General features: G+C 36.5%; 3 protein-coding genes across 3 annotated transcripts; 1 reads left to right on the forward strand and 2 right to left on the reverse strand.

Moving 5' to 3' along the window:
* Positions 1–16620: 16620 nt before the first annotated feature.
* LOC145156973 (inositol phosphorylceramide glucuronosyltransferase 1-like) lies at positions 16621–19219 on the reverse strand. The gene is made up of 9 exons (XM_079076161.1): positions 18749–19219; positions 18468–18588; positions 18200–18385; positions 17968–18113; positions 17650–17895; positions 17458–17565; positions 17065–17344; positions 16852–16969; positions 16621–16767 (listed from the first exon to the last, which is right to left on the reverse strand). The coding sequence occupies exons 1-9, from the start codon at positions 18989–18991 to the stop codon at positions 16623–16625; spliced, it is 1593 nt and encodes a 530-aa protein (XP_078932287.1). The 5' UTR covers positions 18992–19219; the 3' UTR covers positions 16621–16622.
* A 2626-nt stretch (positions 19220–21845) lies between these two features.
* On the forward strand, positions 21846–24025 carry MEF9 (mitochondrial editing factor 9). Its single transcript, XM_079080377.1, has one exon. The coding sequence runs from the start codon at positions 21916–21918 to the stop codon at positions 23842–23844; it is 1929 nt and encodes a 642-aa protein (XP_078936503.1). The 5' UTR covers positions 21846–21915; the 3' UTR covers positions 23845–24025.
* An 856-nt stretch (positions 24026–24881) lies between these two features.
* Positions 24882–27110, reverse strand: CJD1 (Chloroplast J-like domain 1). The gene is made up of 10 exons (XM_079080378.1): positions 26888–27110; positions 26599–26692; positions 26365–26469; positions 26135–26212; positions 26000–26055; positions 25852–25909; positions 25624–25749; positions 25433–25528; positions 25265–25336; positions 24882–25121 (listed from the first exon to the last, which is right to left on the reverse strand). The coding sequence occupies exons 1-10, from the start codon at positions 26995–26997 to the stop codon at positions 25059–25061; spliced, it is 858 nt and encodes a 285-aa protein (XP_078936504.1). The 5' UTR covers positions 26998–27110; the 3' UTR covers positions 24882–25058.
* Between the last annotated feature and the right edge of the window lie 44979 nt (positions 27111–72089).

Below are 72089 nucleotides of genomic sequence, written 5' to 3' on the forward strand. Positions count from 1 at the left end.
AAACTATCTCACAACTGGCCTCACGGCTTCTCTCGACCCATCCATCCATGAAACTTCCACCAACCCTGCAACATTAGTGTATGCTAGCCACACATAACGCTGGACCTGATAGACTTTCGAATATCCAATCCTACCCTAAGGTAGAATCAAACATTCTCAAGCTATAAGATCTTGATTATGCACAGCCGTGATGCTTACACTAAACAGCTACAGTAATGATGTCAATTCCATATAAAAGAAACCCTAGGCTAGTAGGCATCATATAATCAGGCAAGTCTATCATGCAATTCCTGAAGATCCCTAGCCTAACACTAGCATGTTGTTCTAACAGATCATAATATCAAATAACTGTATGGTATTTTGGGGTCTACTTATTGGCTCCGGCTGATCGTACACTCTGCATCCTCCATCCCCTATTTTGAAAACCACTTTAGAATTTATTCTAAAACTTTCCTTGATTTGAGACTGGATTCACACTAGTGTTCCTCCAATTCACTCAAACCAAGGCTCTAATACCAACTTGTAACATCCAAAAATTTTAAGCCAAATTTAAACTTTTTCAACCATAAAACCAAATAGAGTTTTACAAAATGTTTTCAAAATATTATTCATCAGAGTGTCCCAGAAGTATAATCATATGGATGAGGAGCAGTACGGTCAAGCCTTTGCCTTGCCACAATCTCCGAAAGTACCTAAAACAATAAACTGAAACTGTAAGCCCGAGGGCTTAGTGAGCTACCCCCAAAATACCAATACCACACCGATAATACCATATCAATAACAGATAATCAATAACATGCATACTGGGCCTTCGGCCTGACGGGACCGCCCAACCGGGCCTTCAATCTATCTGGATCTATCCTGAGCCTTCGATATGACTGGACCGCCATACGCGCCTACAGTCCTTCCGGACCGCTCGTAGGGTATGTTGGCCTTCAGCACAAAGCAGGACCGCCTCAACCCAAACATCAAACCAATAACCATGTGCACAAGACTAACATAGGCTAGCATATACAAACATCAGATATAACTATCTCCCAGATCATCGATCACAGTAATCTTTCCTAACCATAGCACCGACCTAAACAGGCCACTGACATTCAATCCTAACGGATCATAAGAGCATAACAACATACTGTCTATCTTGTTACCAATCTAACAGATCATAACCACATGTAGCCTAATGTAACCAAGATAACAACTAAAAGGGTCGGCCTTGGTGCCTTAGACCCTATTGATATAGTGAGGATAACTCACCTTGCTAGCAGCTCGGAATGATACTGTCCATATCTCCCGATATAGCTCCAACCTCCTCGCCTGTACCCATAAGTGGTCCACACCATAATTACTCAAATTACCAAAATGCCCTTAGGAGGTACAAGACATCCCACAGTCAAGTCAAGTCTCTAGCCAATGGTCAACAGTCCATGTTGACCTGTTTGCTGGATATAACTTTCTCTGCTTCGAGCCCCTTCTGATTCCAGAATTTCTCGACTCGACTCGCCGAGTCGATACGCGACTCAGCTTGGAAGTCCAAACTGACTCTCCGAGTCATTTCCCAGACCTCGCCGAGTCCAAGCGGGACTAATTTGGACAAAACCCTACCCGACTCGCCGAGTCATCTCCCAGACTCGCCGAGTCCATACGCATACTCTCATGATCAAGCGATTCTGGACTACCCCTTTGATCCAAACAGTAGATCTAGGTCCCTAGAGTGCATTAGCAACGTAAAGTTGCTACCTTTACGTATTTGCATGACTCAAAATCCACATCTAAGCTTTGAATGGGACTTTACTCATAAACAAGGGTTCCTTCACGACCCTATTAAGAACTTTATGGACTTAGGACTCAAAAGAGGTTCAAATCTGAAGTTTCAACTTCAGATCTAGCTCCCATACCATAATCCCTTCATGAATAGCTAAAGAAAGCCCTAATCTTCACATATGAAAGATTATAGAAGCAAAGAGCTCAAGGTAACAACTTGTTACCTCCAAAACGTGCCCAAGCTGAAGTAGACTCTGGATCCACACGAAATCCTTGATGCTAGCCTCTTGATCTACAAGTTTCCTTCACAAAAATCACTTCTCAAAGCTCCAAAACACTCTCCAAGCTCACACTCACGGAAATTAGGGTTTCTGGCTCTCAAGGGGTGATAGAGGACAGTGGGAGGCGCTAATGGTCCAATATATAGGGTGCAAAAACCCTGAAATTTAGGGTTTCCACTGCCAGCTCCTACTCGTCGAGTCCCCCATGCCGACTCGTCGAGTCACTCATTAAATGACGTGTCCTGACCCGCTGCTACTCGACGAGTCACAGCGTCAACTCGTCGAGTAGACCTTAAAACATGAAACCTAAATGGAATAATAATGATACCTGACGGTTGGGATGTTACATGATGTTGTGACCAAACCTGCTACACCTGTAGCAACCCAGATCACTGAACAGATTCCGTCCACGACTCGGAGCAATCACGGTACACGCGGAATCCACTCCGCGAGCCACGTCTGTCTGAAGATCTCTAAAAGATTCCTCGACATGCTGAATGGCATCTGACAACCCTTGCTGACACAGACAATAGCATAAAACCGACCCGAGACCCAACTTATCATAATTCCCAAGCGATACAAATACCCGATATCCACCGGAAGTGGCCGAAGATGGCATATCCGCAAACATCTGAAGGAATCCTGGCCACCTCCTCCTTTGATACCTCGACCACCTAGGGAACATGATGTAACACCTCATTCCGATCCCAATGACAATCCAAACCCTTGGAACGAAACTTCATCGCACAGTTTTAAAAGCGTTGCACTGGATCCGACCCTACTGGCCTCTCAAAAGCAGATCCAAACCCTTGGGTCTCCGCCCAAGACCCTCCAATAAATTCACCTGACCCGAACCTCTCTCATTGAGGTACTCCTAATCAATCTTCCGCCCTCAGCTCTAAGATCCATATCATTCAGGGTCTCGCACCCTGACACACTCACAAGCTCAAACGCCAACGGCTGAACTACAGTAGTTGGAGCAACCTCTGCTCTAAACCGACTATAAACTACTCCCACGACATAGCTTCAAATCCCAAAGCGCAATAAAATCGCACAATCAACCCTTGCCGCCTGATACAAGAGATCCAAGGCGAACTCGAAAACTTGGCAGTCCTTCCGCTAACAGGCTCACCACCAGAGTCGGGACCAACCCCGGTCCCGCCCATGCGTGCTCATCCTCATTCTGCAAAGCAGTTATCCCCACGGTCCAATCATAACCAAGAATTCTCCTTCCCAGGCTTCTTAGATTGTCCAAGACTTTTGCGGATTCGAGTATGGATCCTGTGCTTTCAGTAGTACGAGCCCAATACTACCTTCCACACCTATCCATACTTTCCTCCAGAATCATCCTGAATCCTCTAAGTCACCTACTCCCATGATGCACCAAATATCCGCCAAACAACAACACAATATCCACCGAAGCACCTACTAGGCTCCCCCTAGGCTTCCAACCTCACTGAACCGCCCAACTAACTCATTGGAGCATATCCTAGGTTTTCCTAGGTTCCCAACCTCGCCCTGCCATTAGCTGCTAAGGAACTCCCCATGATGCCAACCATCCACCTCCTGGATATCGTCATATCCACTTAGTAGCTGACTCCCATCACTCAAGAATTCCACAAAGCACAAAGCAAGTAGCATTCGTGCAATAGCACTCCGATCCAAAGAACTATCATAGAACATTCCACCCACATGTCACGACTCGCGCTGTCCACATCCATCCATCCTCACTGTCGGCTGCCTTATGCATGCAAATTATACACATAACAAGATCTAATATACTGTCGAATAATAGACTCTACCTAGGACCACAACCAGACAAGGAATAAGAAATAAGGCCAAATCAATTATTCTAAGGCTATAAGATCCTAACCGTATATAATTTTAAAAGCATACACATAACAATTACAAATACCCATTTATCATTCTCATTCTAGCGTGGCATCCAATATTCTCACGGCTGCAAGCATCACATATCAAGCCAACCTATTGCTGATTACTCAGCACTAGTATGCAAGTCTACCAGCTCATACAACACATACAGGCATCTCCCTTAGCCCTATCTAGCATGCGATTCACAGATTCATAATCAAATCATAACATATATCAAATGTGGGTATTCTGGGGAAACTTACTTGAGCTCGGTTGATTGCATGCACCACACCCTTTCTTGTCTTAGAAAACCTTTTCCTTGAAAACATTTTCTTTTGAAATTTTTTGAAAGCTTTACAGATGCCCAGTTTGAGTTCAGACACACCCGAAGGTATCCCCGAATCCCTCAAACCAAGGCTCTGATACCAACTTGTAAAGACCCAAAAATCAAGGGTAAAAATTTCATTTTTAATATAGCTAAAACATTAATACCATTTATTTCAGACATTTCAAATCATCTTTAAGTAAAACATTTATCAGAGTTCATCCCAAAATCATTCATTGCGGAAATCATAGGTGTGTGCGTTGTGATCAATCCGAGCTCTTCTTTTCCAAAACGTTGATACCTGAAACCAAAACTGCAAACCGTAAGCACAAAGCTTAGTGAGTCCCCCAAAGCATACCCCACACACATTCCACAAAACACATATCATAATAGCTATAAAAGCTATCTCTACCACATACCACATATCAATTAGCTATCGAGCTATCTCTACCATTAGCCACAAAGGCTATCTCTACCGTTAGCCATAAAGGCTATCTCTACTGTTAGCCACAAAGGCTATCTCTACCGTCAGCCATAAAGGCTATCTCTACCGTTAGCCACAAAGGCTATCTCTACAGTTAGCCATAAAGGCTATCTCTGCCGTTAGCCACAAAGGCTATCTCTACCGCATATTACCACATACTCAAGCCACACACCTCTACGCACAAGTATGCCAACTATCATAAAACGGGCCGACCTTGGTGCCTTAGACCCATTGGTATGGTGAGAAGACTCACCTCTCAAAGGTTGAACTGGAAAACTGAAGTCAGATATATCCCACGCTGCTCCTCCCAAACTGCCCATAATCAATGAGTAAATAACTCAGCATAATCCCATAAATACCCCCAGGGTCAACCCTGGTCAAAGTCAAGGTCTATAATCCATGCTGACCCTGACTCGTCGAGTTCCTTGTTTAACTCACCAACTCGCCGAGTCACCCCAGTGACTCGTCGAGTTCCTTGATGTTCACGGTCGTGAACTCCCAATCGGAAACCCATGACTGTGAACCCTTACGCGTGAACCCTTGACCGTGAATGAGAAAACCCTTCCCGACTCGCCGAGTCACTTTCACGACTCGCCAAGTTCCCCTATTCCAACATGTTTACGGTCCTTTCCAGTGGGACTTAAGGTCCCAAACTTCAGATCTATCTTCTTCTAGGTCAGCTGTCACGTAAAGTTGCAAACTTTACGTGCATGCATGACCATAACACCAAAACTAACCTTCAAATAAGGTTTTCATGCATGGAGAGGGGATAAGCATATAAAAAGATGCAACTTTATGCTATTTGGGACCTAAGAAGGTCCAGATCTGGAAGCATATCCCTGTGGTAGGTCAAGATCCAAACTTGACTCCATTTTGCCTCAAGAATGGCCATTTTCTTCCAAGAAAGAGATCTAAAATCTACAGCTCAAGATAACGAATTTATACCTCAACGAGATGGCCAAAACAGAGTAGATGCTCGATCTACTGCTTCTCCCTTGACCCTTCCTCTTCAAACTTTGAAATCCTTCCCAAAAACCCCAAGAATTGCTCACAAAGGCTCTCACTCCTAAACAAGAAGGTTCACGGCCGAAAACGTTCTTCTCAGAGATAATAAGATGCTAAGGGAGGCCACAAGGGTAGATAATGATCCTTATATAGGGTGTAAACCCTAAAAACTAGGGTTTCCTCTTACAGCTCCTACTCGCCAAGTCGGGTCTTCCGACTCGCCGAGTAGGTCCCGATACCACGTCCTTGATTTAATGCCCCTACTCGACGAGTTGGACTCCCAACTCGCCGAGTCCATGTACCAAAACCTTAAAAGCTTGAATCCAATAGACAATTCCTGGAACAGGTGTTACATGTTGGTGTGAACCATTAGAGGCACAACGCCTGTGGTGCTTGCTTCTAAAAGATAAACACAAGGGATTCTTGGTTGTTTACTTCAAAAATCAATAATGTATGTATTCTTACTAATGAATTCAAGTTTGGATAGGAAAAATTTGTAGATTGATAGTTCATAGTAGGTTGCCTTTATGTGAAAGACATAGATCCTTCTTAGGTTGCATGTGCCCTAATCATTTAATTGTTAAATGTTTTTCCGTTTAGAGATTTGTTTTGTAACCTTCATAACCTATTATTAATTCCCAAAGCCTTTACATAATCGACTTCCGGCCCACGTCCCTGAAATAAGAAATGACGGGAAACAGGATGTTACAACCCTAAGGGGTTTGAGTCCTGAAATAGGGTTCAAAAACCCGAAATTAGGATTTTTACTCTGCGCATTTATGCCCTGCGTAACATAGGCTTCCCCATTCCACTAAAAACATGTCCTGCCCTTTAGCCACTATGCCCTGCGTACTTGGAGTACGCCATGCGTAGTGCAAATATCCAATTTCCAGCTCAATTTCAAACAACCATAACTTCTTCATTTCAACTCCGTTTTCGGCATTTTTTATATACACAAAAAGGCATTGAAGAGCCCCACGATCCTTCTAGTTACTTTTGTCTTAACTCGTGTCGAACTAAAACCCTAATCCATGCAAGAAACCCGACATATAACTTTTCCCTTTCTACCATTCGGTCCAAGACACAAATCAATGGATCATATCCCACAACCAATGTTATCAACCTTTAATAGGGTCCAACTTTACTTTCTCAAAGCCCAAAGCCTTTTCATGATTGAATTTCGGTCCAGAACCCCGAAATAAGAAACGACCCAAAACAGGGTGTTACTGTTGGATATAGTGTCTAAGTCCATAACTTTATTTGGTATGTACTTGACCCGACCCGGCATGGTCCATTTGGGTTGCATGGCATTGCAATACTTGGATAGACAAAATGAGAGAAAGTACACTTGTGATTATTAATATATTATAAGTTCTAATATATTAATAATAGTATTATTTAATTAGTATTGATTAAGTATTAATCTAGTATTAATTTGGTGATCAAAGTGAGACTAATTAAATATATAGGGTTGATTATGACAATCATCAATTCTTTTATGGTGGATTAATGATCCATGGTTTATGGGTTTGGTTATAACCATATGGAGCTCCATGGATAGTCCATGGGAGTTACAAACCCATGGGTCATGATGAATGAAGAGTCATGACAATTAGGGTTTACATTTGTAACTCCTAATTATGAGACACTATAAAAGAAACCCTATAGCATGCAAAATCTGGACTAAGTGTATTCATAAGAGGGCATAACCGATTTTGAGGCTAAGTGACATTCTCTCAAGTTATTCCAAGTTTTGTGGTGTTGTGTGAAGCATTTGAGGCACAACATTTGGGGTGCTAGGCTCACAAAGTCTTGAAGGAATCCAAGCAACAACAAGGTATGTATTTCTACTAGTTTTTATGTTTTATGTAATCCCCATGCCATGCTAGTTAGGAAATAACCTTGAAAAAGAAATTTGCATGTATATAGAGAAAACATAGATTCAAGGTTATTAGGGTTGCATGTACACTTAGGAAGTGTTAGAATGCTCAAAACCCAACAGTGGTATCAGAGCCTAGGATTGTTTTCTGTATACTTGATGCAAAACTGCTTAAAAATCGAAAATTCTGCACTCTGACGACTGGACTCGCCGAGTTCATGGGGAGGACTCGCCGAGTCCATGGACAAATTCATCCTACTCGTCGAGTAGGATCATGCACTCGACGAGTAGGAGCGTGCTGGACAGTTTTTTTCGAGTTTTGTTGCTGGAAATGGATTAAAATCATTATCCCAATCTGTTTTGGACTTGTAAAATCTGTTTTTCAAAATGATAATGATTATGTTAACCCATTTTACATGACTTTTATCAATTTTCAAGTATTGTATATGTTTATATGATTTCTTGAAATTGCTTGACATGAATATTTGTTCTTATGAGTTTTTAGAAGATCATAGGAATTTTGTGTAACTTACATGCTTGTTTAATCCATGATCTTAATGCTAATGATGGTGTCCATAACTTGTCCTCAAGTCATGCATAACCAAAAGTCACTTCTTTAAAAGTTGTAATTAAAGAATAGGAGGTTTCATAAAATGAAGAGTCTTCATTTTTATGAAGCATTAAAACTCATAAGTTACAAATTGAAGAGTCTTGAAACAGTTTCAAAACTTGCCCTCAAGTTTTTGGAATTTGTAAAGTTACCCCCCCATGTACACTTTAATTCCAAATTGAACTCTTAGAATTTTTAAAAGGTAAAATTCAAACTTTATGGACTTCATTAAATTAATTAAAGTGTTTAATTAAAAGAGTTAATAATTCCATAAAGACATGGTTTAAGTTTAATTAAATTAAGAGTATAGTTTAATTAATAGATTAAACCACCAAGTATTTTAAATGTTTAAAGTACACCCTTATACTATTATTATAATTTTAATTATATAGATATGTATAAGAATAGGTCATTCTTACCGTTAGTAGGCCTCATTCACGAAGCCGGTCCATAAGGGGGGTATAAGGTTGTTGCCTATAAAATGGTGACTTAATGGGTGTCCACTCTCACCCACCGCTTCCTTGATCGGTGGAGGGTCGTTAGCCGAACGGGTAGGATACGACTTTAAATACTCATTAAAAGTATAATGAATTATAAAGTAACTATACATTATAAATTCCCAATCTTAGTTACTTTAGGAAAATGTGAAATTGGTGCTAGCCCATAAAATTACACTTTGTACCTTACCAAGTCGTTAGTGGAGCGTGTGTGGTTAACCGACATACTAACATGGACTAGTAAGTGTGGCAAAGGGTAACTTGACTTTATTATAGATCGGTGGAGCGTGTGTGGTTAACCGGCACATCGATTAGGTAATATTGTTGAGCGTACCAAGTCAATTTGTATGGTTATTCACACCTTGTTTGTGATCCTCGGCATCCCAATCACAAACTTGAGAGGGCACAATCGAGATTCAAACATGCCATTGAAAGTTCAATGTATCTCAAAAGATCTAGGAGTTTCAAATACCAATTAAAAACTTAATTATATTTCGTTTTATGGTGGAAATTGGTAAATCGTCATTTACCTACCTTCAACTATTTTATAATTTGGATTACGGCATCCCTCTTCCAGTTATAAATAGGTTGTTGGGTCCTAGCCTTAATATTTCATATTGGGTGTTATATTAAGGACTTTAAATCAACTAACTTGAATTTCTCCCATTATAGATGTCTAGTTTAGACAGCTATGGTCTTCCCAAATCTTTAGGAACAAGCTTCCTAATGAAGATGATATCCCAAATGGCAACCTAGGTGAAAGATCAATCCCTTTGTTGTGCATTAGTGGGACTGGAAATCATACTTCACTTCCTCCACCTCCTCCAATAAATCTCCCTATCCCACAAGTTTCAAGACCTGATAAGTTCTAAGTCACTCAATCCCTATTGGCAAACAAAGTATATATGTGCTTAGGTCTTGGAGATTAAGTCACATATTGACAAGTCGGGAGAGTCGGGTGTCGAAATCTCAAGGTAGCTGGCTGTTGACTTGGTCACTCCCTGATGACAGATCACGACATGACCCTTAATGATCTTACCTATTTGCTTGATGATGCTGAATCAGCAATGATTTGGAGCATTGGTAAAGCAAAATTTGATTGGAAGATCAACTTCCCAAACTTCCATGGACATTGACAATGGTAACATTGGAAGTCCAGAAAAACTTTCTCTTCCCAGTTGAAAGGGATTGGCCATAGTCAACTCGGTTGACCAAATGGTAAAGAGAAAGGCTAGGTCTGTGATAGTCCCGTGTACCGTTTCCAAAGAGTCCATATGTTTCTGTTGCCAAAGGAAGGGCATAGGTTGCGAAGCTGCCAAATTTACCTAAAAGTCCATAAGGATAGTAAAGTCAAATGTTTGACTCTGCTTTAGTTGAAGTCCATTATCTAACCTTATTAAATTTCTATTCTGAGATTCTTATTGCATGATGTGACTGGGTCACATATTGATGTTTTAAGAATCAAAGAAGAGTGAAGAAACTTAAAGAAAGTATATGCTGATTCTGATCGTGAAGATGGATTTCGATCACATGGTTCGGTGATCAGAATTTTGAGTTGTTACTTAAGAGTTATGATATATTGCTTAGGAATAGATAACAACAAGTTTTCCATATGGATTGTAAGGATAAGTTTTCAGCAAAGTTTTAAAAATAAAAGAAAATGGTTTTGATTTTATTTATTTTAAGTATCCTTACAATGGCTTTTGTGAAAAAGGTTGTTGCTTATATGTTTCCATTGATAAGCAATATGGGTAAATGGATTTGATTCTTTCATTAGTGGTAGTGTCACATTTTACCAAATAAGGAAAGATTCTCATCACCCAAGTCTCAGTTGGATAGAAACTTGGAATCATGCAAGTTGTATTGTGTGATGAATGAGAATTTTCATCTTTGGTAAATTAAGACTAATTCCTTGTTCACATTCGCATGTGAGTCAGGCGAAGGACTAAAGGATCGGGTACATTAAGTTGTGCACTAGTCAGGTCCACCACAAAGGTAGATAAGATTATTCGTTATGATTTACTAAAGTTTAGTAAATATGGTTATGCTTACGAGTTTAAGTGTAATTCTGAAACATTGGAAAAGTTTCAATGTATGGCAGAATGAATAAGAAGAATCAAATAAGGCAGAAAGATAAAAGTTTCTCCAATCTGAAGAGATGGGAGAGTACTTGTGTATTTTGTTTTATGATTATCTTAGTGATTATGGAACCATATCACAATTGATCCTCTAAGGACACCTTAGTGTGTTTGTTGCCTGAGGAGAGGAATTGTGAATTGTTGAAATGGTTAAATCAAAAGATAATTCATACTTTGTTCCAAAACAAATCCTGGAGTAATACTCCAAGATTGTAACTAGAGTGACATAGTCTTTAGAAAGTTCATAACACTTGTCAAATGTAGAGTAAGATGTTTCCTATTCTTGTACATTTGAGATTGGTAAGTTGTGATGTTTTGGATAAAACAAAGACCAGCTAAGACCAATAGTGAGAAGTGTTGAACTTGATAAGAATCCGCACTAGCTCTTGAATATTTGTATTGCCAAGAAATGTCAAGAAATGGTTCTTGACAAAGATAAGTCTTATATGTCAAGAGGACAGTGGGAGTCTAAAAGATTCTGAAATAGTTTCAAGAACTAATCAAGAGTTTTGTTAATCACTAGCCTACGACTTGAGGTTTGTAACCTATCGTGTTGACATATTCTTATTTCTATGTCTATTCCAGTTAAAAGTTGATTATGCTTGTGAGTTCTATGAGGTCTCAATTGTTTGCATAACAACCCGGAAGCAATGGTGGGCATTGTGCTGCCAGTTGGCAAGAAATTAAGATTGAACAAGTTCAGTCTATATGAGTTTGGATTTGTCACTAACCTTGTCTTGTGATTATGGTTATGACAAATTCACATGGATATAAACACATACACCATAAAAATCTAAGTGTCATAAGGTTTCTCTTCGATTCATGGAAATGAACATAAGGAAACTCTTTCACTAAGTAGATTCTGAGTAGATAGCAATTGTGAGAATGACAAAAGTTCTAAACATTATGATTACGGCATCCCTCTTCATAATTGTTTAGACACACAAGTGAGCTATCTAAGGAAAGGTGTATGGTTTTGAAGAAATTGCATATCAGAAATCTGAATTTTGGTAGAAAAGTCAATAAAGTGTTGGTTTCTAAAAAGTCCAGCTGATCTCTGGATACATGTCAAAGCTAGTGGGAGCATAAGTGTTATGCTAGTAAGATAATAATCATTATGCTAGTGGGAGCATGATTATTATGTTAAGTGTTTCAAGTCAGCAATATTAATTATAGAAAACAAAAGTTTCAATTCGCCTTGAAAAAGTTGTTTTGTTATAATTAAGGGAGAGGATTTTATACTTCACTCCAATTCTACAAGCTTAGATTGAGAATTTAATCTACTTTAGTCAAGAATATATATGAATGTTATGCTGGAATGGTTCAACATAAGGAAATTCTATATATGTTGCGTTCTCAAAATTCGATTATGATTACGGCATCCCTCTTCATAGTTCGAATTATGAAAACATGGCAAATAAAAAAAAATTTATAGCATAAATCATGTCCCATATGTTTTGGGTATAGGTTTGATTACATGTGCTATAATATTCATCCACTCTAAATTTTCCAAATGCCTAGGGCATTAAGATGGAAAAAGGAATAGAACTGGAAATGACTAAAATGATTAAGCAAAGTTGTCGAGGACAATCTGAGGTTTACCAAAGATTGGTTGCTCATGGACAATTAGAAGTATAGAGTAAGGACTATATTGACATATTTTGAAAAAAGGCAACTCTTGTTCAGAAGTGATGGTCAAAATGGTAATATGGAATTGTCTCCATAGGTGGAAGTTATTCTTCGAATCTGTGTAAGATTAAAGAACTTAATGCTAAGAAGGATGTTCAAAGGAATGTACTTTGAATTTGAGACTTCATTTCCATGGAATTGTTTTCCATTGGAATACTTTGTAATATCTGTTGCCAAGTCTTTGTGACTTCTGTGCATAGTCATTACAAGGGGATCATAGCATATAAGTTTAGAATCTAACATATTACAGTAAATGGCAAGAGTTTGGTATTCTTGCATTTACAACGAGGATTGGAATTGTGAAATGAGCATCATTGGAATATTGTCAATTGATCTATTTCACAAAGAGAGGACCATATGTAAACATAGTATGCATACTTGGAGTATGGCATAATTGTTGTTTGAAAAAACATAGTGTACATGCTTGGAGCATGGGACAACTAATGTTTTAATTCAAGCATAAAGTTGATTAATCGAAACATAAATAATGAGTAATCAATATGGTGCTTAAATAAAAGGTGTTTTTATTTACACTCAAAGTGTTGGGGCCATATAAGATTAGTATTATTCTTGTGTTTCACTTTGCATGTTTTGACTTCCAGAATAATTATGTTATGGTATATATCATATTATTCAAACCATCCACAGTCAGTCATATGTTGGAAGTAGATATGAATCAAGACTGTCATGAATTTGGCTTGTATGATTTGTCTAAAGTGCTTTAGACAATGCAATGGTTGCTACAGCATTCATGAGTACTCATAAGGGCTGAGTATTGGATTCAACCCACGCTCACTTGCATCACTTCATGGAATTTATCTCGAGTGATCGTGAGACGGTAATATCATATAAATCTTCAAACCTAGAGATATGAGTTGTTGACTATGAGTTGGTTATTCATTGATTGTACGAAAACGCATTGGTAACTCGATGTTATAAAACGTGCCTTTGTGAATAATTCAACAAGTAGTTAGTACAAGCATATCAGTCGAAGTTTATCTGTTCCTTCTAGAAATAGAAGCGATATCTAGGCCCCTCGATGATTTGGTTTTGACCTATGTACCGGGCCCGATCAGAACCTAATTGATGTGTTCAATTTAGTTCTATGTCGAAACAAATCAGAGATCGAGAAACAAATGCTGGACAATAAGTAAGACCATGTTCCATGTGTTTGTCCGGCTGATATCATGAGAACAGAGGATAATATGATCACTTATCTTAAATGGCGTATCATCATCATCTCAGTTCCGAGAGACTTTGAAAGAGCTACGATTGCTAGTCGGATTTTGAAGTCATATTTTCAAATATAGTTATTAGACTTATCCAAGTGGGAGACTGTTGGATATAGTGTCTAAGTCCATAACTTTATTTGGTATGTACTTGACCCGACCCGGCATGGTCCATTTGGGTTGCATCGCATTGCAATACTTGGATAGACAAAATGAGAGAAAGTACACTTGTGATTATTAATATATTATAAGTTCTAATATATTAATAATAGTATTATTTAATTAGTATTGATCAAGTATTAATCTAGTATTAATTTGGTGATCAAAGTGAGACTAATTAAATATATAGGGTTGATTATGACAATCATCAATTCTTTTATGGTGGATTAATGATCCATGGTTCATGGGTTTGGTTATAACCATATGGAGCTCCATGGATAGTCCATGGGAGTTACAAACCCATGGGTCATGATGAATGAAGAGTCATGACAATTAGGGTTTACATTTGTAACTCCTAATTATGAGACACTATAAAAGAAACCCTATAGCATGCAAAATCTGGACTAAGTGTATTCATAAGAGGGCATAACCGATTTTGAGGCTAAGTGACATTCTCTCAAGTTATTCCAAGTTTTGTGGTGTTGTGTGAAGCATTTGAGGCACAACATTTGGGGTGCTAGGCTCACAAAGTCTTGAAGGAATCCAAGCAACAACAAGGTATGTATTTCTACTAGTTTTTATGTTTTATGTAATCCCCATGCCATGCTAGTTAGGAAATAACCTTGAAAAAGAAATTTGCATGTATATAGAGAAAACATAGATTCAAGGTTATTAGGGTTGCATGTACACTTAGGAAGTGTTAGAATGCTCAAAACCCAACAGTTACATCAGGTGACCTTGACCCAACATCTCGGCAACCTCGGTTAACAAGTATTTCAACATTTAGTATATAGTTATTTAATTCCATTAAGTCTTCTAAAATATATCAAGATTTTCGGTTTAGGAAAGATATTAGATGACCATGTAGTTTATCTAATTCATTTGCATCTTTTCTGTTTCAACTGATTCTTTCTGAGGACTTATCTAATTCAAAGTATTAGCAATGTTAAATATTATGTAAAATTTTCATATCATAGCTGACATTTTCTTTGGATGTATAATAATATATGTTATGTGCCTAAGTTTTTTTTTTGTAAAGTTTGTCCAGTTTTGCTATCTTGTTAAAAAAAACAATCCCATTCAAGCATTCTAATGTGTGGAATTTGACAACACCCAATTTCACAAATTTTGTGATTCCAATGGCATCCATATTCACTTTTCTTGTCCTCACACCTCCCAACAAAATGGGATGTCCTTAATTATGTTACACACCAATTTAGGGTTGTAAACGAACCAAACGAACATGAACAAGGGCTTGTTCATGTTCATTCATTTAAGTTATCCGAACAAATGAACGAAAACAAACGAATAAACGAACAAGCTTTCTTGTTCATGTTCGCTCATTTAAAAAATTACATTGTTCATGTTCGTTTAGAATGTTCGTTCGTTTATGTTCATGAACATTCTAAACGGACATAAATGAACGTAGATAAATAAACATAATTGAACATATATGAACATAAACGAGCATATAATATAGTAATGTAATCAAACACAATTGAACAATTATGAACATAAAAGGAACTTAAATGAATGAACATAAACTAACGTTCACGAACATAATTGAACAAACGGGACCATTGTTCATGTTTGTTCGTTTAACAAAATAAACGAGAATTTGTGTTCATGTTCGTTCATTTAATAAATAAAAGAACATAAATGAACTTCCTGTTGAACGATTCATGAACAAATCACCGAACGTTCAGTTCGTTTCCAACCCTACATACCATTAACAACACTATTCCCACCCTACACTTCCATGCTCATTAATAACACAGTTGCCTTCGTCCTAAACTGCCTTCAATTTTCGAAAACTCTCAATCTTTATTAATTCAACCAAGTCCTAGAGGGGGTAGCGAGCTGAGGACTATGGAATGACATTGATAGCTCTTTTAGTAGATAACTTGAATCTCCTAAACATGTTGATCACAAATGGAAAATAGCGTCAGCCGTAATCCGGGGGTTGCACCCAAAAGGATTATGCTCTGACACCAAGGGGTCTGAACTCAAGAGTGTGTATGAGATAGAGAGTGAGAATGAGAGAAAATAATTTCTTAATGATACCTCCCATTAGGGTAGTATTTATAATATTGGTATGTGAGAAAAGGTATGTCCTTTCGTATAAGATACAGTAACCATGGAGTAGTTAACACCTTCCTTAATTAAACGAATTTAGTTATGGATGGGAATGGATTAGTATTCTCATAACAAGTCTTAGATTCTTTTGATTCAACTCTCCATAATCATTATCACATTCTCACGGTACTTATCATTCGCGTATGATTCTAGCCATACACACACCATCTAAAGGAAATAAACCTTACAAGAATTTAGTCAATAGGATTCTAGTTTCTTTTCTAAACTGAAAATTTAAATTCTAATTGGATTATCCCGAGTAAATTTCGTGATACCTAGGAAAAAAGAGGATCGAAATCACACGATCCAATTCGACATTCAAGTTCTCGATTACCATTACCATGTTCGTGTCCAATTTTTTCCAACAAATGGGATACATGAATATGATGGAGCTTCATGTACAACCAATTCTACATTACAACTAAAATAGCTCTTGTCAACTTTAAACTCATATTTGTTCGACAATCAAAAGTTAAACATCAATCGAAGCACATTGTCATTATGAAAACCTACAAATAAACAACTTACATTTTGTTTATGAAAAATCTGATTAATTAACAACATAAATAACATATGTTCCTTGCCCTTGATCCATCTCTATCTTCAAGGCCTCGCATGAATGACTTGATAGCTAAATGTTCTGAGGCATACGTCATGAAACATGCAAAAATTAAACCTCCAACACCCATCAAACTAAACCTATAAATGTCAAAACAACACCAGAAACCATTAAGTTCCAAAACTGTAACACTTGCACAAAAGTAAAACCCTTTCCATATATACCTCAAAAATAAAGTTGTAATCCCAAAAATACCAGGTGCTAAAGGGGCAGCAACAGCCAGAAACGCCATCATTGACCCATAGTACCATGGTGCAACATCACAAGATACCCTCTGATGACCTGCATTAAAACCAAATACATTCAAAGTTTATTTTTAATAATTTAATGCCATTTATTTACTATGATTTCAAATAATGACAGTTTAGAAATAAAACCTTTTTCAGAATCATAATCTGAAGCTCCTGGACGTGGGTTTCCTATTTGATTTGCCACCATCTTCCCCCATTTATAAATTATGTGCAAATAAAATCCAAAAAGTAGGAAAAAAATTGTAAAAATCCACTCGTACATCAAAAGCAACCCAATCCATGGCTTCACTTGCCTAGGCACAACCGAAATACCAAATCCAAGTGACACCACCGCAACCATGAAACATATTACTACAGAAATTCCACCAAGAAAACCAGGCACCACGGAGTGTGCGCCATTAGAGAACTACACATGATCACAACCCACAACTTTTTAACATACTATAAACAAAATAAAATAAATTAGAATTAAATATTATTAATTTATAATTAAAGAGAATAATTCAGAACTAATTAAACCTGTTGATTAGAGTTTATGGTAGATGAAGATACTGCAGAATAAGCAAGCGCACCTCCTGATCTAAATTTGTAGTATATATGTCTAGCGTGATCGCATAAAGAACGCGTCTATATATAAAATAATAAAAATGATCCCGGTTAATTTAGATGATGAATATAAACTTTATGAAAAGGAAATGAAAGTGTAATTACCAGAAGAAAAGATCGATAGTAACAGAAGAGTAAAATGAAAACTGGAAACCAAAAAAGAAATTTCACTAAAAGATCATCATGGGGATTTCTGCCTCCTCCTGTTCCTGGAAGAGATTCTTCTAGATGTTCTCTAACATCCTGCCATATATCTACAGGTTTTAAAAGCCAAGATGTCCACCAATCCCATGGTTTTAGAGGTCCAAGTGTATAGTGTATAACACTAATTTCTTTCTCATCTACCATCCACTGTAACAACAAACAATAAAATGAATCAAGATATTAATAAGATTGCTTAAATTAATACATTTTAGTTTTTACCTTGTTAGCAATCATGTAAAGTCCAACATCTGCATTGTAAATAGTAGAAAGTCTTTCCATTTCTGCAACTGGTCTAGAAATGGTAGGGTCAAAAACACGTGCACTTGGGAATCCAGAATAATAGGCATTCAAGAAACCCTGATCACCTAAAAAAAGAAACAAGAAAAGCATTGAGGAAACTTCTATCACATAAGTCACTGATTATGGATAAGGGAAATAATGGCATATATACCTCCTGTATATGAAAACAATGTGGTAACTTTGCTGATCATGTCTTTGAAAAGTTTTTCAGATGGTTCTACTACCATAACACCTGAGTTGAGCCTTTCTGAATGTTTTAAGTTAGCACAGAATTTTCCGCATTTGAATAGAATATCTATGTTCTTGACTACGATTGTATCAGCATCAAGATACACGACTGCGATAATTTCAGAAAAATATCTAAGGGGTTGATAATTCGATAAACGTGTTCATCATTAAAAGAAGAGTTGGAAAATCACCTTTGTCGTAATTAGTCATGTTGAATATCTTGAGCTTTGTGTATACACCCCAAAACCTTGTTGGCCGAACTTGATTAGGGTTCTCCAGTAGACTGATTTGATTCACAATCCAACCATCTGCCTGCAAAGATAATCACATAAACAAGATAAGCCAAAACTGGGGAAGGAATAAGAGTTTGATAAATTATTATGACAAAAAACACACATAATTCATATACATAAACTGCATAGTGATTATGGCAACAAGAATATAAAATGTATGAAGAATGTAGAAGGGAAACCTGGAGAAGACTCTTGGCGTAGTCAGAAACGCCATCAGAGACCAAAATGACCATGTCTTTGGTGGATCTGGTATCTCGAATCGACTTCCCAAGAACACGTGCTCCCAACATGAATTCATCTCCATATAAAAGAGTTACATACGCTTCTTTAGATTCCGCAGCCGAAGCTGTTTGTGGATTATGATTCAAAGATAATAAAAGAATCAATCCAAATTCAAATCGAGAAAACGCGTTCAATTTCATCCTCTTGGAATCTAATTTAACAGAATGGTGAGGAGATTGGAAATGAGATTGTTTTTCCAATGTATAATTGCATAAAGCATTATTATGTTAGGGGAGCCATGCGTTGATTATGAAAAGGGTTTTTGGAAGAAAAACAAATGATCACAACAAAATCTAGAAGGGAAATGGAACGACAATCTTCTTCTTACTTTAATTGGTTTGGTTGTTTCTTGGTTTTTCTCTGTTGATCTTCCGAAATCATACGTATCTGCAGAAAGTGGAATTTCGTTGCCTCGTCTAATTTACAAATGGGTCAAACTACAAAAACGGTAGTCGGACCCACACAAAAATGTTTTCTTCTCTTTCAAATGACATTTGACAAAACCACAAATGATGTGAACTTTTTAATTCTTTAGAGGATAAAATATAGAAAAATTATAATGTATATATTTATCATTTTATTTATTTATTTAAACATACTTTATTTCTAAATCTACACCGTCTAATTTACAAATTGGTCAAACTACAAAAACGGTAATCACTACAAAAACGATAATCAGACCCACACAAAAATGTTTTTTTCTCTTTCAGATGACATTTAACAAAATCACAAATGTTGTGAACTTTGTAATTCTTTAGATGATAAAATACAGAAAACTTATAATGCTTTTATTTATCATTTTATTTTATTTATTAGAACGGCTTACACACGCACATACTACTTTACTTCTAAATCTAGACTTTCGTCCATAGCCAGACTAGAACCATCAACCTTTAGCTAAAAGACACATATCTGTCAACTCTTGATACCATTAGGCCAAAAGCCTTTTAATATATATATATATATATATATATATATATATCATTTTATTAATTCAGTCTTTAATTTGTTTTAACGTATTAAAAAGAAGTAATTATATCTACATTCTACACAGTTACATACTTACAGTGATAAAACATAATGGTATAATTACTAAAGAAAAAAATCATTAAACTTATAAAAACACATTGTATTTTAAGTATTTCAGCATCTTTTAACATTTTTTTATTTATTACAAACTATATGACTAAATCAAATCGATAATTTGATTTCAATCAACACTAAGAGGGATTTTTTGCAGGGTTAAATTGTGTGTATTAGTGGAACTGTTTTTGATGTATCTAATCTTTCGTTAGATGGTAGGAATGTTGTTATAAGGGTTGGTGTATGCCAAAGTGAATCAGTTATTATGATTCTAATCATGTTGATTGCAAGTCGTTTTGTGTCAACCTCTAGGTATATATTTGATTTGGTGGTGTTACCTATTTGGTGTCCGATGTTGTAGTCCGTTATCTGTTTTTCAACCATCAATATCGGTTGATTGTTACAGTTGAAGCAATAGTTAGGAATAAAAAATTGATAAAACACACAACAATAAAAGAACAATAAAGATGCCAATAAAAAATGTATACAAAAAATTAATATAGTTCACACAGTCAGAATGATTGGTTAATCAACAGACAAACTAGAGAAATGTTTTGTTATGTCATACATGTTTTCTGTCCGATTACAAAAATACAATGAAATCTATTCAATAATGACATGTTGACATTGTTTGTAGGTCAAGCCTAAAACGTCATCAACTAGCATGATCTATAAGTCTGAACACCGCAAACATACTCATCGGACATCACATACTAAGCAGAGCACCGCAGACATTAGCTCGAGCCATTGGCGGAGACAGTCCCTTTTAATGGGTTGCATGGACCCAACATGGAAATGGGTCCCAAGATATTTATGCTATAAATAAAATCCTCCAAATATTCACCTTTTTATTAAAAACCTTCTCTTTGGCATCCAATTTTAGATTAAATAGTTTCTATAGAAATTTTTTTACTAAAAAAACCTAAAAGTACTATAAATTTTCAGAATTTTATACGATTATATATTTTTTTTATGAATAATGGACCTCGATTAAATTTTGTTAGGCAAACACATAGATTGGAAAATGTTTTAGTCTCCAAAAGTTGAGTTCTCCTAAATGTTCCAAGTATTTAAATGAATTATCCCAAAGTTTCATGCAATTCATTCCAAATCTTTATTACTCTATTAAATGAAGATTTTTTTACCACATCACACTCTCATTCAATTTGTCAAATGTCATTTTATGGTTATTTTGAATTAATTTTTTCCATATGTAATTTTATGGATTTTTCTATTTTATACAATTCCACATAATATTTTAATGTAGTAATTATAATAAATATAGTACTAAATAGATATCAATTTTATTAATGTACTTACCTTTTAATTTTAAAATTCCTAAATTAAAATTCATTAGTTTCTTTTGTTTATTTATTTAAATTATTTTTTTAATTTAAAAGATAAAAAAGCATTTCAATTTTAATAATACATTATTTTTCTTATATTCTTATAAATCCAAAGTTCTAAAATATTTAGATATTCATATTTAATTTTTTTGAAATTAGCCATAATATATTTGGACTGTTAAAACAAGTTTTAAAAAGAAATTTTAAAAGATTCGTTCATATCTTGCCTTCAACCTTGATGTAATTCAAGTTCGGCCAAAGAATGAAAGCACCTCAGCCGTCGGTGCAATCGAACGGCCGGTCTTTTTGTTGATGGAAGGAAAACGATAATAGAGCAAGCCATTAGGCCAACTCCAACCTCATCACTATAAATTACATTATTTTTGTGTAAAGCTAACACTAAAACTCTTTTCAACTCTAACCACACACTAAAAAGTTATACTAAAACATATTTTAATATTATAAATTATAAAGAATAATCATAGATATCTAAAAACAATTAAAATAATACTAAAAGGTGTTTGGTGTTATTAATAGTGGCCTCTATAACATTTCTTTCCACAAAAATGAAGGTCACCGGTTGATTGGAGCTTTTATGACCTCTATAACACAAAAATAGAGGTCCATTCTTAGCCATGGTAAAGACATGGAGTAGATTAACGTGCACTTTTCGCAAAATTCTATTACCCGAGCTGCAGCTTAGCAGACCTTATTCAAAAATATTGCCTGGGGTTGCTTCCAACATCCGCATACTAAATAACAAAATCACAAACTTGATTCGAAACAGTAAATTGGATGACGCAAGGATGTTGTTCGACAAATCAAAACAGAGAAACTCGGTAACCTGGAATTCAATGCTGAGTGGATATGTGAGACGGAGGGAGATAGTGAAAGCACGACAACTGTTCGATGAAATGCCTGAAAGAGATACTGTATCATGGAACACAATGATTTCTGGATACGTTGGTTGTCGTTGTTTAAATGAGGGAAGGATCTTGTTTGATGAAATGCCATGTAGAGATTTAGTTTCTTGGAATACGATTATTAGTGGGTACGCAAAGAACGGAAAGATGAATGAAGCTTTGAGGCTCTTTACTCAAGCGCCGAATAGGAATCCTGTTTCTTGGAATGCTATGGTTACAGGATTTTTACAGAATGGTGATTTGAGGAATGCCGTTGAGTTTTTCAAGAAAATGCCTGAGCGAGATGCTGCTTCTCTTAGTGCACTTGTGTCAGGTCTTATTCATAATGGGGAATTAGATGAAGCTGAAAAGATTCTGCTCGATACTTCATTTGAGAATGATACAATAGTGGATAAGGTGCATGCTTATAACACTTTGATTGCTGGGTATGGAAGGAAAGGAAGGATCAAAGATGCTAGAAACATTTTTGATCGAATTCCATCTCACCATGATCATGGAAGAGCTGTGAAATTTAAAAGAAACGTGGTTTCATGGAATACTATGATCATGTGCTATGTGAAAGCTAGGGACATTCTCTCTGCTAGGGTTCTATTCGATGAGATGATGGAAAGAGACACATGTTCTTGGAATACAATGATAAATGGTTACATAGAAATGTCTGAAATGGAAGAAGCTTCTAATTTGTTTAAAAAAATGCCAAACGCTGATGTATATACATGGAATTCATTAATCTCAGGGTTTGGCGAGACAGGTAAACTGGAAATTGCACGTGAGTTGTTCGATAAAATGCCTGAAAGAAACCAGGTTTCATGGAACTCCATCATATCTGCTCATGAGAAAAACAAAAAATATAAAATAGCAATAGAGCTATTCATAAACATGCAAATGGAAGGAGAGAAACCAGATCGACACACATTGTCTTCCATTCTAAGTGCTTGTTCTGAACTTGCTGATATCCAACTAGGCATACAAATACACCAAAAGGTCATAAAGATTGTTACACCAGATGTTCCATTAAATAACTCCCTTATCACCATGTATGCAAGGTGTGGAGCTATAACACAGGCTATGGCTATCTTTGAGGAAATGAAATCATATAAAGATGTAATTTCCTGGAATGCTATGATTGGTGGATACGCGTCTCACGGGTATGCAACAAGCGCGTTACAACTTTTTGGTTTAATGAAGGAAGAGTTGGTGAAGCCAACATATATAACATTTATATCTGTTCTAAATGCATGTGCTAATACTGGTTTAGTTGAAGAAGGGCGCATGCATTTCAAATCCATGGTTGATGAATTCGGAATTGAACCAAGGGTAGAACATTTTGCTACCCTTGTGGATATTTTGGGTAGGAATGGACATCTTGAGGAGGCTATGGATGTAATTAAAGGGATGAAAATTGAACCTGATAAGGCAGTGTGGGGTGCTTTGTTGGGTGCTTGTAAAGTGCATAATGATGTTAAGTTAGGGCGTGTTGCAGCTGAAGCATTGATAAAGCTTGAACCTGAAAGCTCTACAGCGTATGTGTTGTTGCATAATATGTATGCCGACATTGAACAATGGGATGATGCAATAGAGATCAGGAGGTTAATGGAGAAACATAATATAAAAAAGGCTGCAGGATACAGCCTTGTTTAGAAGCTGCAATTGAGTTTCTAGCCTCAATTTGGGATCTTGCTTGAGATCTCATTTTTCCTGAAAAGAACTTGTTTCACACCTCATCTGTTGGCTAATACTTATTTCGAAATTAGCTCATCAGTGGGGGATTTGTTCGTTTGTCACGTAGGTGTGTGTTTTATTAAAGTTATCATTAACCGTATTATGAATATGATGAACAAAAGAAGCAATAAAATCGACCAAGAACACGATAATTGGGTAATCACAAGGCACGGCTTCTTGTATTAATAAAATCAATGAAAGAAGAAAGGTTTTACAGTCTATTGTAGTTGACAATATGAGGGAGAGATACGATGACATTAATAAAACTATGACTAAAAAAAGAAAAGCTTTATTTATAGCTTTGTACAAAGAATCCTGATGATTCTAAAACTTCTAAATAAAAGGAAATAATGTCATAGATTTAGTTATCTTGGAAACCACGTAAACACCCCTTATGCAAAAACCTTGAGATGAATTCCATCTTCAACGATAGAACTTCGAACCTTCATGAGATATCAAAAAATACAAGTAGTGCCAAAAGTTACTAGGGACTTCAATTTGAATACTAATCAAGCTTGAACAAAATTCAAACTTGGATGCTAGAAGCAACTTATCATCATGTTGGTGGGATTGCCATTTGTACTCATCTTGTTAACCTTGATATCATCTAGAGCAATGGCATCTCTGATGTACTGATGTCTAACGTTAATGTGCTTCGTTCTCTCGTGGAACATGGAATCATTTATAAGGCATATAACATTTTGAATGTTCTAAAAATAGTAGTGCAAAGTAAATCTCATACTTCATTTTTGCCTTGGGATAAAATCAAAAATAACATGTTGCGGATTTAGGATGGAAATCGATTTATGGTAGCAGGTTTAAAGGGATCAAATTGATTTGGACCTTAGAAGCTAGGGTGTACAATTAAATCCATAGTTACCCGGACATAGTTGGTTACCCATACATGAACATTAGCAAAAAAAATGCACCCAGAGCTCAAAGTGCCAACACCCGAATTCAAAGCAAAGTACAATGTACATTGCTTATGGTACAAATCACTATTCCATCAATTCATCAGATGTCATCATCATTCCTTTCAGCATATAGAAGCATACATGTATAATTTAAGACTTCTACAAAATTTGATTCCTGATAAAATCGCACCCTTCCTCAACAACAAAAATAGTTTTAACTCATCTGTAATACGAGGCCATGAAATACAAACTCAAAGAAGTTACAGCTGTCACAATCACTTCCTGCACATTCATACAACTTATATCAGTCTCATCTTTGAACGGCATTTTAGACATATACATGGTTTATAGTCAAACACTTTTCTGAAAACACATACACAGAGACAGAACCAAATCATGTACAAAAGGAATTATCATAATCATACCTGGTTGTTATACAAGGCAATTGGGACATAACCACTAATAAATTCGATCAAATTCACAATCCCAGTATATCCCTGAAATAGAAAAGGATTTTTTTTTTTTTTTTAATTTCGAGTAAAAAAAAAAAAAATTGTTTTCATTAAAACAAATGTTATAAATATATGGCATACCAAAGATGCAACAGCTATACATCCAAAAGACAGTGCAAGGGAACGTAGCAACCATTTCCCCATCCGCATCATGCGTCCTTCATCTTCACCTTCTTCCTACACCCAAATCAGCTCAACTATAACTATAAAAACAAAAGCATATGGTATTTGAAATAATAAAAAAAAAAAAAAAAATGTGTTTTTGTCTTTACTGTAAATGTGGTGGAAACAGGTGGTTCAAATGCTTTTAACTTCTCAAAGATTCTATATACAAATACAAAGGATAAAAACTGCACAGGCTTCCAATCAGCACTTCGTGCAACTACAATCCAAGCAATCTGCAGAAATAATAGCAAAGATGTTATATAAAGAATACGTGTTATATACTATTAAATGATTAAGCCAAGTAACAAAACAAGTTAAGCTATTTGTACACTTACGAATGCAGCTGATATTGCCATGTTTATCCTTATGTCCTTCTCCTCAGACTTGGTGAACCTGAGAAAATGAAAATATGCACCAATTATCACAGAGCTCATTGTAAAGAACTAGTGGAAAATTACTTTGGGTATTGTAAAACTGTAATACCTTGGGCCCCATGGGATAATTGGTTGCTTATCGGCATATTTAATGTCCTTTGAAACCTACATTTCTCATTGAAATACAATAAGTAGATTTGGAAATAAAGCAACATGTCAACTAGCTCAAAGATATAAGATGTACCTGAAATGAACCAAATGTCACACCCTTCTTTCGATTTGTTAATTGTGCCATCATGAGTTTGTCATATGCTTTCTCCAACTGAAAATGATATGTTTAAATTTAAACCCAATTGTTCATGATCAATGAAAGATGCATATTCTTAATTCTTGTATGCTAAATTGCTAATCACCTATTCATTGAACTCAATTTGAATAAAAAGAAAGCACAAAAAAGAAAGAGATGGGACATACAAGAGCAGCAGTCGCCTCATCCCCTCTTCTTTCAGCATCCTTTCGTTTTCTTGTGTAAGCTGCCTTCACCATATCAAATCCCTCAATGGGGTTCACGCCGAGAACCTGTGGAGTTTGCCTTTTGATTACTTTCATTTCAATCATTGGATGAAAGGATAGAGAATACTTGAAAAAGGTTAAAAGTTCTTAACAGTTCCTATGTGCAATACAGTACTAGATAATAGATATACTTGCCTCATAGGGATTTAACTCGTTGTCTGAACTAGAACTTCCAGCAGCTGAGGAAGCAGCACAAACTATCTTTTGACTCAAGCGACATTTAGAAAATCTACAATTTAGAAATCGTGTTAATATAATCAGCTTATACCAATCAAAACCTTTTCTCAAATCGGAATTAAAGGAAAAACGTATAAAAGATACACCAACAAAAAGTTGAGAGTGTTCGAAAAATGTTTGTTATAGATACATGCTGTGGAGAAATTATGAATGCACAACACGAAACGCAATTCCAAAGCTATTTTACCTTACGAAGGATGGAGAGAAATTGGAAAGCGAGCTATGAACGAAGATACTCTTCTTGGCACACAAACGAGAATTGGGAATTTGAAAGACGTTGGATATAGCCAAAGCCATCGATGATGATGATGATGAGATGATGTGTGTCTATGTGTGTGTGTGTGTGTGAATTTTGATCCTTTAGGGTTCTTTACTTCTTTTTGTTTGCAGGCTGAGTTTGGGACGTTCATTCAATCCCGGTTCATGTTAATAAAATGAATAAAGTTGAATATTGAAAATAATTAATCCATTAATCCTCAAATTTATGACGTATTATATTTAACCCGACTCATATGTACGAGGCGTACATAAAAATAAGTATGAAAATTTAAATATTTGCGTCAAAACGTAAAAAAAACTCGAATTTCTTCCGACACATAAATAAAAATAATAAGTAAAATTATTTTTTAATGTTAACAAACAATCAAAAACATAGTGTACGCGACCTTAACTTATATGTAGAAAACGTACAAAAAATAAGTAAGAAAAACATAAAAATTTACGTCGAAAACATAGACAAACTCGAATTTATACCAACACGTATATGAAAAAAGTAAGTTTTAAAAAATATTAACGAACGAAAGTTCTAAATTTACATCGAAACGCTGACCATCTCGAATTTATAACGACACATATATAAAAATAAACATGTAATAAATTAGTTTTTTAAGTTAACGAACGAAAGTTATTGAAGAAAAAATAGATTATATATTATGCGAGTTAAACACGAAAGTTTAGAACGTCGAGGGTGTGAAAATGATATTTTACAAATTTTAAAGTTGAATGGTTTAAAATGACATTTTACAAAGTTAAGAGATGTTAAATTTTGGTAGATGGGGTAAACACTAAAGTTTAGAAAGTCGAGATAGTGAAAGTGACATTTTACAAAATTCAAAACTAAAGGGGTCAAATTGACATTTTATAAAGTTGAGAGTGATAACTGTAAGAAATCATATTATATATAGGGGTCAAATTGACATTTTATAAAGTTGAGAGTGATAACTGTAAGGAATCATATTATATATACCAGGTGGGTTAAACCTAAAAGTTTAGAAAATGAAAAGGGATAAAAATGACATTTTAGAAAGTTCAAAATAAAAATGTGAAAATCAAATTTTACAAAATAAAAAGGTAGAAAGTATAATTTTACAAAATAGAGGTGTGAAAAATGTTAGTAGAAACACCCAACCTAGGCTTCAAGTTATAATATAATGGTAACATTTTTTTTATTTGTTGCATCAATATGGGTCAAAGTCACTTTCACAACATACTTTTTTATTTGTCTAACTTATTTGCCTATTTCTCTATATTATTCTTCTATATAATATGTTCACATAATCATAATTCATACTAATATTATACACCAGTATTATCTTTGTAATTAAAGCTATAGTTGACAGACTAGCTGAAAAACTAATTGGTAGCTGAAAAATTAGCTCGTAGTTGAAAAGTTAGTTGTTGTTTTATAAGCTAACTGACAAAAAAAATGATGTTTGGTAAAAACTAATTGATTAGTTGGTTGAAAGATATAAAATGACATAAAATGATATTTAGAAGAATATGTTTTTTATAATTAATTAAGGCTATATTCGAGAAATTTTAGAAAGCTCCTGAAAAGCTATTCAAAATAGCTTTTTTAAAAAGATGGTTTATGAGCTGCTTTTTGGCTTACCAAACATGACAATTTAGAAAAAAAAAAAAAAAAAAAAAAAAAAAAAAAAAAACCTTAAAAAATAAGTTGGTTGTGGCGCGCCAAATACAACCTAAAAATATGCATATTTCTTCAAAAGTTAGCATAGGGGACAATGCCTAGTCCTATCGGGATGAAGCAAGTGAAAATGTTAAAATATATGCATCTTTAGTTATGAATTTATGATAAGTTATGTTGTGTATTAAGGCCTGTAATTACACATCATCATCATTTTCTTTCACAACCCACCTAGGAATGTCAACGGGACCAAACGGGAGCAGAAATAGCTGCCCCCACCCCCGCCCCCGGATCCCCCGTTTACATAGCCCCCCGGTCCCGCCCCCGGTTACCTCCATCGCCCCCGGTCCCACCTCCGTTCCCCCGGTTTATAAGCTTAAAATTGGATTTTTTTTTGCTAAAAAATTGTTTTGTTTTAGGCTAAAAAGAATATTTTCAATAATTTTAAAAGCTTAAAACCTAATCTTTAAGAAACTAAAAAATTAAAAATCCAACATTACAAAACGACAATTCCAACAATCTTACAAATATAAAATACGACAAATCCAACATTACAAATGTAAAATACGACAAATCCAATATTACAAATATAAAATACTAACATATCGAAAAATATATGACCAATTCGTTATATCTTCAATATCCATTAATTGCCTAAACCTAAAATTAGAAAATCTATTTTGTATATGTATTTTATATTAAATATATATATTTTTACATAAATGTACAACCGGGGCCCCCGCGGGAGTACGGGACGGAAATACCGACTCCCGACCCCGGTCCCGAAAATAAACGGGGTTTAATTCTGCCCCCGTCCCCGCTCCCGCTCCCGGTTTTTTTAATAATTTAGTCTCGTACGGTACCGGGGTCCCACGGGAGTTTTTGACATCCCTAAACCCACCTACTATATATGTGGGGTGGTGTTCACTAGTGACCAACTAGTGAAGAAGAGAGAGATATAGAGAAACGGAAGAGAGATAGACACAAAGGTTGTGTAGACGTCCGTGGTGGTAACCACTCCACAACACACCTACCATGCTTGGGGGTGGTGTTCACTAATGGACATCTCATCAACATAGGATCAATGTAGGAAACCTACGCATGAAACAATTCCCATACCGGATGGCCTAAATGTTACTTTTTAAGATAACCGTAGAGGCTTTTTTCTTGAAGATACTTTTTAGTCTTTTTGCAGGTATCATTGATATTAAACTTGGAATTTCTATAGATTTTGATTAGCATGCTAACTATTTAAATCTACATGTTGAGAAGGTATCAAATTATTTACCTAAATAGATGAAGACAAAAAATAATGACAGCAAATAAATTAAAATAGAATATTTTTATTTTAATTATTTATATATTAGAAAGAAAAAAAGATAAGTGTTCATCAGTGTTGTTAAGATCGAGATCCTAATTGTGGGATTGTAAGATCTTACAATCTTATAAGCCAAAAAATGATTTATATCACAATAAGATATGTTTTGTAGCAAGATCGGATCTAAGATGGTAAGATCGCTACAACAATTGATACTATTTTTTTTTTCTTTTTTGTAAGTTTTTTATTGTCTAAAAAATGTAAATTCTAAACTTTTTCTCAACATTAGAAAATTGATCTGACATATTAGTTCAATATCTAATGCATAGCCTTGGAAATTTATCCTTTCTACTCGAAATCTAGCCTCAAATTACATACATTGATGTTGAAAACCTAACATGACATATCACATATAGTCAATCGTATGACCTCACAAAATAAGATGTCCAAGATATACAAAGATTACAAAGGATAATATCAAAAGTCACAAACTAGGAAAAAATATATTATATCTACAATTATACATGTCAACTTTATCTTCGGGAGTCGTCATTATCTTTTGGAATATCTCCAATAAAATTGTGATGCAAAAATCCATTGGTAAAACTTTTTTAAAATGCATGTTTACGAATCGTCTTTTTATAAGGATAACCAAAACCATATCCGGTAACATTGTTTTTTGTTTGTTTGGTCCGATTCTAGTTTGGCTCGGCATTTCCCTTTGTGTAAATCGAGTTTGGTACATGTTCATTTAAACACAACTGATAGATGTTGAGGATTCACAATGCCTTGACTTTCTTTAAAATGATAACAATACTTTTCTATAACTTTAAATCCTTGATTTTGTAATAAATTACTCCACGGGGTATATGGATATATAATTAAACCATGATACCATTCATTTACATCAAAAAGGTTATGGTCACTTTTATGATCAAAAGGGAGATAGGAATAAGATGGTTTGAAGTAGAAGTGGGCGTGTCAATCCAACCCTAAGTTAGGTCCAAAAGATGAACTTGGATGATTCAGCCGTAGGTGGAAGTGGCCCCTCAAAATAGTTCGTAACAATTAAATTTTATATTTCCTTTAAGTTATATTTGCAATGCCACGTTAATTTTATCAAAACTAAATAACGACCACCTCTAACATAAAAAAAAAAAAAAAAAAAAAAAAAAAAAAAAAAAAAAAACCCACACACACACAATAACCACTCACCAATAATCCATATTTTATTTTCACATTAAACAATGAAAAAATTATTAGTTTTTGTCCCAAAAAATGGGTAAATGTAATGTCACCCTACGTATATGTCTTTAAGACCAAATTTAAATATTGCATCACATTTATAGCATTTTCAATAAGAAATTCTTAAATGTTCAATATTAATAATCATGATTTGTTTTTTAATCAGTAATATCAATTATTTTTATCTTGTTATTTTTTTTGTGAGTTTCATGTTCTATATAATTAATCATCTTTGTTCAATAATTTCACATTTTACTCCTAGATGCTCTTACCATTCCTTTTTCTATTAAGATTATATGATTGATGAAGAAAGAATAAATATATATTCGATTATATTTTTTTTATTTTATTTTATGTATTACAATGTATTTGATGATAATATTAAAATTATCCCAAATTTAACAGTTTTCATGTATGTCATAAGATTTCAATTTTCTCAAAGATTTGCTTATTTTGGCAAAGTTAGATGTAAATAGGAAATTGATAGTTGTAAGTTTTATAGCCGTAGTTGTAAGTTATAGTTATGTAAAAGTAGTTGTAAGTTTTTAAGAGTTTTTAAGAGGTGAACAATAACACAAATTATAAAAATTAAAAGCTAAAAACTTCCAAAAACTATTTGAAATAACTTTCTGATTAAAACTTTTTGTTTGAACTAAAAGATTTAAGTTTATATACCGGCAACCAAGGGGCTCGTGGTCTACGTGGCCACGAGCGTTGTCTGTGCACACCAGCCTCGGACCTTCGTGGTCGTGGTGATTTGTGGTGGGAAGGACGGAAGACTACGGTCGTTGCTTCTCTCAGCCAGCCTTCTTCTCCCTCTCTCTCCGTTCGTGGTCGTGTCCGGTACACCAACACCGGTCTGTGGTTCGTGATGGTCCTTGTGGTTCTGTTGTTCGTGACAAGCATTGCAGATGATCTTATACAAGTAATTGTGATTGATATTAGAACAAATTACTGAAATCGTCCCAGTGGTTTGTTGAAAATTGCGCGTTCGGTCCCTATGTTTTTTTTTTTGCACTCGGACCGTCCCTATGTTTTGATTTTATTACGTTTTTCATCCCTCGTAAAGATAAAAAGACTATATTGCCCTTTGTTTTTTCATTTTCAGTTTTTTATTATCCGTTTATTATTAAATAATATAAATTATTAAATAAGCTTGAAAAGGGACCCACCTAAAACCCTACACCCGCACTCCTCGTGTCCTCTCTTGTTTCAGTTCATCTGAAGAACATCACCACCGCCTTAGAGCCACTCCCACCGGAAACACCTCCTCCCCTGAAACCACCTCTCTCCGGTCGCCTGAAAATCGATACTAAACACCGAAATCTTCCAGATATGCTTTCCACTGCCACCCTGAAGCCACCACCGCCATAGTACCATGAAACCATCACCACCAGATCCACCACAATGTCACAGTAACAAGAAGGGAGGAAAAACAAAGTAGAGAGAATCACTGATACCCTAAACCCTTTTACAAATCGATGGCGGCGGCGGTCACCTTCACCATCGGCGTAGGGACGATTTCATAAATATTTATTCAGTTAGATGTCGAAGAGGGGGGAACGAGGAGGGAGCAGATACAATCGTTGACCGGACCTCTCGGTGGACTGATGAACCATATCTTCTTCCTTCACTGCTTCAGAACCCCTTCCGGCGGTGGAGAATGTGATGGTATTGGTCCTTAAAGGCTTCTAGCGGCCTCCGGTGGTACATATCGGTGGTTAATGGTGCAAATCGATTTGAGTGATGTTATTTCCGGTGAGTTTTCGCCGGAGCTTTGTGCTTTTCTGAGATGATAAAGGAGACGATTTCATGTTGATGGTTGCTTTGTGCCTTTCACTGCCTCCCCTCAATTGATGCTCCAAATCTGTAGTTGTAGAGCATCAATCATTTTTTATAGGATTTGGTTTTAATTTTTGGTTTGGTTTACTTAATTGATTGCAAGTTTTGATTTCATAAACAATGGTGGGGTAGTTGCAGGTTTTGATTTTGTAAAAAGTGGTGGGGTAGTAGTTGATGGTGGAGGTTGGTGGTGGTTGTCGGAGGTGACCTGGAGATGAACCATGGTTGAACGAAGATGATGTCGGAGGTGAACTGTGGAGGTTGAACGGTGGTTGCCGGAGGTGGATGGTGGAGGTGGAAGGTGGAGGGGAAGGGAGAAGGGTAGTTGGACCCACTTATTTATAAATTACTTATATTTCTTTTGATTTATAAATATAAAAAACTAAAAAAGAAAATGCCAAGGGCAATATAGTCTTTTTATCTCTATAAGGGACTGTAAACGCAACAAAATGATATGTTAGGGACGGTCCGAGTGCAAAAAAAAAGTTAGGGACCCAACACGTAATTTTACCCTAACCAAAGGGACGATTTCAATAATTTGTTTTTGATATTAATAACTAGAATTTGTTTTGGTTTCAGGGTGTTTTAAACATTTTTTATAACAATCAACAATTAAAATAAAAGTAGTGTAAAATATGATGATACATTTATGAAGCTCTAACTTCGAGCTGATGTAATGTTGCATAAGATAATTGACCTTTTTTAATGCAATAAACAACACAATAATATTTTATTTTTGCAAACAGATTGTGTTACTATAAATATGCGTTTCAGTTTTATTCGAATCAACACGTCACACGAGCTTGATTAGGTGATTGAAAGACTTGTCTCTAAACGTATCATTTGTCTACATAAATAGTTGTGGTTCATATTAATACATGACTTGTTCCGGTTAAAGAAAAGGAGGGTGTTTTAAATGTTTTTATAAAAATCAACATTTATAATAGACTAATTGAAATCGTCAACATTTATAAATAAAAATATTTTTTAAAAAAACTGTAATTTTTTTAAAAACAGTAAATTTTTAAAAATTCAGTAAATTAAAAAAAAAAAAAAGAAGAAGAAGAAAAACTGGAATATTTTGAAAAAAAAACTATAATTTTTTAACCAAAAAAATCAACATTTTAAGTGCGTGTATATATATATATATATATATATATATATATATATATATATATATATATATTTTCAACTGCATATATATACATATTTCTTATACTATAATATTCATAGGTAAATAAAAAAAAACTCATTTTTATTTACTAATCTATAAACATAATTGTACTTTTATTTTTTTCGATACAAAATAAAATATAAAAAACAAACAATGTCATAAAATTTCATAATTTTCATGTATTCGTGTCAAGATTTTCATATTTTATTTAATTTATCACTTTTCACATCTTCAATATTTTCCACAAATTCTTCCAATTCTTTAAGAAATTTTTTTTTTAATTTTTTTTTTATTATTGCAAGAACAATCACAAAAATGAATATGTATATATCATGTAAGATTCACATGTGATTATATCATGTAAGATTCACATGTGATTATATTTTTTAAGATTCAAATGTGAAATTCACAAGAAAATTTAAAAAAAAAAACAAATTAACGAAAAACACTCACATACAAAATGCATGTGTGCAATTCATATGTGATTCATTTTTTATTTACATTTGAATCACATATAATTCATATGTTATTCAATTGTGATTTATATGTGAATTACATGTGATTACATGTTAATCACATGTAATTCATATGTGATTCACTTGTGATTTACATGTGCATTACATGTAATTTACATGTAAATCACATGTGATTTACATGTGAATCACATGTAATTCATATGTGATTCACTTATGATTTACATATGAATCACTACATATCTATAGTCTTGCTTCAAATTAATTACTAAAATATTATGTCAATTCACACAAATCACGTATGATTCATATGTAAATTACATGTGATTCATATGTGAATTACATGTGATTAAATGTGAATCACATGTAATTCATATGTGATTCACTTGTGATTTACATGAAAATATAAAAAAATTGAATTTGTACAACAACCACAATTTTATCCATTTTTTCGTTTCTTGATGACAAAAATATATTTCATGTCTAAAAGTTAGATGCTTTAAAGAACATCATAAAGTAAATAAAAATAACAAACCTTTAATAGACTAGAAAGTTCGTGCAAAAAGCTCTAATCAAGAATAGTTAGCCCTTTTCCTAAAGCTGAAATTTTCATATCCAAAACAATGCACAACTTTATCTATGACTAAAGAAGAAAATTTAACAATTAAAACATGCACCATATTGATAGCTTATTTTATTTCCTTATTTTTATTAGTTTATTTTAGTATTTTTAGCTCTTTTTATTAGTATTGCATTGTATATTCTTTATTTTCTTTATCATGGATCGTGTCAGGTACTTTCTATTTTGCATGAGATATTTTGCAGGGTTTTGGAGCTCATTGCAGTTGCAGTTTGACTGTAATTGGGCTTAATGGGCTTCTCGATGCATTATTAGGCTTTACGGATCCATCAAATGAGATTTGGGCTTAAAAAGTTGAAGATTTGGATGAAGTGGACTTGTGAAGATGGGTCATGGATTGTTATTTTGGGCTTGGAGCATCCATATTTGATGCTTGAAGGTGATTGGCCAATTTCAAATCATATGAGTCATGGAGGGGACCAAGGGAATCTTGGGCAGTGGAATGGTTAGTGGAGAAGAATGGACCAATAGTATTCCAGCAACACTTGCGAGGGTGGAATCTGAGTAGCGCGGGTACCCGCGCAACTGCACACTTTTGGGCATTTTGGTCATTTTGTTCACCATTTACCTTGGGGGGTTGGATCTTTCAGCAACAACTTCGATTTTCCACCATTAAAGAGCATCAGAGGCGATTTTGGGAGCTTGGATACATTTCTTCTCATCTTTCTAAGTAATTGGTAGATTCTTGATGCAAAAACACTTTTTTTTATTGTTATTTTGTTGCCATGAGTGGCTAATTTCTCTATTTTGGTTAACTTTGGCTAAAACCCTTGCATGTTTGTGGGTTTTTGAAGGATTCATGCTTAATTGTCATTTATCTTATGTTTATGATTCTAGTTCATATTTCTTATGTTTGTTTAATACTTTGATCATGAGCTTAGTACTTGAATGAGCAATTGTTGGTTTATTTCTTTGGTTTAGTATTGCATCATTAAATTTACTTAGAACAAGGGATTTATGATGGTAGAAATCATCTCTAGCTTATGAATAATGACTCCTTTATGGATGTGTAAGCATTGACATCCTCTAGGAATTATGGATTCTTTCATTCTTAAGGCTAATCAACTTCTTGGGTTCAATTGCTTCAATAGGATCTTTGATTTTGATTAAGAAGGTGTGTTGTGGGCTTCCCCAACCTCCATACTACCTATGAGGAATCTTGGCATATCATGCTTCATGATTGCTATAACCAATTTGGGATGAATGATAAGCTTCATGTTGAATCCTAATGATAAACACACAAATTTTCATTGTTTCGAATTGCCTTGGTTAACCAATTCTCTCCAATATTTGAGCATCTCACTATCTTGCTTAATGGCAAGCCTTCTTAGTTATTCAAGTCTTTTAGTTTTCAAGCAATCACACCCCCCCCCTTTAGTTTAATTGTAGCTAGTTAGTTTATTTACATTAGTTCTATTGGATTGCATTGGTGATTGAATACAACCATTTCCCCATTGGTAATTGTAGCTATTTAGTTTATTTACGTTTTATTTGCAACCAAAGGGTGTAATTTGCTTGGTGGACTTGACATCCCACCACATATATAGAGTTTAATTAATTAGATTTTGATCATAGTTAATTTGACATTTTAGTAACGTAATTGTGGCTTACTCGAAGAAAATATCAGGAACTCTTTGTATGGTTCCAGAGCTGATTAATTCCTTTTCTGTAACTTCGTTTTCGGTTTTCAATAAAACTGCAATGAACTCCACAATCTGCAACTAGATATTTACTACTTATTAATATAAATTTGTTCTTATGGCTATTTAAAAAAAGAAACAGATAAAGGAAAAATATTTTAAAAAATTAACCTTTAAACGATGTTTTCCTAAAGGAGGCTTCAACCGGCCATATGTAGTTGGCAAGATTTTTTCATCTAGTGACACGTTTAACACCTTCAACAAGTCACCTGAAACATTTGAAAACATCACATTCAAGATAAGGCTATTGCTTTTTTTTTAAATATATAAGTTGAAAAATAAGATCAAAAATATATTTTGTTTTTGTGTTTTGTTCATTTTTGTGATTATCCCTTGATTTAAATAGTTGAATAATCAGTACAATATTTTTGTAAAGCATGAAAAAATGAAAATCATATGCACAAAACTCACTGAGTTGATCCAACATTGATCCTTCAACAAGTCACCAAGAAAAGTTCATTGATCTCAATTATCCTTGAAATCTAAAGGTGTATCAAGGTACACTTCATCACAGATCTCCCCTCAATCTTGTGAAACACAAAACCTTAAAATGAAAATTTGTTCTTCTTATCTTTATAAAGTGGAATTCAAGATCTCAAATCGAAAAATCTACTCTTAATTACATTCACTTTCTGAAATAACAATAACAACGACATCATTAGCTAACAACAGTTGAACAAACTCACCAGTTTCTAAATCAAATCGATCTACTTTAAAAACCTAACACCAGGTTCATAGAACAAAACGAATATGAAGATCATCCATATCCTATTCCATAAAATCAATTAAATAAAATAAGTCAATACGGATTACAACTTTCTAGTACCAAAATCGGAAAGCAAACAAAGCACATATATATGTAGCGTGAGGATATGATATAAATAAGAAACAAGGTACCGTATGAGGTTGAGGAGAATCAATGGAAGGCGATGAAGGTGAAGATGGAGAATCAGATAAAAAAATTTGTCAGCTTGTCACGAGTACCTAGTCGATCCACCGCCGAACGATTTAGGTCTTCGACGAACACTTCTACAATCGAAGATGAACATGAGCGGCATCGATCTATTGGATCGTAGATTATTCATCGATGATTTGGAGATTAATGATGGTGGATTGGTAGTAGTCTGCAATGGTAGAGGTGGTCAATCAAGGGAGGAGGGATGCATAGGGAATAGATACAGTGAAGAAGACGAAGTGAAGGAGGGGAGAGAGATAGATAGAGAGAGAGAGACGTAAATGACAGGTTTGATAAGGGGAATTAAGATAATTCCTAAAATGCCCTTGATTCATTTCAATTTCTTTACCCCCGTGTCTTATTTTTCCTAACTATTTACAAAAATGTCACAAAACATCTTAACCATCTATTATTTTGATTTAACGACCCTCGTTTAGTTCTCGGGTTATCATGAAACTATGAGTTCTCAAATGATCATTGCTCTCTCACTCTCTCTCTCTCTCTCTATATATATATATATATATATATATATATATATATATATATATATATATATATATATATATATATATATATATATATATACACACACACACATGTTACATTATAAATGAGAAACGGGCCAAACAACATGGACCAGACTATATGCTAAAATACACATAATAATAATAATAATAATAATAATAATAATAATAATAATAATAATAATAATAATAATAATATGCTAACAACCACCGGCAATTTGAACGGGGGAAGGGTCACGAACGTTCAAGCTGGACTGGAAATCAAGGAACAAAGGAGACGGAAGACTCTTTGTGAAGATATCTGCATATTGAGAAGAAGACCGAACATGAAGAACACGAACATGACCAGTAAACAAAATGAAGATAAATCTCTATATGCTTCGTGCGTTGATGATGCACCGGATTAGAGGACGTGTAGACATCACTAACATTATTGCAGTAAATAAGAGTTTCCTTAACAGGTATATAGTGAAGCTCAAGAAGTAAGTTACGAATCCAACATTATTGCAGTAAATAAGAGTTTACAAGAATTGAAGTTACGTACGATTAGATGTAGCCCCTAATCCATATTGTCAAAGGCAAAAATGAAGCTTATTTGTGACATGGATGAATAGAAATCCCAATTAAGAGATTTAAAGGCCTTGTGGATGTCAACCTTAAATAAGAAGGTGTAATGCTTAATTTTCTATGAACAAATATAGACTTCGTTCGCCATTAATTGTTTGTTTAGAATATTCCTCCTAATAACGAATGTTAATTGCATGTCACTAACAATAGCACAAATAATATTTTTAATCATATTGTCAAGGACCTTGTAAATGCACCTAATGAGACTAATAATGCGACAATCTATTAAGGATAATGGATCTTTCACCTTGGATGTGTGTGATGGACGAAAAATTACACTTTTACTAATTGTGCCACTTGATTTTAAGTCCTTAAATATGTTAACAATCCCCCCCCACACCACACACACACACACACACAAACACACAAACACACCCCTTTAAGAAGGTGGTATGAAACATTCCAAAAATACAGTCTAAAAATTTCATTTCAGATCATTAATAAAACCATAATTATCTTTCAACATATAAAAATCATGAATCGTGTATCTCAAAAATATCATAATATCTGTCAAATATATCATAGTCCAAACATCCCAGGCTGAACTGTGGTGTGTGCCATGCGATCATCCCGAGCCCTTCCCCTTGCTAGTGGAAGGACCTGAAACCAAAATTGAAAACCGTAAGCACGAAGCGTAGTGAGCTCCCCCAAACTACCCCATACCATACACATATAACATGCAACTAAGAGATACGGGCCCCACCCACACTCATGGAGATACGAGCCCCACCCACACTCCGCTAACTAGGAGATACGGGCCTCGCCTACACTCCTCTAACTCTGAGATACGGGCTGTAACACCCATAAAAATCATGCCAAATTTGAACTTTTAAAAATATTTCAAACCCATTAAATCATTACAACTTGTTTTCAAAATGTTTAATATCAGAGTTTTCCCAGAAACATAAACAAAACATGAGGAGTTGTACGATCATGCCTTCGCCTTGCCGCGATCCCCTGATGTACCTGAAACAATAAACTGAAACTGTAAGCCCGAGGCTTAGTGAGTTCCCCCAAAATACCGATACATTGTACATAACACATATATAAAATAACAGCATGTACTGGGTCCACAACTTTACAGACTGGATTACCCCTGGGCCCACATTGTGAGTCTGGATTGCCTTTTGGGCCCACAGCTCACATCTGGATTGCCACCGAGCCTATTGTACGAGTCTCCCTCAGCTCGTATATGGAATGCTCCCGAGCCCACAGTACGAGTCTGGCATGCCCCACCTGGCCCTCAGCTCGTATCTGGAATGCTCTCGGGTTTGTTGGTTACCGTACGGAGCAGTATCACCTCAACCCACCCCACGTAATATGTCGACATATAACACAACTAATGCACATACAGATGATCACATAATACTACAGGTAGCCCTACAGATCTACCTAACTGGCATAGCAACTAGCATGCAACACTAACTCATACTCAACATACTACCACTGCTAGGATATCATATCTAATGGGCCGGCCTTGGTGCCTTAGACCCCTTAGTATAGTGAGGATAACTCACCTCGCAAGTAGTGCCGAAGTACCGAAAACCTCTGATCGTTGTCTCACCGGAAATCTTGAACTATCACATAATAAATATCAAGTTTATACCCAAAATAACCTTCTTGACTAAGTGTCCACACATCTCATTAAATCCATTCTCTTTATTGGGCCAGTCCCAATACCAAGTCCTTAACTTGAAGGTCCACAAATGTATAAAGCCTACTATTGGCCCAATTTACTAAATTGGGCCCAACCTCCTAATTGGGCCTAACCCCATGATCCACTATCACTACCTAGCCTAAAATATCTTATTTACAGAATCCAGCAAAGGCCCAATTCCATTTAGCCCATAAACAGCCCAAACCCGAAGTCCATTTGTCAAAGGCCCAACAGAGGACGTACGCAGGGTGTACTCCTCTGGTATGCGGGGCGTACTTGTAACATCCGGATTTTTAGGTATGTTATTTTGAATTATTTATTTTTGAGGATCATTGATCTACTCGACGAGTTGGTGTTATAACTCGTCGAGTAGAAGCGGGGTAGCCACGTGAGTTTAATGAACTACTCGACGAGTCCAAGAGTAGACTCGCCGAGTAGGCGCTGTAAGTGGAAACCCTAAATCTTCGGGCCTGAGCCCTATTTAAAGGCACTTATGGCCTTCATTTGCGGCTACCATCCCAGAGAGAGAACCCCCCATCGATCTTGAGTGTGTAGAGTGAGAGAGAGAGAAGGCCATTTGAGCTTTTGGTGTGATTTTGCAAGAAATGAGAGGAGCTCCAGCAAGAAGGATCAAAGGAGATTGCTATTCTGAGTTAGCCAAGCAAGGAGTTCACCTTGAGGTACCAAATCGGACCCCTCTTTCTCTCTATTGTATGGGTTTCATTATTTGGGGTTAGGGCTTGAATCATTCCTTTTGGGGGTCTTGGATGCCTCAAACCCCCTTCTTCGAGTTGTATTAGAGATCTGGACCCTTTTGGGTCCAGGAAGTCCCAAGCATCCAGCTTTATGCAGTTCCAATGGAGTTTTGAACCTAGGTTGCCATTTTAGGAGCTATTTCACCAAAAAGAGCCTTATGAGTGTTGCATGAGTATAAAGGTTGGACCTTTACATGACTTTTGAGGGTTGGAAGGCCAGATCTATAGATTAGAGAAGCAGATCTGACCTCAGGAGGTCGTTTAAGCATTTTCATGGAAGAAACTCGCCGAGTCCATGAGCGGACTCGACGAGTCGGATCGTGTTGCACCACGATTCGTGATCAGTGGTAACCATTGAGAGAAAGGTTGACTCGACGAGACGAGTATGGCCTTAGAGGATTCAGAGGACACGTATGGACTCGCCGAGTCACCCGAGTGCACTCGACGAGTCTGGTCAAAGTTGGACCGTTGACTGGGGTTGACTTTTAGGGTTTGGTCAACATTTGGACATTGGACCATTGGAGGGGTAAAATGGTCTTTTCCCCTTCTGAGAGAATATAGGTAGGGATTATTCTAGCCTTTGAGAGCCGTATTAATTAGAGATAATTACTTTATGTGATTAGGCGGAGGCTAGGGCAGATATTCGAGTTTGAGACTTTCCGAGATTTCCCGAGGTGAGTCTTCTCACTATACATTACCTATAGTGGTATCTATGTGCAGGCCGGAGGGTCTTATGTGTTATGTGTATGTTAAGTTTATGTGCATTGTGATATATGTGTGCTATGTGTTGTATAGACCGGACCGGAGGGTCCAACGATTTAGACCGGACTGGAGGGTCCAACGATTTAGACCAGACCGGAGGGTCCAACGAGCTAGACCGGACTGGAGGGTCGAACGAGTTACGGGACTGGAGGGTCCCGCTGAGACACTTTGACCAAAGGTTCATACCGAGTTATAGCCTCGAGTGGCTTATGTGTTGTATGTGGTATATTGGGGAACTCACTAAGCTTTTATGCTTACCGTGTTATGTGTTATGTGTTTCAGGTACCAGTGAGGATCGCGGGAAGGCGCCGGCATGATTTGTACACACTGGCAGAGGATTATGTTTTGAGATTATGGGATATGTTTTATTATGATAACATTGGATCATGAGATTCTGGGAACATTATATATGTTTTTATCATGTTGAAAAATGAAAAATTGTTTTAAATTTTACGTCGTTACAGTACTGATCCAGATGTTGACCACCATCGGGGTGGTTGACCCAGTACGTTGGGCGTACTGGATTTACACTGGGCGTACTCGAAGGTTTGCCAAAACCTTATTAAGTGCTTAATGGCTTAAGCACTTAAGCCCAAACTTCAGATCCAAAGACCTAATATGCCTAGGATCCAAAAACTCATGAACTTTATCACTTTGGGCGTCCATAAAGCTCTTAATGCTTGGTCTTAATCCATTAAGACCTTATTTTTCCATACATGGGACACATCCAGCTAATGGGACCTCATTTTTTGTTGGGTTTTGAGCATTCTAACACTCCTAAGGTGTACATGCAACCCTAAATACCTTGGATCTATGTTTTCTCTATTATACATGCAAACTTGAAATTTCCAAGGTATTACCCTAACTAGCATACAAAACATTGATACAAGGGTAATAGAACAAGTAAGATGACATACCTTTTGTTGTAGTTGGAAGCCTTGGAGTATTTAGCCTTTAAGAACTTAACACCAATAGTGTGGATGCCTCAAATGGAATCACAACACACCATGGACAAAGAATGACATTTTTGAGAGAGAATCTTCATACACCAAAACCGTCCATATGAACTCCAAGAACATTAGTTATGACTTTGGCTATGGAGTAACATATTTATATGTGGAATTCCAAAGGTCATGGGTTAACCCTAACCCATACCCATGGGTTTATGATCCATGGTTCATGCGGCCCAACTCTTTATGTATCCATACATAAACTTAGTCCAACATGGATCATAAGCCCAAAATATAAATATAACTAATTTACACAGTTAGTCCCCATTGATTTAATTAGTCACTTTTGCTCACTAAATTAATTCCAAACTAATTCTTGATCAATACTAATTAAATCATATGATTTCATATTAATATATTAGAACTTATAATATATTAATAAACCAAACCTCTTCTCAAAAGTCCATCCTAACAAATTGTCCTGATGATATGCAACCCAAATGGACCATTGAAGGGTCCAGTTAATGGTTTGGTCTAGGCTTTCATTGTAATAGTTTATTTTGAGTCTTTAGTGCATTTAGTGGGTTGTTAGTGAGTTTACAGCCAGATGGTGAGTTTACGGCCGTAAACCTGTTTACGGCCGTAAACCCTGTTTGCGGCCCAAGTCCACTATATATAGAGGTTGTCTAGTTCATTGTTAGGTTGTTGATGCCACAGAGTTCACGGTCCACTGTATCGAGTTGTACCAGACGTTTTACTGCAATAAACGTGTGCAAGCTTGATTGATCTTCTTCTTCTACTCTTATTCTGATTACTTTTGATTGTTTGATTGCTTGATCATTGGTAAAGATCCGTTTTAGGACCTTACAATTGGTATCAGAGCAAAACCGGTGTCATAGCATCACTCAATCGAGTTTTCAGTCGTTTGAACGTATACTCTTCACTGTTCGAGATTGGTTTTGGTGTTTTCGTTGTTAAAGGGATTGAATCTACTCCAAAATCGTGTTTTTGAAGAACTTCTGGGAGTTTACTGCCGACCGTAAACTGTGTTCTTGGACCGTAAACAAGACATCTTCAATAACCGTAAACTAAGTTTCAATAACCGTAAACACTTAGACCGTAATCACCCTAACCGTAATCATCCGAACGTAAACATATCAACCATAAACTCAGTTTACAACCGTAATCACATCAACCGTAAACTCATTTCTGATATTGTTTTGCTTTAACTTCTAATGGATTTTCAAAGTCAAACACATTTTCATGAACTGGATACTGTCATGGCTACAACCACACGTATTCCAAGACTGATGTTTGTAGATGGTTTTTCTGAATGGAAATACCGGATTGAAAAGTACATTAAAATGAAAGACTTCAAAGTGTGGAGAAGCATCATCAAAGGTCCTGTCAGAATTACTATGACAGTTGGAGGACAAGTGATTGATAAAGCTGTTGAAAACTACACAGTCGATGAATTTGAGAAAGTTGAAGAACATGAAAGGGCTTTGGCCACTCTGACCATGGCTTTATCTCCTGATATAGCTCAAGGTTTCAGAGAGTATACTTCAGCTAAGGATTTGTGGGAAGCCCTGATTGAAGTGTATGAAGGAAATGAAGATATGAAGGAAAGCTGCCAGGATATGTTGCGATAGAAATTCAACATGTTCAACTACATTCCCAGAGAAACCCTGGAGGCACAGCTGCAGCGATTCACAACTCTCACTACTGACATGAACATACATGGGATCTTCTTGACCAAGTCCTAGATAAACAAGAAGTTACTGAATGCTCTCCCAAAGTCATGGGACATGAATGTTGTTGTGCTTAAGAAGACCAAGGATCTGAATCGCCTTACTCTTGCTGAAACAATGGCGATCATCAAAGCTTGTGATATTGATGATAAGCAGCGAGAGATTAACCATGTGAATTCGTATTCGACTGCAAATCTCAGGATTTCCTCTAACAATGCTCTTTCATCAATCATATCTTCTCCAAGTCAAGGATTTGATGTTCAACAACCTCAAATTCAAACCTTCACTGCTGCGTCATCCATGCCTCACCCTCAAAGCCAGCCATTTGTCACACCACAAGCTGCTCCCTCCCCAAATGTGCCAGTGGTAGCCTCTTCCTCAAACACAAAGGAAAGTGATGAAAATCTTGCTCTCGCTACAGGACTTGTTAACTGCTATAATGCCTTTGTAGCTGGAGAGCTTCCACCTCAGTTGTCATTTGCTAATCTGGATCAGATTCATCCAGAAGATGTGGAAGAGATGGATATCACATGGCAAATTGTTATGGCTGTGTTCAGGGCGAAGCAGTTTGCAAAGAAGACGGGGAAAAATAACTGGGGGATGAATGCTGATAAGAAGGTCGGGTTCAATAAGGGAAAGCTGCGATGTTTCAACTGCCACGAGCCAGGTCATTTTGCTCGTGAGTGCCCAAAACCGGATCGAAGGTTGAACAATGACAGAACGATGGTTGCAGTGGGAAACAATCGTGGAGGTGCTGTGGCTAGTAGTGAGACTGCTATGGTTGCTCAGTCATTTGACTGGGAGGACCAGATTCAGGCCCTGGATATTTCAAAACCTGAAAATGCTCACCTAGCCCAAATCAATGATGATGCTCCCCTGAAGAATGATGCAGCTGATCCTGAAGCTGAGATGATGGAGCTGCAGTTTGCGCTGATGGTATCTTCTACTTCCGAGCCCAAGAAACGCGAGGTAAGTTTACCTACTTGTTCTCAGGCATGTAATGATTATGTTAAAATTCTTCATGACGAAATAGCATTATTACGTAGAGAAGTAGAGGATCTTAGATATGAGGGCTATCAACTTAGAAAAGGACAAAAACCCTTAAAGGCCCAGTTAGAAAAAAAAATAAAGGACTATAAGAGAATTCAGCAAGAATACAGTGAAAAATGTGAAAATTATGATTATATCAAAAGACTGAATGATGAGTTAACTACTGAGCTTGATACATTAAAGAGACAAGTTGATACTGCAAATTTTGATTTTAGAAAATTTGATGGATCAAGCGAGGTAGTTGCCAACATGATTGATCATTGCATGCAGTTCAAACGAAACCAACAGAAGGGTTTAGGATACGATAATGTACCTCCTCCTTTTAATCACACATATCAGTATCAACCCTTGTCTAAAGATGAGATTGCCAACGAACCATTGATGGTTTATGGTAAGCCATCTGGTTTTGTTTCAGGAGGATTTATTAATGTTGAAAGTACTAACGTTTCTACTTCCCCTGCAGATCAATCTTTAGATCAGGCAAAGCAAGAAGTTGGAGAATCTGTTTCTGATGTTTTTATTTCAAATGAAAAATCTTTTGCTTCTGATGTTCAAAATGACAATGTTTTTTGTGATGTTTCCACATCTGCTCCTATTGAATTTAATTTCTTTGAAATGTTTGATGAATTGTTTGATAATCCTGATGCTTGTGCTTCTAATGAAACCACACCGATTCCACAAGTCACACCATCTGATGCACCCTCACTTAGTTCACAACCTGTTACTCATACATGTTCTTGTGAGAAGAGTGAGGGTGTCAGCAAAGAAAATAAATCTGAGAAATGTAGCACTAGTTCCAGTAATAATAACCAGATTTGTTTTAATTGTGGTATTGGTGGACATATATATCTAGAAATTGTCAAAATAGAATGTTTGTGAACTATATATCGCCAAGAGGAGAGAATGAATCTAGAGGAAGGTCTTTAATTAGAAAGTCCTCAAGAACTCGCTCTCGGAATGATGATTGGAAGGATGATCGAAGCAGAAAAAGGGCTATTTTTCAAAAGAATAAAAAGGTTTTTCATAACAAAGCTCCAAATAGTTGCCAAAACCGAACAAGGCTCCGCCAAGATCGGTTTCGTCAAAGAGCAGTTCTGGATCTTCAACCACTTCTGGTAGAACATCCAGAGGCTCAGTGCAAACTAATAAGAAACATATTTCAAAACCACCTGAGACTGTTATAAAACCTAAATATCATTGGATGCCCAAATCTATTTCCAATCAATCATCATCATCCTCTGAAATGATTAGAAATGAGGATTCAAAATTGAAAACCTTAAAAGATAAATCAAACAAAGTGAAAAGGCAACCCAGGACAGTGATGACCTGGGTTCCCAAATCTAAATGATCCCGCTCATTTTGTAGGGACAGTTGCGGAGGAATGTCGTCCGTCCTTGGTACGTCGACAGCGGCTGTTCCCGGCATATGACAGGAGGCATGTCCCAATTGAGCGACATTCAATATTTTAATGGGGGATATGTTTCCTTTTGCGAGCGGAGAAGGTGGCAAGATCACTCAGAGAGGAACCGTTACAAATGGAGTGCTAAGTTTCGAGAATGTCAACTTTGCTCCTGAGTTAAAGCACAGCTTGTTGAGTGTTTCCCAAATTTGCGACAAAGGCTATTCTACCCATTTTACCGACAAAGAGTGCATGATTCTCAAGCCAGGCATTGTCATCTCGGAAGAGTGGATTCTTGTCAAATCTAAGCGGGATGGGAATGCTTAAATTATCGATATGAATAGACATTCCTGAACAAGTCACTTGCCTCTTTTCAAAGCTCTCAGAACAAAATGCAATGCTGTGGCACCGATGACTCGGCCATGCTAACGCTAAAAACCTAAATCGTCTTGCAAAGAATGAGATGGTCCGAGGCTTACCTGTCAGAGACTTTATCACTTTTGAGAAGTGTGTGTCATGCGCCCAGGGTAAACATCATAGAAAACCACACCTGCCAAAACAGGTTAACTCAATCAGTCAGGTGCTCCAATTATTGCATATGGACTTATTTGGTCTGGTCAACGTCCTGAGCATCAACAGAAGTTCGTACTGTCTAGTTGTGATCGATGATTTCTCTCGTTTTACGTGGGTCTTCTTCTTATCCAACAAAGATGGGGTTGCTGATCTGATAAAGAAAGTCCATTGTGATGATTGAGAACCAAACCAACAACCGGGTGAAGGCGCTTCGTACTGACAATGGAACATAATTCAAGAATGTTGTTCTTGATCATTTTTGCGCAGAAAAGGGGATTGTGCGTCAATACAGATCTGCTCACACGCCTCAACAAAATGGTGTTGCTGAGAGGAGAAATAGAACATTGAAAGACGCCGCAAGGACAATGATTTGTGATTCCAAGTTACCTATTTTCTTTTGGGCCGAGGCGATTAACACTGCTTGCTACGTGCAAAATCGTGTTTTAATCAACAAAGCTCAGATGAAGACACCATACGAGATTCTATATGGACACAAGCCTTCAGTCAGTCATTTCCGTGTATTTGGCTGCCCTTGCATCCTTCTTCACTTGGAATCCAACCCAAAGTTCAATGCCAAAGCCGATGATTGTTATTTCGTAGGGTATGATGCGCGCACCGCGTATAGGGTTTACAACAAGAAGACGAAGCAGATTGTCGAATCCTATGACGTGCGCTGGTTGGAGGAGAATGAAACGGACGCTCGAGTGGGTCCTGTCTGGTTATTTGATTACACATCGCTTTTCAAATCATTACATGTGTCTTCAGATGGTTCAAATGGATCCTCTTATGGTTCGAAGATTGTTTCTGAAGACGAAGACGAAGAAGTTGTTTACAGACCTCCAACGGTTGAGGGGGAGTCATCTGATCCAATTGAGGGGGAGTCACCTGTACAACTTGGTAATCCAGAGTCTCGAGTTCGAAATGTTACTCCTGATGCTGATGCTACACCTCTTACCCCAGTTGAAAGAGAGTTCATGTCTAGAGATGCTTCCGCTGTCACTCTAACTTTTATGGAACTACTCTTTCCTGAAGAAATTGCAAATGAGTTTGTAGCAGATTCATCTAATGCGGATCAATCAGCAAATGATGGAGGTTTCAACATTCACACTCTTCCCCGTTTCACTCAATGATATCAGCCAAGACATACCTTCAAGAATTCAACGCGATCATCCAATCGGAAACATCATTGGTCAGCTGGGCGATGGAGTTAAAACCAGAAGTCAGAGTGGAGATGTCAATACGTGTCTCTATTCTTTCTTTATCTCTCAAATAGAGCCCAAGAATGTTGAAATGGATTTGAATGAGCCCAGCTGGGTAGATGTTATGCATGAAGAGCTAAATCAATTTGAAAAGCTTGAGGTTTGGAAATTGGTTGAGTTACCAAAGGGCAAAAGGTCTCTTGACACACGTTGGGTCTATCGAAACAAGCAGGATGATTCTGGTGTTATAGTGCGCAATAAAGCAAGATTGGTGGTTCGCGGGTTTCGACAAGTCGAGGGTCTTGATTATACTGAGGTTTATGCTCCAGTGGCTCGCTTGGAGACTATTCGTATCTTCCTTGCATATGCTTCTTACATGAACTTCACGGTTTACCAAATGGATGTCAAGACAGCCTTCTTGTATGGCAAGGTGAAGGAAGAAATCTACGTTGATCAGCCCCCTGGGTTCGTTAACTCAAAGCTTCCTAATCATGTCTACAAGTTGGACAAGGCGTTGTATGGGTTACATCAAGCTCCTCGAGCGTGGTATGCGACTCTCACAAAGCATTTGCTCGAGCATGGATACTCTCGTGGCACTATCGATCAAACTTTATTCATCAAGCATGTTGTTAATGATCAGATTCTAGTCCAGATCTACGTTGACGACATTATCTTCGGGTCTACCAGTCCACAGCTATGCAAAGAGTTTGAAGGCGTGATGAAAAAGAGGTTTGAGATGAGTTCATTGGGAGAAATGACCATGTTTATGGGGCTTCAGGTCAAACAAAATTCAACCAGAATCCTGCTCCACCAAGCTAAGTATGTGGAGGATATTCTTGAGAAGTTCGGGTTTCAAGACGCTAAACCTGCATCGACACCAATGGCCGAAAGACCCCTGCTGAATCCAGATATTGATGGCAAATGCGTAGATCAGACACACTACAGATCGATGATCGGATCGTTAATGTATCTTACTGCAAGTCGTCCCGACATCATGTTTGCAGTTTGTCAATGCACACGTTATCAGGCTAATCCTAAACTTTCACATCTTATTGCTGTCAAAAGGATTTTTCGGTATATCAAAGGCAGCCCAAAATTGGGTCTCTGGTATCCGAAAAATTCCGAATTTGATTTATATGCTTTTGTTGACAGTAATTATGGAGGCTGTGAGCTTGACAGGAAATCTACATCAGGAGGATGCCAATTCCTTGGAGATAGGCTGGTGTCGTGGCAGTGCAAGAAGCAACATACCGTCTCAACCTCAACAGCAGAAGCGGAATATGTTGCTGCATCTGCTTGTTGCTCTCAAGTTATCTGGATCCAACATCAGCTGTTGGATTACGGTTTGAATTATCTAGAAACCCCCATTTACTGTGATAATGAGGCCGCAATTCAAATTACTAAAAATCCTGTACAACATTCCAAAACCAAGCACATTGATATCAAAATTCATTTTATCAGAGACTGTTATGAGCGCTCGCTCATCCGGCTAGAACAAGTTCCATCTGCTAATAATGTAGAGGATCTGTTCACCAAGCCCTTTAACAAAGCTCGATTCGATGTGCTTGTATGATTTTTAAAAATGATTCGTTTTGAGGATTAAATTTTTGTTATAGGTTAGGTCAGTTTAAATTTGCGCATTTTAGTGATTTCATTCTCACCCATGCACAAATTTAGGGGGAGAAATAAACAAAAACCAAACAAAAATTGAAAAATTAAAAATCCAAAAACATTTTGTTTATGTTTTATCTTTTTAGAAAATATTCAAAAAATTCAAAAACATTAAAAAATTCAGAAAAATCAAAAAAATATTGTCGCTAACAGTTTTGTTTGTAGGTGCTGTGACGGGAAGTGATATTATCAAGTGATAACAGGCAATCTCAGTCTGCGTAACGTACCAAAATTAAATTGTCTATGCTCTGTGTTCGATGCGCTGGTAGGCACGAAAGATTCTAAATGGACTTGACTAGGCAGAGTTGAACTTAAGGAATTCATAGACTTGACAAATCTTGACCTAGTTAAATCCGTTTAGCCTGACAATACGACGCTTGGATAGGTTGAGCAGGGAGATATATATGGGAATCTACTGGTCACAATAAAAGAACTCGTATCTGGAACTGTGGATTGACTTTTCCTTGATGTGCGGATTTTGTCCTTAATTCTGGTATTGATGGGGTGACTGGTGAATTCCAATAAATTAGGTCTGTAGAAAATTGTTTTCTCTCTATCTGTCTGTTAGTCATATGTTGCTTCCTCTGCGTGATCGAGAGATCCGACCTGGACTGTAACATATGCAACTCTATTTCTCTGCATCTTCTATCTATGCAATTCTTTCTATCTGTTAGCCATATACTGTCTCCTTTGCGTGACTTACAATCCGACCTGGTACACAGTATATGCATCATTCTTTTTCTCAATCCCTCTAAAACTTCAGTTAGTCATATGTTTCACCCTCTGCGTGATTGGAAGATATCCGACCTGGGTGTATAACATATGCATTCTAAATCTATATTCTCTCTTAATAATTGTCTACTCACCCGATATAAGGAGTATTCTGGAAGTCCTTGATTACTGAAGCATATCAGGAAGCGGGAAACATGTTCTAGTACAATTAAAATTGAATACTTACAGATTGTCTATAGATCTCGCTGCTCAATTTAGGTGGACAACAATATCCCTGGTCGTCGTTAGCTAAACGGTCCCTAGGAAATTTTATCAAGAATTAAGGATCGAAATGGCTTGTCCTACTTATAGATTGTCCAAATTTATTATAAAACTTTTGTGTTTAAGTGGACCACAATACCGGCGATCGACCCGACAAAGACGTGAAGATAAAGGTACCGACAAGTGGATTAAGGTTGTCTAACAACTTTGATCCCAGTGTCACAAAAATTATTTTCAGTGATTTTTGAGATAAATTTTAGTCCGCATTTATTTTATCTCATTTTATTTTTATTTTATTTTATTTTTATTTTATTTTATTTTTATAATTGTCAAAAATTAAAATTTTTTAAATTCTTAAATTTTAGAAATTATTTTATTTTTTTAGTTTATTTTATTTTATTTTATTTTATTTTATTTTTAAATCCTCAAAAAGTTTTTTTTTTTGATAAATCATCTGGGATTTGGACTGTGTCTTATACTGTGTGGGAGACAGGTAAATTTCGAAAAGGGTATAAAAGGTGGAGTTTACAGCTGGAAACCCTTCCCACCTCATTTTCATCCTTCCGGCCGTAAACTCTCTCCACTCTCTCTCATCTCGAAAAAAAATTTGTGTGTTTTTGCGAAATCGTTTAGTCCACATCAAAGGTATGCTAAAACCGATCGTGGGAATGTAGTTTGTTCATCGATTCGACTGATTTTGGGGGCTTAATCGAAGTTTTACTGTTCTTCGGCGTTTACGGTTGAAGCTTACGGCTCAGGAGCTTACGGCCGTAAACTCCGTTTACGGCCAGGAGCTTACTGCCATGGGTTTACGGCCGTAAACCCAATCTGGACCGTAAACCCTATTTGACCATTTTTGACCGTAAACCCAAATTAGACCGTAAACCCTATTTTGACCATGTTTGACCGTAAACTCCAAATTTTAGTCAAAATAATTTTTTTTAAGGCCAAAATTAAATTGATTAATTAAGAAAACTTAAAACCTTAATTGCTCAAATGTTTTTGTTTTCTTACTTGGCTTGTTTTAGTGCATATCAATGGCAAGTTTGAAGTTTGCTGACATGCATAACTTGGCTATTGTACTGGCTAATCCTCCTGCTACTCATGGAGATTTCAGGTCGATGATCCACAGGCTGAGAGAATGCTGCCTAGCCTCTGCCATTACTGTGAACCCAGTCGTCTATCAGAGAATTGTCAGGGAGTTCTGGCAGACTGCTAAGATGACAAGAGACAACAATGGAGCAGTTACTGTTGAAGCTGTTGTGAAAGGATGCAAGATTATGATCACTAAGCAGTTCATCAGAGAAACATTGCTGATTGATGATCAACCTGATTTTCCTACTAAGATCGGGATTGAAGATGTGCAAAAGATTCTCAAGAAGATGGGGTACGAAGGCATCTATCCTCCCACTGTGAAAAAGCTTTTGCCACCCTACTGGAGATTCTTGGCTCATGTATTTGTGAGCTGTATCTCGGGCAGAAGGTCAGGTGCTGATGAGATCTCGCTGAGGAACACAGGGGCAATTGTTTCACTAGCTGCAGGAATCGACTTCAACTTCTTAAAGTTCATATTGGATGAGTTCATAGTAAACATAAATGCTATAAACCGGGATACCAGAGATTCTTTCTTGATGTATCCTAGGTTCACCCAGTTGTTCATTGACACTCAATTTCCGGAGATGGTCAAAGAGGGAGAAACCCTAGATATGAAGTCGTTAGGTCCCCTCACTGTTGGGCTTATCAAGCAGAATCGAAAGGGCAAAGTTGTTTTCCAAGGATTGCATCCCCTTGTGAAGTTCGGAAGATTTGCTGAGCTAAATGAGTCATCCGAGTCTCATAAAACGTCCGATAAAGCATCCTCTGAGCCTACTTCTTCAGAGAGGGTTATTTCTGAAGATGTCATCACAGTGTCGGATCATGATGAAGAAGAAAATACTCCAGTTCCTAATGCACAAGTAGCTGAGGAACATGATCTGACATCTGTTTAGGTCCAAAGTGATTATAATTAGGGGTCTTCAAAAAGCGGAACGGAGACTGATTTGTATGAAGACCTCGACCTTACTGGTTTCGATAAGGATGAAATCCCTTTAAACTTTGGAAGCAATGAAGATGTCATGACTGGTGAAAACCTCAACACGCTTCTTGACAATATCAATGATGTTGCTCATCCAGCAACGGAGATACGGGAAGCTGAAGACGTTCTTGAAACTGTGCCTCCTTCTACCAATCAAGTGGCGGTAACAGCAATTCCTATGGTGACAGTGTCAGGGATTCCTCCCCTTGATGTTGTTTCACCTACATCAGAGCCACTTGAAAGTGATCTCACAACAACACAAACCTCTCAACTGATGGGTTTTATGCATAAGAACAATCCTATGTGCTCATACAAACCCTAATGCTTGGATCTAGGTTTCTCTATTGTACATGCAATGAATCCAAGACTTACAAACCCTAGATCTATCAAATAAGAACTGAAATAAGGGTTTAGTAATTACCTTTGATTGTTATATAGCAATAACAATCAATCCTTGCTTTGATTAGCTTCAGAAAGCTTAGTGCCTCAAGTGTTGCACCTCTAATGGAGTCACAAACACCACTAAGCAACTTGGATGAAGAGGGAGGAGATTGGATGCACCAAAAACGGCTGGAAACCCTAGAGGAACACTTGTCCACGTTTTTGGGGCATAGGGGTCCTATATATACATGTAGGCTATTAGGGTTTGCAACTAGGAAACCCTAATCTGACTGCTTAAGCCCTAAGCAGTCCAATGGACCATTCCAGAAGGCCCTTGGACGATTTCTTTATGGTCCTCCATATAGAATTCGTCCATTGCCATCTAATGGATCCTAAGCCCAACTTTGTAACTATCTTATAATTACAATATCAGTCCCCTTAATTTAATTAATCTCTTTTAGTCACAAAATTAATTCTTAATTAATTCTTGACTAATATTAATTAAACAATATGATTTCTCCTTTAATATATTATTCTTATAATATATTAATAAATCATAATTAAACCTTTCTCTCTCCTTAATTCATCCTACATATTGCTATGGTGAAGGCAACCTAAAAGGACCATGCTCATAATCGGGTCAAGTACATACCAAAATAGTTATGGATTTAGACACTAATCCAACAGTCTCCCACTTGGATAAGTCTAATAACTATTCTGTGTATGACTTCAGAACCTGATCAGCAATCGTAGCTTCCAAAAGCCGCTGTCAACTCTGATCTTATCAGATACGCGTGTCCTTTAGATAAGGGATTATCTATTCCTCCATTCTACAAGATATCGTATAGACATGAGACATGGATTGAAATCATTCTCTCAGTCTATGTGTCGTTTCCCGATTTCCGATTTATGACGACTGACTAATTGAACAAATCAAATCAGTCCTGGCTCGGCCGAGCACTTTCCTTTGTCATCACTAAATCATCGAGGGGCCCACAGATATCGCTTTTATCCTACCTTGGGTAAAAGGAATGGATAAACTTTGACTCAAATGTTTGCTTGCACCTACTAATCGAATCACACACAACAATAAGTTTTATAACACCAAGTTATTGGTGCGTTTACTTATCATCAATGTGCAACTGATCAGCAAGTAACAACTCACACATCTTGGTTTCAAGAATATACAATATTATCGTCTCACGAATCACTTGTGATAAAACCATGAAGTGATTCAAGTGAGCGTGGGTTTAATCCAATACTTTAATCTTATCAAAGCACTCATGAACTCTGCGGCAAACTTGTGCTATGTCTAAACACTTTAGACTATCTACAGACAGATTCATGACAGTCTTCCTTCATACCTACTTCCAACGTATGACCGACTGTGGAGGTTCGAATAACCTAGTTATTCTGGAAGTCAAAACATGCAAAGTGAAACGCAATAATAATATTAATCCTATATGGTCCCAAAAATTTTTGAGCATAAATAAAACACTTTTATTTAAACACCATATTAATTACTCATTATTCATTGCTTACTGTTTCAGAAACTCAACTTATTACTCGAATTATAACCACAATTGTCCCATGCTCCAAGCATGCACACTTTGGTTTCCTATGGTCCATACTTTGTAAAATTAGATCAATTGAAAACCTTTTCCAATGAAACTCATTTCACAATCCCTAATCCTTATCATTAGTGTAAGAATACAAGGTTCTTGCCACTATTAGAATATGTTAGATTCTAACATTTTATGCAACGACCCTTTCGTAAAGTCATAGCACAAAAGTCACTAGGACTTGGCTAATGAAATTACTAAGTTCTCTATCAGAAATTGTTACAAAACAATTTTATAGATGTGATGTCTCTCACTCAAAGTACATTCCTTTGAACATCCTTTTGCATAAAAGTTTCTAATCTACATAGATTCTTAATATCCAACTCCCATTAATGGAAACATTTCCATATTTGTCATATGACAACTCATTCTTAATAGAATCCTATCTATTCATAATAATGTCAATATAGTCCATCCAATACTATACTTCCAACTACTCACAAGCGACAAATCCTCAGTGAACCTCAGATCGTCCTTTGATAGTTGTTTAATTATTTTAGTCAAAACCAGTTCTAGTCCCTTTTCCCTCTTAATGCCCTAGACATTTGGAAAATTTTAGAATGGTCTAATATTATAGCATATGCAATCGATCCTATACCCGAAGCGTATTGGACACGATGCATAATGTCTCACATAAAGACATGATACTTCATCATCCTTCTGCCATAATATTTTATGTGCCCTGTTCCCACAATTCGAACTATGAAGAGGGATGCCGTAATCATAATCGAATTTTGAGAATGCACTATGTATCCTTGACTAAATTTATTAACATTTCTCGATCTAAGCTTTAGAATTTTGAAACGAAGTATAATATTCTCTCCCTTAATTATAGCAAAACAACTTTTCAACCCTTGCAACTTTGCAAAGTGAATCTTTGTTTTCTATAATTAATATTGCTAACTTGCAATACTTACCATAATAATCATGCTCCCACTAACATGATGATTATTTTCTTACCAGCATAACACTTATGCTCCCACTAGCTTTGACATGTATTCAGAAAACAATTGAACTTCCAGAAAACAATGCTTATTGAATTCCTTAAGTTCACATTTCTAATACCTAATGCTTTGATAAGCCTTTATCTAAGTTTTTTAAGCTCATACACCTTTGCCTTAGATAACTCACATGTGTGTCTAAACAATTCAGAATTTATGTTACTAAGTCCCAAATGTTCAGATCAATTGCCAAATCTCACAATTCGAACTATGAAAAGGGATGCCGTAATCATAATCGAATTTGAGAATACAATTTTCACAATTGCTATCTTCTTAAAATCTCTCTTAGTGAAAGCATTTCCTCACAATCATTTTCATGAAGGAGGAAAACCTTATGACACTTAGATTTTATGATGTATGTGTTCCTATCCATGTGAATTTGTCAAAACGAAAGTTTGCGACAAATCCAAAACCATATGGACTGAACTTGTTCAATCTTGATTTCTTGCCTCATGGTAACATGAATGCCCACCATGTCTTCCAAGCAACTCACCCTTTCATATCAATGTACTTTCCATTGATCAAGGTGCTTTGTCTTTATGCATTCAAATGAGAACTCATAGAACTCACACGCATAATTAACTCAATTGGAATGGCACAGAAAAAGAGTATGTCATCCACGATAGGCTTTAAACCTCAAGTTGTGTGCTAGTGATGATCAACTAGGTTTACTCTTGATTTGTTCTTGAACTTTTCAAGACCATTAAGACTCCCACTGACTCCTTGACATATAAGATTCTCTTGTCAAGAAACATTTCTTGACAAACAAATATTTAAGAGTTAGTGTAGCCTTTTTGTCAAGTTTAACACTTCACACAATTGGTCCTGGTTGGTCTTTGTCTTATCTAAGACATCACAACTTACCAATTTCAAATGTGCAAGAATAAGAAAACTTTTCCAAATTCCACATTTATCGAGTGTTATAAACCTACTTAAGACTTGTCACTCATGTCAGAATCTTGACTCTAAGACTTGATATTGGAACGAAGTATGATCGACTTCTTGATTTAACCATTTCTACAATTCTCGATTCCTCTTCTTAGACATGCAATTGCACTAAGACTCACTTAGAGGATCAATTGAGATATGGTTCTTAATCATTAAGACTTATCATAAACCACAATAAAAGGTACTCTCCCTTCTTCTTAGAATAGAGAAACTTTTATCTTTCTGCCTACTTGATTCTTCTTACTCGTTTTGCTATTGATTGAAACTCTTTCAATCAACTCAGAATTATACTTAATCTTATAAGTATAATCATATTTACTAAACTTTAGTAAATCATGACGAATATCTTTATCACTCTTGTGGTGGACTTGATCAACGCACAATCTAGTGTACTCGATCTCCTGGTCCTTCTCTTGACACTTTGCCAAAGAATTAGTCTAATTTCCAAAATATGAAGTTTCTCATTCATCACGCAACCAAGTTGTATGATTCCAAGTTTTTGTCCAATTGAAACTTGGGTGATGAGAATCTTCCTTTATTTGGCAAATCCTCGACATTTCACAAATTACATAATCAAGAATCTCATCCAATTCAACATTGCTAAAACTAGAAATACATAAACATCCATTTTCACATATGCCATTGCAAGGATAAATAAATAGGACGAAATCAAAATTCATTTTATTACGGAAAAACTTGTCCTTACAATGCAATTCCAATGAAAACTATGTTATTTCAATTTCTAAGCAATCTATTCTAACTCTAAAGTAGTAGCTCAAAAATCCGATCTTCAAGCAATGCGATCGAAATCCATTTCTTCACGATCAGATTCAGCTTACTTCTTCCCTTAAGCTTCCTCTCTTTTCTTCGATCCTACAAAACATCAAAATGTAATCTTATCACATCATGTATTGAAAATCAAAGAATAGGAACTTATAGAGTTAGTTATTGGATTTTACCTGAAGTAGAGCCATACGTCTTGACTCTCCCATCTCTTAGATCTCTCAGGTAAACAGGGCAGCTTCGTCTCCAATGCCCCTTCTCTTGGAAGTAGAAGAAGATGGACTCTTTTGGAATGGCACAAGGAACTATCTCAGAATTTACCTTTTCTGGATTTCCAATGTCACCATTTTCAATGTCCATTGAAGTTTGGGAGTTTGATTTGCCAGACAAATTTGCTTGATCAGCACGCCAAATCATTTCTGATTCAGCAGCTATAAGCAAATAGGTCAAATCAATGAGGGTCACGTCATGGTCCATCATATAGTACTCTCTAACGAACTCACTATATGATTCAGGAAGTGACTGAAGAACCCAGTCAACAACCAACATTTCTGAGACATCGACACCCATCATCCTTAACCTATCAATGTGTGACTTCATCTCTAAGATGTGTGCACACACAGGTTTCCCATCTTCGTGTTTACTTGCCAAAAGGGCTTGAGTGAGCTTGAACTTTTCAAGCCTTTGAACTTGTGGGTCAGGGAGAATAATTGGAGGAGGTGGAAGAAGTGAAGCATGACTCTCATTTCCTTGATCGTATCGTGGAACGTCATCTTCATTTGGAAAGCTTGTTCCAAGGGACTTGGGAAGACCATTGTAAGATTTAGACATCTACAAAACGGGAGAAAGTTCAAGTTAGTTGATAAGAATCCTTGATGTAACACCCAAATGAAACATCAAGGCTAGGATCCAACACAATACTCTACAACCTAGAAGAGGGATGCCGTAATCTAGTTGCAGAATATTTGAAGGTAGGTAAATGACGATTTACCAATTTCCACCATGAAAAAACGAAAAAACTTTTAAGTTTTAAATGAATTGAAACTCCTAGATCTTTTGAGATTCATTGAACTTTTCAATGGCATGTTTAATCTCGATTATGCCCTTCTATTTGTGACTGGGATGCCGAGGATCACAAACAAGGTGTGAATAACCATACGAATCACGTGGTGCACCCAATTGCTACTATCACCTAATCAATGTCCCGGTTAGCCACACACGCTCCATTGATCTATGATAAACATCGAGCCACCCTTCGCCACCAATGTCAATCCCAAATTAGTGTGCCGGTTAGCCACACACGCTCCACTAACGTTTGACAATGGTACGAAGTGTAATTCCATGGATTAGCATACAAATTCACATTTTGCCCTAAGGTAACTAAGATTGGGAATTTGTAAAAGCATTTAGTTACTTTGTACTTCATTATACTTATAATGGAAGGTTTCGTCCTATCCTACCCGTTCGGCTAACGACCCTCCACTAGTCAAGAGTGCGGTGGGTAAGAGTGGATACACATTCATTCTTCATTTTATAGGCAATTTCCTTAAACACCCCTTATAGACCAGCTTCGTGAATGAGGCCTACTAACGGTAAGACTGACTCTTTACTCATATATATAATATTAGACTTTTAATGTTACATATATATAGTATAGGGTGTATTTTACACTTTTAAAATACTAGGTGGTTTTATTAACTTTCTCTTTTAATTAAACTTTTAATTAACTTAACAAAACCATGAGGGTGTAATTTGAACTTTTTAAAATACTAGAGTTTTAGAATTTAAATATTACATAATTAAACTATTAATCAAAATTTTAAATTCCAAAACTTGAGGGCGAGTTTTGAAACATTTCAAAACATTAGGTTTTAGAATTTAAATATTTCAACATTAAACTTTTAATCAAAATTTTAAATTCCAAAACTTGAGAGCAAGTTTTGAAACTTTTCAACACATTAGGGTTTAACTATTTAAATTTCAAAGACAAAACTTTTAAGTTCAAATTTAAACTATAAAACCTAAAGGGAGTAATTTGAAACTATTTAAACTTACTAGGGATCAAATAACAAATAATATAAATCAAACAATTAATTTAGTGATTATCTATATTTGACCTAATTTCATTTCTTGCAAGATAAGTCACCCAATTAATACAAATAATCAATTTTAATCATATAAGGAATCTATTATCTAATCAATTGGTAAATATCTTTTGTTTTTGGCAAGGATAGTCTCACAAAATCATTAAAAATTCGAATTTTATCAGTAAAAATAGATTAGGCAGCTATTCCATAGCAAAAAACAGCAAGAAATCCCGATATTGCCTCTGTCAGACGATCCGACTCGCCGAGTCACTCATGGACTCGCCGAGTCCGTGAAGGGACTCGCCGAGACCAGTCGAACAGAAGGCAGAAAAACGATTTTCAGCATGTAAAACGACAATTGCATCACATACAACAGAAACCAATCAAGTCTCTGATACCACTGATGGGTTTTATGCATAAGAACAATCCTATGTGCTCATACAAACCCTAATGCTTGGATCTAGGTTTCTCTATTGTACATGCAATGAATCCAAGACTTACAAACCCTAGATCTATCAAATAAGAACTGAAATAAGGGTTTAGTAATTACCTTTGATTGTTATATAGCAATAACAATCAATCCTTGCTTTGATTAGCTTTAGAAAGCTTAGTGCCTCAAGTGTTCACCTCTAATGGAGTCACAAACACCACTAAGCAACTTGGATGAAGAGGGAGGAGAGTGGATGCACCAAAAACGGCTGGAAACCCTAGAGGAACACTTGTCCACGTTTTTGGGGCATAGGGGTCCTATATATACATGTAGGCTATTAGGGTTTGCAACTAGGAAACCCTAATCTGACTGCTTAAGCCCTAAGCAGTCCAATGGACCATTCCAGAAGGCCCTTGTACGATTTCTTTATGGTCCTCCATATAGAATTCGTCCATTGCCATCTAATGGATCCTAAGCCCAACTTTGTAACTATCTTATAATTACAATATCAGTCCCCTTAATTTAATTAATCTCTTTTAGTCACAAAATTAATTCTTAATTAATTCTTGACTAATATTAATTAAACAATATGATTTCTCCTTTAATATATTATTCTTATAATATATTAATAAATCATAATTAAACCTTTCTCTCTCCTTAATTCATCCTACATATTGCTATGGTGAAGGCAACCCAAAAGGACCATGCTCATAATCGGGTCAAGTACATACCAAAATAGTTATGGACTTAGACACTAATCCAACATCAACCTCCCATAAAAAGAAGAAGACTTGACCCAAGACAGGGAATTCTTATTCTTGACCCACTTCAAGGTTTTTCAACTCCACCAACAACCACTCCTGCTATTGTCTCATCAGAACCTTTCAGTGAAGGTCCTAGCACCTTTTATGAAGCTGGTGGTTCTTCTTTCCCCACAGGATTCTCTCCTCCCAGGCCAGATCATGATGTTGCTTATGTGAGGCTAGCCATGCACTTGGCTGAAGAACAATTCACAATGCCTCCCTCACGTGGTAAAGGAATATCTATTGGGGATGGCAGCTCTGGAGAAGAGAATCCTACAATCCTTGGACTTCAGAAGGAGATCGGTGTGCTGAATCATAAAAATATAGAGCTTGATATCAGGGTGACAGACCTTCAAACTGAAAATGCCAAGCTCAATATCCAAGTTGCTGATCTTCTTGAAGACAAAGCTCTGAAGACAAATTAGATCACTGATCTTCAGACGCATTTTGGTTTGTTGACCGCCAGCTACTACGATCTAAAGAAGAAGCTAGAAGAAGAATTTGGCGACAAATTCAAGTCATCTGTCGATGAGCCAAAGATCTATCTTCCCAATCAAGATGCTCCCATAGCTCCACCACCTACAAGAACAACCACTGTTGTAGATCGTTTTGACAAAGAACCAGCACAGGCTCCGAATGTCGTGGCGTTAAAACGTGCTAAACTGGCCAAGTCTGATGAGAAGGGTCAGTTTTTGTTCAAAAGGAGCTTGGATCAGAATGCTCACGGGGATCAACCAAACATCACCTTTACGGATCTTGGAGAGAATCGCTTCAGGGACGTATATGGTGATAGGTCAGGGATCATCTCATGGGGATTCCACGACACTCTAAATATGTGGATCATGAGAAGAAAGAGTGGCAATACTGAACTGTACAAAGATGCTCATGAATTCCACTCTTGGACCAGGATTGACCTTACAGAGTTATCTAAGGCTCCTTTTGCAAATCCTTCCAATGAACCCAAGGCGACTCATTTCAAGTTATTTTTGGAAGATCAAGTGGCAAAGGGCTTTCCCTCAATGAAGACTGCAGAGTCTATTATCAAGATATACCCAAGTGTCATTGATCCCAAAACCAATCAGCCTCTTCGGTCTGTGATGTGGCCCGCTACTGCTCAAGTGAAGCAAATCCCTATCCTTCAGAATCATCCAGATGGATCTCTAAAGTCCGTGCAATACTGAGTGTTCGATGAATCCACGGCTTCCGCTGTCATCAAGCTTGAGCATGGATGTATTCGCTACAGTTCTGAAAATGGGATATACATCAGCTATCATCATCAGATCAAGGTCGTTGAAGACTTATTCGAGTCCGCTGCTAAGGAGTACACTGCTATGGTTGCTGAGATTATCCGAAAGGAAATATGGAATGGAGCTATGGGAAAATCAGACGTGCTGGTGATTGATAAAGACTAAGTCCAAGCTAGCACCAAACCAAGGGGGAGATTGAAGGGTCCAGTTAATGGTTTGGTCTAGGCTTTCATTGTAATAGTTTATTTTGAGTCTTTAGTGCATTTAGTGGGTTGTTAGTGAGTTTACGGCCAGATGGTGAGTTTACGACCGTAAACCTGTTTACGGCCGTAAACCCTGTTTGCGGCCCAAGTCTACTATATATAGAGGTTGTCTAGTTCATTGTTAGGTTGTTGATGCCACAGAGTTCACGGTCCACTGTATCGAGTTGTACCAGACGTTTTACTGCAATAAACGTGTGCAAGCTTGATTGATCTTCTTCTTCTACTCTTATTCTGATTGCTTTTGATTGTTTCATTGCTTGATCATTGGTAAAGATCCGTTTTAGGACCTTACAACCATGCTACTCTCAAGTCAAGTACATACCAATTATAGTTATGGGCTTAGACACCTAATTCAACAGTCTCCCACTTGGATAAGTCTAATAACTATTATTGCAAGTACGACTCCAAAATCCCGACTAGCAATCGTAGCTCTTAAAAGCCGCTGTCGAACTCTGACCTAGTCAATGATGCGTCCATTAGATAAGGGATCATATATTCCTCCATTCTACAAGATATCATATGGAATGAGACATGGATTATAATCATTCTCTCTGTCCATCTGTTGTTTCCCGATTTTCGATTTATGACGACCGAGTAATTAAACAAATGAAATCAGTCCAGGCTCGACCGAGCCCTTAGGGTTGTCATCACTAAATCATCGAGCGGCCCACATATATCGCTTTTATCCCTCCAAGGGTAAAAGGAATGGATAAACTTCGAATTATATGCTTGCTCTATCTACTCATCAAATCACACACAATGATATGTTTTATAACACCGAGTTACCAGTTCGTTTACATATCATCAATGTGCATCCGACTTGTAAACTGCAACTCATACCTCTCCGTTTGAAGAATATAAGATATTATCGTCTCATGATCACTCGTGATAAAATCCATGAAGTGATGCAAATGAGTGTGGGTTGAATCCAATACTCGAATCTTATTCCAGGAGCACTCATGAACACTGCAGCTATGTCTAAACACCTAGACAAACTACACACCCATTCATGACAGTCTTGCCTCAATACCTACTTCCAAAGTATGATCGACTGTGGATGGTTTGAATAACCTAGTTATTCAGGAAGTCAAAACATGCAAAGTGAAACACAATAATAATACTAATCTTATATGGCCCAAAAACTTCTGAGTCATATTGATTACTCATTATTCATTATATAATGTTTCAAATAATCAACTTAATACTTGAATTAAAACAATATCTATGCCATGCTCCTAGCATGCACACTATGTTTGTCTAAACAATAGTTATGCCATGCTCCAAGCATGCACACTATGTTTGTCTATGGTCCTTACTTTGTGAAATAGATCAATTGAACACATCTTCAATGAAACTCATTTCACAATTCCAAATCTTTATCACCGGTGTAAGAATTCCAAGTTCTTGCCACTTCCAGAATGTGTTAGATTCTAAACTATCATGCAATGATTCCTTTGTAATATCTAGGTACCAAAAGTCACGGAAACTTGACAACAGACATTACAAAGTATTCCAATGGAGAGCAATTCCATGGAAACGAAGTCTCAAATTCAAAGTACATTCCTTTGAACATCCTTCTTGCATTAAGTTTTCTAATCTTACACAGATTTAAAGAACAACTTCCACTTATGGAAACATTTCCATATTCCCATTTTGACCATCACTTCTGAACAAGAGTTACCTCTTCTCAGAGTATGTCAATATGGTCCTTTCCAAAATTTAAAATATACTTCCAATTGTCCATGAGCAACCAATCTTTGGTAAACCTCAGATTGTCCTCGACAATTGCTTATCCATTTTAGTCATATCCGGTTCTAGACTTTTTTTTCCCTCTTAATGCCCTAGGCATTTGGAAAATTATAACGGATGAATATTATAGCACGTGTAATCGATCCTATACCGAAGCATATAGGACACGATTCATGATGTCTTACATAAAAACATGATACTTGACCAGTCTTTTCTATAATATTTCTATTTCTACTTGCCATGTTCTCATAACTCGAAATATGAAAAGCGATGCCGTAATCATAATCGAATTTTAGAACGCAAACAATATTTCCATATATATAGGATTTCCTTATGTTAAACCATTCCAACATAACATTCATATATATATTTGACTAAATCTGATTAAAATCTCAATCTAAGCTTTTAGATTTGAAATGAAGTATGAATTCCTCTCCCTTAATTATAGCAAAACAACTTTTCAAACCCTGCAACTTGCGAATTGAAACTTTTATTTTCTATAATTAACATTGCTAACTTGCAACATTCATCATAATTGATTATGCTCCCACTAGCATAATAATCATTACTTTTACTAGCATAACATTTACGCTCCCACTAGCTTTGACATGTACCCAGAAATCAACTGGACTTCTAGAAATCAATACTTATTGACTTTCATTACCAAAGTTCAGATTTCTGATACGAGATGCTTTGATAAGACTTTATCTAGGCTTATCAAAATCATACACCTTTCCTTAGATAGCTCAGATGTGTGTCTAAACAATTTAAGAACTTACAACAATAAGTCTCAAATGTTTAGACTTTTTGCCATTCCTCACAATTCGAATTATGAAAAGGTATGTCGTAATCATAATCAAATTTGAGAATGCAAATATCATAATTGCTATCTTCTTAAAAATCTATTTTGTGAAAGCGTTTCCTCACCATCATTTTCATGAGTCGAAGAGAAACCTTATGACACTTAGATTTTATGGTGTATGTGTTCCTATCCATGTGAATTTGTCAAACCATAATCAAAAGACAATGTTAGTGACAAATCCAAACTCATATGGATTGAACCAGTTCAATCTTAATTTCTTGCCACTTGGAAGCACAAGGGTCTACCATTGCTTCCAAGTTTTTATGCAAACAACTGAGAACACATAGAACTCACATGCATAGTCAACTTTAACTGGAATGGGCACAGAAACAAGAATGTGTCAACACGATAGGTTATAAACCTCAAGTCGTGTGCTAGTGTCTAACAATAGGTTTACCATTGATTAGTTCTTGAAACTTTCAAGATCTTTAAGACTCCCACTGACCTCTTGACATATAAGATTCACTTTGTCAAGAAACATTACTTGACAAACAAATATTCAAGAGTTAGTGCGGATTCTAATCAAGACTAACACTTCACACAATTGGCCTTAGTTGGTCTTTGTACTTACCAAGACATCACAACTTACTAATTTCAAATGTACAAGAGTAAAAACATTTAACTCTACACTTGATGAGTGTTATAAACATTTCCTATGATTATGTCACTCAAGGAACAATCTTGGAGTATGACTCTAAGACTTGTTTTGGAACGAAGTATGACTCGTCTTCTTGATTTAACCATTTCAACAATTCACAATTCCTCTTCTTAGCCATACAAATACACTAAGTTATCCTCAGAGGATCAATTGTGACATGGTTTTCATAATCATTAAGATGATCATAAAACACAATACTCTAGTACTCTCCCATCTTTTCAGATTGGAGAAACTTTTATCTTTCTGCCCAATTTGATTCTTCTCATTCGTTCTGCCATACATTGAAACTTTTCCAATGTTTCATAATTATACTTAAACTTGTAAGCATAACCATATTTACTAAACTTTAGTAAATCATGACGAATAGTCTTATCGTTCTCTGTGGTGGATCTTGACCAACACACACCCAGTGTACCTGATCCCCTAGTCCTTCACTTGACTACATGTGAACAAGGAATTAGTCTTAATTTACCAAATATGAAAATTCTCATTCATCATACAATACAACTTGCATGATTCCAAGTTTCTGTCCAATTGAAACTTGGGTGATGAGAATCTTTCCTTATTTGGAAAATATTCGACACTACCACAAACGAAAGAATCAAATTCATATTGCTAACATAGAAACATACAAACATCAATTTTCACAAATGTCATTGCAAGGAGATATAATAAAATAAAATCAAAATTTTATTTATTTATAAAATGCGGAAAAACTTTTCCTTACAATGCAATTACAAATGAAAACTATGTTATTACATATTTCCTAGCAATCTATCATAACTCCTAAGAAGCAGCTCAAAAATCCGATCTTCGAACCATGAGATTGAAATCCATATTCGCGATCAGATTCAGCATACTCTTCCTTTAAGCTTCCTTCCTTTTGCATGATCCTACAAAACATCAAGATGCAACCTTGTCACATCATGTATTAAGAATCAACAATTATGAACTTAATAGAGTTAGACAATGTACTTTACCTGAAGTGGAGTAAAAAAAATTGACTTTACCATCCTTGCGATCTTTCAGGTAAATCTAGAAACTTCGCAACCAGTGCCCCTTCTCTTGGCAATAGAAACATATGGACTCTTTGGGAATGGTACACGGGACTATCTCAGACTTAGTATTTCTCTTTACCATTTGGTCAAATGACTTGACCATGGCCAATCCCTTTCCATTGGGAAGAGAAAGCTTTTCTGGACTTCCGATGTTACCATTGTCAATGTCCATGGAAGTTTGGGGAGTAGATCTTCCCATCAAATATGTTGTTCTAGTGCGCCGCATCATTGCTGATTCAGCAGCAACAAGCAAATAGGTAAGACCAATAAGGGTCATGTCGTGGTCTGTCACATAGTAGTCCTTAATGAACTCACTATATGGCTCAGGAAGTGATTGAAGAGCCCAGTTAACCGCCAACTTCCTCGAGACTACGACACCTAATACTCTCAGCCTGTCAATATGTGACTTCATCTCCAAGACGTGAGTACACACAGGCTTTCCTTCCTGCCAATAGGGCTTTGAGTGACCTAGAACTTATGGGTTGGGGAGAATTATTGGAGGAGGTGAAGGAAGTGAAGTTCCACTAAAGCACAAAGAAGGGATTAATCTTTCACCTTGATTGCCTTGTGGAAAATCATCTTTATAAAGAAAGTTTTTTTTAAAAGATTTAGGAAGACCATAGTTGTCTGAACTTAGACATTTATGAGGGAGAAATTCAAGTTTAGTTGATTTTAGTCCTTAATATAACACCCAAATGAAATATTAAGGCTAGGACCCAACACAATATTTTACAATTTGGAAGAGGGATGCCGTAATCCAAACTGCAAATTATTTGAAGGTAGGTAAATGACGATGTACCAATTTCCACCACGAAAAACGAAAAAGAGTTTTAGGTTTTAAGTGAATTGAAACTCCTAGATCCTTTGAGATTCGTTGAACAATTCAATGACATGTTTAAATCTCGAGTGTGCCTTTCAAGTTTGTGACTGGGATGCCGAGGATCACAAACATGGTGTGAATAACAATGCAAATTAGCTTGGTACACCCAATGTTACAACCACCTAATCAATGTGCCGGTTAACCACACACGCTCCATTGATCTATGATCAACATCAAGCTACCCTTTGCCATACACTGTCAGTCCAGATTAGTGTGCCGGTTAACCACACACGCTCCACTAACGGCTTAACAAGGTGCAAAGTGCAATTTCATGGGTTAGCACCATATTCACATTTTCCTAAGTAACTAAGATTTGGGAATTTATAACTGTTTAGTTACTTAGTATTTATCATTATACTTTTAATGAAGGGAGAATTAGAGTCCTATCCTACCCGTTCGGCTAACGACCCTCCACCAGTCAAGGAAGCGGTGGGTGAGAGTGGACACCCATTAAACTGCCATTTTATAGGCAGTAACCTTATACCCCCCTTATAGACCGGCTTCGTGAATGAGGCATACTAACGGTAAGACTGACTTTGTTCTTATACATATATATAAATATTAAGCCTATAATATTATAATAGTATAAGGGTAGAATTTTAAACTTTAAAATTCTAGGGTTTGTAACTAAAGTATACATGAGGGGTAACTTTACAAATTCCAAAACTTGAGGGCAAGTTTTGAAAAATTCAAAAAACTTTTGGAATCCATAACATATGAGTTTAATATAGCTTTAATGGAGAGACTCTTGAGAATCCATAACTTGAGGACAAGTTATGGAGTTCATAAAACTATTTATGGGAAAAGACTCTTCAAGTTTATAACCTATGGCTTTAATAACTTTTTAAAGGAAAAACTTTTGGTTTTCCATAACTTGAGGACAAGTTATGGAATCCATTAAAGGCCATTTAAATCACCAAATAAACTAACAAACATATCTAGCAATATTCATGATCTAGATTAAACTCATATGAACAAGACAATTCAAATCAAACAATTTTCATGTAATTAGCCTAACCATTAAACTAATATAAAACATGAAAATTTGACAATTATCTTTTGAATTGGATTAGAATGATCATTACCACATCAAAAACAGGTTTATAAGTTCAAAAACAGCTTAGGGTAATGATCCTAGACCAATTCCAGCCTTAAAACTCGAAAATATGTTGTCTGGGGCTCCAACTCGTCAAGTGCATGAACAAACTTGACGAGTTGGATGAGTTTGTGAGTGGACTCGGCGAGTCCATCAGTGGACTCGGCGAGTTCATTGTCCAGAATGCACAAAAATGAGTTTTTTCAGCCTTTTCGAACAAGTAGCATCAAGTATAATTGAAAACAACCCTAGGCTCTGATACCACTATTGGTTTTTGAGCATTCTAACACTCCTAAGGTTTACATGCAACCCTAAATACCTTGGATCTATTTTTTCTCTATTATAAATGCAAACTTGAACTTTCCAAGGTATTACCCTAACTAGCATACAAAACATTGATACAAGGGTAATAGAACAAGTAAGATGACATACCTTTTGTTGTAGTTGGAAGCCTTGGAGTATTTGGCCTTTAAGAACTTAGCACCAATAGTGTGGATGCCTCAAATGGAATCACAACACACCATGGACAAAGAATGACATTTTTGAGAGAGGATCTTCATACACCAAAACCGTCTATATGAACTCCAAGAACATTAGTTATGACTTTGGATATGGAGTAACATATTTATATGTGGCATTCCAAAGGTCATGGGTTAACCCAAACCCATACCCATGGGTTTATGATCCATGGTTCATGTGGCCCAACTCTTTATGTATCCATACATAAACTTAGTCCAACATGGATCATAAGCCCAACATATAATTAGTCCCCATTGATTTAATTAGTCTCTTTTGATCACTAAACTAATTCCAAACTAATTCTTGATCAATACTAATTAAATCATATGATTTCATATTAATATATTAGAACTTATAATATATTAATAAACCATAAATAACCTCTTCTCAAAAGTCCATCCTAACAAATTGTCCTGATGATATGCAACCCAAATGGACCATGGTACTCTCGGGTCAAGTACATACCAATTATAGTTATGGGCTTAGACACCTAATCCAACATTTTTATCATTCAAGGTCCCTTCAAGAGTCTAGAAGGACAGCCCTTTGTGTCCAAATCACGTCATGCACCACCTTATGGCTTTTTGGGACAAGAAATGCTTCTAATAAAGTAAAATGATGAGATCTATACATATATGCATAAAGTTTGGAACTTGATACCTTCTGGAGCTTCTTGGGCACAAGCTAACTTCAGATCTACAAACTTGATCTCTTTCTCCAACTCTTTGATGCAATAGCTTCCTCTTAAAGCACTCAAGAACACACTCAATAAGCTTAAACACACAAAGGAAGGGCTAGGGTTTGGGGAAGACGAGTATAATTTGTGGAGGCTGAGGTAAGGGGAGGTTTGGTGCTCATAATGTTGCTTATATAGGCCTCAAACCCTAAATATTAGGTTTTCACCCAGACATTAGTACGCCCAACGTACACAAGTGTACGCCCAGCATACTAAGGCGGACCTTAGTACGCTTAGCGTACTCTTATGTACGCGCAACGTACTTCCACTTGGCCCAAGTTTGCAAACTTGGCCCTTAAACTTATATTGGCTCTTCACCTCCAACCCCAAGGACTATAAATGACAAGGTAATGATAGAAGAGGGTTCGGGAATACCTGCCAAATCTTGGGATGTTACAATTCTCCCCCGCTTGACTTAGACTTCGCCCTCGAAGTCTGCTGTGGCAAATAGATCCGGGTAATGTTCCCGCATCTCGGACTCGGGCTCCCAACTCCACTCGGATCCTCTATGATGCTCCCACTGTACCTTTACCAAAGGTATCTCCTTGTTCCGCATAACCTTCATCTTCCTCTCCAGAATGGCCACGGGCCTCTCTACATAATTCAGGCGCTCATCGACCTGAATATCATCCAACGATACTACTGCCTCCTGATCCATGATGCATTTTCGCAATTACGAAACGTGAAAAGTGTTGTGTATCTGAAGGAGCTCCTCCGGAAGATCCAATCTGTATGCAACCTTGCCAACCCTGGTGATAACCTGATATGGTATGATGTATCGGGGACCCAACTTTCCCCTCTTCCTGAAGCGAATCACACCCTTCCAGGGTGAAACCTTCAGTAACACCATGTCACCAACCTGGAACTCCAACTCAGATCGGCGTCTGTCGGCGTAACTCTTCTGCCGACTCTGAGTGGTCTGCAATCGCTGTCTAATCTGCTGAATCTTCTCGGTAGTTTGCAAAACTACCTCTGTCCGTCCCATCACTCTGTGACCAACCTCACCC

Source organism: Lactuca virosa, chromosome 2 (genome assembly GCF_052849685.1).
Source record: "Lactuca virosa cultivar CGN04683 chromosome 2, Lactuca_virosa_CGN04683_v6, whole genome shotgun sequence".
Lineage (NCBI taxonomy): Eukaryota > Viridiplantae > Streptophyta > Magnoliopsida > Asterales > Asteraceae > Lactuca > Lactuca virosa.

Bases quoted from the DNA above. Each gene is read 5' to 3' on its own strand.
- MEF9 (XM_079080377.1), top strand. From the start codon at position 21,916: ATGGTAAAGACATGGAGTAGATTAACGTGCACTTTTCGCAAAATTCTA.
- CJD1 (XM_079080378.1), bottom strand. From the start codon at position 26,997: ATGGCTTTGGCTATATCCAACGTCTTTCAAATTCCCAATTCTCGTTTG. The intron at 26,693-26,887 runs GTAAAATAGCTT...TCTAAATTGTAG, and splicing joins TTCTCTCCATCCTTCGTAAG to ATTTTCTAAATGTCGCTTGA. The intron at 26,056-26,134 runs GTACATCTTATA...TGAGAAATGTAG, and splicing joins TGACATTTGGTTCATTTCAG to GTTTCAAAGGACATTAAATA.
- LOC145156973 (XM_079076161.1), bottom strand. From the start codon at position 18,991: ATGAAATTGAACGCGTTTTCTCGATTTGAATTTGGATTGATTCTTTTA. The intron at 18,589-18,748 runs GTTTCCCTTCTA...TTATCTTTGCAG, and splicing joins ACGCCAAGAGTCTTCTCCAG to GCAGATGGTTGGATTGTGAA. The intron at 18,114-18,199 runs GTATATATGCCA...TTCTTTTTTTAG, and splicing joins ATTGTTTTCATATACAGGAG to GTGATCAGGGTTTCTTGAAT.